Source organism: Chionomys nivalis, chromosome 8 (assembly GCF_950005125.1).
Source record: "Chionomys nivalis chromosome 8, mChiNiv1.1, whole genome shotgun sequence".
NCBI classification, from domain to species: Eukaryota; Metazoa; Chordata; class Mammalia; order Rodentia; family Cricetidae; genus Chionomys; species Chionomys nivalis.
Genome location: NC_080093.1, coordinates 83,529,793 through 83,601,881, shown reverse-complemented (window position 1 = coordinate 83,601,881; position 72,089 = coordinate 83,529,793). Strand labels below are relative to the sequence as shown.

At 38.6% G+C, this 72,089-nt stretch overlaps 1 protein-coding gene across 4 annotated transcripts; it reads right to left on the bottom strand.

Annotated features, from left to right (window-relative positions):
- Positions 1 to 17,929: 17,929 nt before the first annotated feature.
- Positions 17,930 to 68,564, bottom strand: Far1 (fatty acyl-CoA reductase 1). 4 transcript variants are annotated; one of them, XM_057777729.1, is made up of 13 exons: positions 68,459 to 68,550; positions 54,495 to 54,550; positions 45,875 to 46,068; positions 44,858 to 45,033; positions 38,335 to 38,514; positions 35,845 to 36,022; positions 34,862 to 34,906; positions 34,626 to 34,744; positions 33,997 to 34,064; positions 32,245 to 32,416; positions 25,341 to 25,470; positions 22,495 to 22,622; positions 17,930 to 20,725 (listed from the first exon to the last, which is right to left on the bottom strand). In XM_057777729.1, exons 3-13 carry the CDS (start codon positions 46,061 to 46,063, stop codon positions 20,563 to 20,565), a joined length of 1,548 nt encoding a protein of 515 aa, XP_057633712.1. In that variant the 5' UTR covers positions 46,064 to 46,068; positions 54,495 to 54,550; positions 68,459 to 68,550; the 3' UTR covers positions 17,930 to 20,562. The 4 variants fall into 4 exon arrangements, with proteins under 4 accessions (XP_057633712.1, XP_057633713.1, XP_057633715.1 ...); XM_057777730.1 differs by lacking the exon at positions 32,245 to 32,416 and adding an exon at positions 31,770 to 31,941; XM_057777732.1 differs by lacking the exon at positions 68,459 to 68,550 and adding an exon at positions 68,015 to 68,031.
- Positions 68,565 to 72,089: the final 3,525 nt, after the last annotated feature.

Below are 72,089 nucleotides of genomic sequence, written 5' to 3'. Positions count from 1 at the left end.
CCATGGCTTTAGGGCTTACCTGAGCTAAAACCCCAGGATAGGACAAGTCCGGTTCAAGGGTCTGCTCCACGCTATTTGTGGATCCCACAGTCCCCTGCCTGGCACCTTCTAAACACGAGATAGTGTAGGGAGAAGGAGGAAGTGGGGAATAAGAGGAGATTTGCTGTAGTAGTGGTCATAGCAGGTGATGCTGTGGATTTACTCAGCTCTCTTAAGCCCCATGCGAATTAAAGCCGTTGCTGTTCCGCTGACCTCACAGGTTGGAATATGGTTTGAGTGAAGCAAAATTTCCTTAAACTGTAAAATTACCACATAAATAGTGGTTGTCACGGTAGTATACTCATGACGACAGCTCTCGTATTTTGGCATGCAATGCTGTAACTGGTTAGCATAGCTGTCCCTGGGCCCCACAGCCATTTTTATTGCATCAAAACTTAACACTGGGTCTGACACTAGGTGGCAGTAAAAGCTGCACTCCTTGCTGCCTTGGTCCCAGCAGCACAGCTGGCCCTGAACTGGAAAATGTGCAGTGTCCCTGAGGGACGCACCCCCACCCCCACACCCCCTTGGGTTAAGAGCCTTTTCCATCTCAGGTTTGCTGCTAGGCACTGTGAAGAACACAGAAAGCTTCTAAGACACAGAACAGCTCTTCAGGAGCATTAGTGTGTTAAGAGACAATTACGGAGGCCACTGCTTGGAGCCGAACTCTTGCACCAGGCCCCAATGGAACAATGTAGGCCCTGCACTACCGGGAACGGGGCTGGAGACTTAAAAACACACACACAGATCCAGACAGACAGAGACACAAGGACACAGGCCATCCTTGATACAAGAATGCCAAGAATGCCCACTTTATTGTGCCGGGGGGCGGGGGGGGGGGAGGAGAGCTTATATAGGGATCCTTACCTGATAGCCACGCCTCAGCTCTCGGGATCTTTCAGCTGCAGGCCTCATCAGAACCCACTCCCCTGCCATCAGGGTCTCATGCTCAGAGCAGCTGAGCACAGAGGTTTTGCTCAGTTCACTCCAGCAGGCAAAAAGGGTCTGAGGCAGGTAAAGAAGAGAATCACATTCTTTGAGATGTGAACAATAAAGAGGAGTCACTGGATTCAAGGATAGTCATGAATTCCTTCATGTAACCCTCCCAGGACAGGCAGGATAACGTGTCTGTTGGAGTTTCTTCTATTGCAAATGATAGACTATACAGGCAAAAAGCTTTAAGCTGGTTCTCAACCTGTGGGGTGTGACTCTTTGGGCCAGGGGTCTGCAACCCCAACAGACCATTACGGAGGCCGCTGCTTGGAACTAAACTCTCACACCAGGCCCCAACCAAACCAAAATGATGTCATTGGAGCTAAATACCACATAAACAGAAAATGTAAGTAAATCAACCTTAAAACAGACTAGCTTCCTGGAAACAGACTCCAGTCTCCCTAAGCTAATAAAAGGAAGTCCATTCTGCTCCAACCCTCCCCCCAAATGACCAGTTTATTTCCCCCTTCTCTTTCCTTGTCTCCATCTTGCAAAGCCCACTGGTTTAACCTTGTCCAGCGACAGCTTTTGTTTCATTTTGTAGAACTGAGGCAGCCCTGATTCACCATCCTTGAAGAAAAGCCATGCATATTTATGATAAAATTTGTTGTAATTTTGCCCTTTGATGAGTCTAAGAAAGGAGACTGACGCTCAAAAAAATCTGTGTTGGAGAGAGGGGTGGCAACGGTGGGTGTCCTGAGAGGCCTACAGGGGAAACGGGAAGAGCTTCCTGTGGCGTTTAACATGTGACATCTGAGCTGGGTTCTCATGAAGGATGTCTTCTGTTGGTGGAGAAAGCAGGGGACGTTCCAGAAGAGGAGTGAGCGAGTGCAAAGAATACCTGGGACACCACTGAAAAGGGGGGGGGGGCGTTTGGAAAGGGCAGACGAGGGGTGGGCATGGTAAGACAGGGCGGCATGGTGAAGACGCGTCCTGCCTGGGACAGCGGCGTCTCTGCTGACCCTGGCGTCTCTGCTGAGCAGCTAATAGTACAGACAGGGAAGCGTGGATGACAGTGGGAAGGTGCCACAGCTAATCCTGGTAGTCAGCTTGAATGAAATAAACACAAGCCTCCTGACTTGTGAGGGACTTACCTTGGTAAGTGTGGGCAGCGCCTTCTGGTGGTCACAGAAGGAAACTGCTCTTATCTCGCCTGCCTTCACTCCTCAGGCAAGTTCACCTATCCTACGGGTGCAGCATTCTTTTGCTGCTATTAGAAACTGCTTTGGGTGTCAGACATACAATTAAACCATCCCTCTCTGGGAATCCTCTAGGGCTTCAGCATCAGACTGGGATCCTTGGGACATCCAGCTTGATAGACCAAATGAATACAAGATTCCCAACCTCCCCACTGTGAGACGGCCATTGTTGGATTACCAGGACCATATCATGTAATACGACCTAATAAATTCCCCTTTAATACATGTTCATTCCACTCGCTGTCCTCCTTTAGAGAGCCCTGACTGATGCAGGAGAGCTAAGACAAGCTGGGAAGGAAGCCATGAGACTGTGGAACTTGGGCGCTCATGCAGGTGACTCAGGCCCCTAGATTCCTTCTCATCTGCTGAGAAACCCCAAGGCAATCTCTGGAGCATTCTGGAAAGAAGTTGTGGATATACTTGTACAGTGCCCAGCTCTACTTTCTGGGCTCTCGCAGACAGGTTCCTAGATTCTCCATATCCCTGATCCTGGCCCTAGAACAATGTCACTTTCCCTTTTAAGCCTCTGAACCAAAGTGGATGCAGATAGACAATTAAATATTGACTCAGTTGGATTTACTACCAAACTCACATCATCACTTCAGAGAGAGCAGACTCTCGTTCTGTAGGCAGAGCCTATTCATTCGTTCCTGGTCGCTCAGACCTGAAATAATCACCAGAAACTATATTATTTGTAATATTGTTTGTCCAATAGCTTAAGCATCTTTTTAGCTATCTCTTATATCTTAAATTAACCCATTTTTTAATTAATCTGTGTATTGCCATGTGGCTGTGGCTTACCAGGCAAAGTTCTGGCATCTGTCTCTTCCACGGCTACATGGCTTCTTATTGACTCAGCCTACTCTCTCTCTACATCTCTGTTTGGATTTCCCACCTGGCTTTACTCTGTTAAGTCATTGGCCAAAAGCAGCTTTACTCATTAACCAATAAAAGCAACACATATACAGAAGGGCTTCCCACAGCATTTCCCCTTTTCTGTTTAAATAAAGAGGAAGGTTTTAACTTTAACATAGTAAAATTACATATAACAAAACAGGTATCAAGCAAGAATTACAGGTACAATATATATATATATATATATATAATTTTATTATAACTAAGGAAAACTATAATTATAACTATCTATTTTCTAATTCCATCAAACACCCCAGAAGGATATAATATTACCTAAGTTAACAGGAAGTGCATTGCAATCAACTTCCAAAACTCTAGAATTGACAGAGAAATCTTGCTACCTGGACCCACAGTATCCAGCAGACTTTTCCATGAAGCAGGAAATTTTAAAGACAGTTCTACGTATATTGGCAATTTGTCAATCACTTTCTTCTATGTCCTGCAGAATGTCTGGCCGACTCTTTCATGAAGCAGGAACCCTGAAAGACTGTCTCAACTTTAGGCAAGTTCAGCAGTCATTTTGTGTGTGTGTGTGTGGGGGGGGTCCTGTATGTCCAGTTCATACAGCATAACATTAAGCAGTCCAAGCAAGAGCAGTTTCTTGCCCAAATGACAAACTCCATAAGGAGCCTCTTTGATGTCCATTATATTCTTGAAGTTGAAGAAAGTAGAAGAGCAGAAATATATATAAAACAAAATTGACCTAAAATTTGTATCAACAGACCAAGATCCATACCCACGCAAAGTATTTACATCTATAGCCTATCACCCTTCAAATGTAAACAAACTCGTTTCTTAACACTCAGTAAAGATGGCGCTGCTGAATTGTCTAAATACCTACTCTGAGCCTATGCCAGGATCTTTATTCTAGCGGGGACCTAAGAACCTGTTGTGCCAGGCTTCCCTATTAATTATTATGAAAGTTGGCATTTATTAACTTTGAGTCAGACAGTGCCCTGGGTTCTTTACATTCTATCCTCAAGGCAATTCATCTTCATAGGGAAGACAGGTTCTGAGAAGTGAGTTGCCTAAGGAATGTAAGCAGTGAAGCCAGGCCTTGACTGCAGAGTCATCTGATTGTCAAGACCTTTATTCTTTCTTAGCCTGTCTTTGGCATGGTGTGCTATAGTTTTGACTAAGTGTGCCTCTAGCCCTGACTGTTGAAAGGGCTCAGCTGTCAGCTCTGGTGTCGCCAGAAGACAGGAGAACTCTTAAGAAGTAGAGCCTTATTAGGTCCTTGGTGATGTGTCCTTGAAGGAGATATTGGGACTGTACCTGTTTTCCTTCTCTGCCACTGTGAGGAGAGAAGTTTCCACTCACACGTTCTCTATCCTATACTGTGCTGCATTGGCCCCAAGTCAACAGAACCAACCCATCTCAGACTGAATTCTCTACCAGCCAAAGAAACATTCTTCCTTGTGATTTAGCTCCAGCATTTGGTCTGACTGGCACGTGGGGAAACTTGGTCTTCTGAAGATGAGGAAAAACTCAAGCCCAGGTAACCACTAGACAATAAAGAAAGGCATTCTAATCCAGCTTGCCCAGCAAGCTCTGCAGTGCAGAAGACTGTGCGGCCTTCCCTGAAAGCTGGTGCCTGCAGCTGCAGCCTACTGTTCTCCCTGCCCTCCGATCAGAATGAATGGAAGTAGACAGAGAACAGAGAGTTAATAGGATGTTACCTTCCAGGAAAAAAACAAAGTGGCCTCTGCTACTTCACTGTTCTAGGCTGACATCTTGGCTACAGAGAAGTGAACAGGTATGGAGGCCTTTTCCAAGGAGTGATGGCTCTGCCCATGGAGGCAGCACACCTAGGCACTGTGCTCCCTTGGGCAGCTCCTCCCCCATTAGGTACCACAAAGGTGCAGCTCACAGCCACCTGGGCACAAGGCAAATTCACCAGTGCTTGTTTTTCTTAGCAGTTTCCTGGATGAGAGCCGGGTCGCACAGTATCTGAGGGCTATTATCCTACATGAAGAACTGAGAGAGACCAAAAGCTGTGGGACTGTTCCATGCAGGGCTGCTGTGCTCACCCCTCCATCCCCTGGATTCCAGGCAAGGCATCTTTCCACCCACGATCCCTTTATCTACAGTAGGAAGATGTCACAGCCATGGGGCCAAGCTAATGAAGAATCCCAGTCCCCAAACATTGGGAGTAGGTTGTGAACAGACAAAATAAAAGCCAGTTTCCCTAGGATTCATCAGTTTGTCGTGCACATTCATGAAATCCCTCAGTGCCTTTTAATTCCCTGTACTGTGTCCCTCTAATACATAGTTACCAAGGAACATGTAATCATGATTATGAACAAACCCGCAATTTTAACCCACACTTGGCCCTCACTCTCCGTGCCACTTTGATTTTGCCTGCTCAATGTCTTCTGTTCTCTTAGCTGCATGGCGACCCCACATATCTGGAAATGACAAGCGAGACTATTGACAGGCTCTAGAGTGCTCCAGACAAAACCATTCTGCTTTGGACTTTGCCTTTAGCTTCAGTTGGGTTCAGCCAGTGAGTACCATGTAGAGTAGAAAACCAGAGGAGAGGGTCCTTTTTCTGGGTTCTGACTTGACTGGCTACCTGGCTGGCTGACTGCAGGATGCCAGGGCTGCTGGACCACTCTGCCCACTCTGCAGTGCGCTTCTTGGAGTTCTAATCACAGCTTCCAGTCCTTGCTCTGCAGGTCTTCCACTTGTCAGCCAATAGTGTTTCACCATTTCTTGTTGGCTGTCATAATGCAGCTTACACTCTTGTAAGTCCTATTTCCAACTCCGTTTCCAATGCCAACGTGCAGGTAAGAATCTGAAACTGTATGTTCCATGGGACCTCTGGGTTCTGGGGACACTTCCCAGGCCTCTAGACCTCAGGCTGTTACAGGGGCTCTGTGTCTTCCATGCTGAGAAAATAGTGGCCTCTCCTCACATCTGCTCTGGACTCAGTCACCTGCAGACCCCAAAACAGAGTAGCTCAAGCCCTTTTTCACAACACCTGCTATTTGCCTGCCCAGGATGAACACCTATAATGTTGTATTCTCTTATCTTCTCTTTCTCATGCTTCCAAACTCACACGACTTCCCACAGAAACACCTTGGTGCATATCAGCTCCTGTAATGGAACCTAAGAGGGTACCCAATCCACCATCGGATGCAGTCTGGCCTCAGCTAGACACCCCCAAGTTTGCATAAGAAACTACAACGCAGTGATGACCAAAGCCACTACAGTTGCATACGAATCTGATGATATGTTTGGAGAGAGAGCTGAAGTGAGCCTAAGCAACGAAAAGGGAAGATAAGGGAAGACACAGGGAGAAGATTCCAGTGTGAAGGAGCAGCATGACCACAGGGGCAGAGGCATCAGCTCAGTGTGGCTGGAGGAGAAATGCAGAGTGGGAGAGGGACTGCGGAGGTCAGGGATGAAGGCGGTTTATAGAGTGTTATGAAGTCAGATAATACACTATGCTAAGACAATTGGCAGTGGGGGAGGAGGATGTTGTTAATGATGGTGCCTAAACTGGAAAGATAATCAGCTGGGTGCTTTTGAAAGGTCTCCAGTCAGAATGAATTTGGGACTTGCCAAAGAGGAGGAAGTAGACTTACTAGGGATGTGGTTTCAGTGGCTGGGTGAAAGGGCATAAGGACCACAGCTAAGTATGGTGGTGAAGTGGGAGGAGGAAAAGCAGGAAGATGGAGACAATTTCGTGAGTGGAAGCTGTGGGGATGTCTCCCAGGGATGCCTCCACACTTTTACTTCTGGCTTGAGTAAGTGTAGTGAGGCCAATATACCAACTATATCAGAAGGGAGAATAGAAAAGTGATAAACCCTTCTTTGAATATGTTTAAGGTTCATGTTTGTAGGGTGACAAGCAAGCCTACAGAAGCATGGAACCCAGGCTCAGGGGGAGGTGTCCCACTCAAGGATACAGACTCTGGATCATAAGAAAGGAGTGGGGGCTTGTGGGGGAGGTGCTGCCAGAATCCATGAAATCAGTGTGGAGGGGGGAACTCTGCATTAACCAACTCGAAAAGAGCAGTCAAATATCAAATCTGACTAAAGAGACCGGGACAAATCATTATTTACCTGTGTCAGGAGACTCTAACAAAGGGGAGGAACAAAGGATGGTGTGCGGAGAGCAAGGGCTGCTTAGGAGATTTAAGTATAGCAGCTAAAATAATCAGATTTGTGATTCAGAAACCTTACTCCGGTAGCTGGGTAGTGTATATTGTGATGGAATCAAAAGACTAGAGGCATGGAGACCAGCTAGAAAAAATTACAATCTGGGCAAAGTATAGGCCTTCTTCAACAGAGGTGAATATGGATGTTTACCTGGTGTGGGAGGTCCTTCTGTATATGTGTGGCTTTTATTGGTTAATGAATAAAGAACCTGCCTTGGCCTGTTGATAGGACAGAGTAGAACTAGGCGGAGAAAACTATACTGAATGCTGGGAGAAAGAAGGCAGAGTTAAGAGAAGCCATGTAGCCCTGCAGGAGACAGACACTGGAACTTTATCTGGTAAGCCACAGTCTTGTGGAGGTGCACAGATTAATGGAGATGAGTTAATTTAATATATGAGTTAGCCAGAAATATGCTGGAGTCATTGGCCAAGCAGTGTTTTTTTTTTTTTTTAAATATTTATTTATTTATTATGTGTACAGCATTCCATTCCATGTGTGCTCGCAAGCCAGAAGGGGGCACCAGGTCTCATTATAGATGGCTCTGAGCCACCATGTGGTTGCTGGGAATTGAACTCAGGACGTCTGGAAGAGCAGTCAGTGCTCTTAACCACTGAGCCATCTCTCCAGTCCCCCAAGCAGTGTTTTAAATAGTATAGTTTCTGTGTGATTATTTCGGATCTGAGCTGCTGGACAGCCGGGAAACAAACAAGCAGGCTACTACAACACTTACCTATTCCCAGTGTTAAGTGAACCTAGTAGACAATACGTAGTCACAGATGCAAAATTTAGCATAAGGAAATGGGTCCTTCAAGGCTGATTCTCATTTCTAGCTCACCTGAATGGTCTTTATGGATGGGACTCAACAGAATTCTGGGGGAAGGTAGGTGTAAGAGAGAACACCCACTTTGGGTAGCCTTGATCAGTCTCTTCCAGAGTTGAAATGCTCCTACAAGATCAATGGACTTTTTATAAATGAAATCCTAGGACTTTTAGACTTGATAGGAAGAGAGCAAAGAGTCTATCAGCCAGTAATTCACTTTCTGAGTGATGGTGTCTGATCAACCAATGTACTCCTAAAACCTCTCTCTGGTGATATATTTGAAAGAGTAGGATCAAGTCCCATGTAACCATGGGGCCCAATGCTGGCTGCTAACAAGTATTAGCAAACTAGAAAGAGATGAAATCTTTCTGAGGACTAGTAAGCTTTATCCCACATCTGGGGCCTGACTCCTTACCAGTGGAAGGTACCAGCACCATTTATATAAGTTAGTGAACTTATATAAATACACACACACACACACACATACACACACACATACACACACACACATACACACACACACACCACACACACACGTACATGAGGACTTAGGCTAGCCAGCTGTCTACAAGAGTGTAAGTTGCATTATGACAGCCAACAAGAAATGGTGAAACACTGTTGGCTGACAAGTGGAAGACCCGCAGGGCAGGGACTGGAAGCTGTGATTAGAACTCCAAGAAGCGCACTGCAGAGTGGGCAGAGTGGTCCAGCAGCCCTGGCATTCTGCAGTCAGCCAGCCAGGTGGGCAGTCAAGTCAGAACCCAGAAAAAGGACTCTCTCCTCTGGTTTTCTACTCTACATGGTGCTCACTGGCTGAACCCAACTGAAGCTAGAGGCAGAGTCCAAATGGATCTCACAAAGGTCAGTTCACTGTGGAAAGTTCAGCTTGAAAGAGGAGGGCACAGAGAGAGAAGGACGGGGGATGGGTGGGGAACTGCTAAGGGGCTACGGAATCCCCATCAGAAACTGCTGAAATTAGAAAGTTCTGGCTAAGAAAAAATAATTTCGGGCTGTGGATGGAAATGGCTTAGTCAGTGAAATGCTTTCATTGCAAATCCAAAGTTTGACCTTGGAGATGAAAACAGGAAGATCCCTAACTTATTTGGTCGACGAGAGAAAACTAAGGCAGATAACACTTGAGAAATAACAGCTGATGGTTTCCTCTTGCCCCCACTTGCACTTGTGATCACATACTTGTGCGCACACACATGCACACACACATACACAAAGATAACTAGATTTGTTATTATTACATATTATTCTTATCTCTGATTGAACTTGAATTATATACTATTCTTACCTCTGATCAAGACACTTATACACTGTTTACATTTTGAGGTTACTGTCAATGACCTCAAAATAATATATAATTCAAGCTCAATCAGAGATTCAAGGTCATTGAGGTCAGAGTTCAAGGTGTGGTGGCACACACATTTAATCCCAACATTTGGGAGGCAGAGGCAGACGAATCTCTGAGTTCAAGGTGTGGTGGGATACACCTTTAGTCCCAGTACTTGGTAGGCAGACAAATCTCTGTGAGTTCAAGGACAGCTTGGCCTACAGAGTGAGTTCCAGGACAAAGATACACAGAGAAACCCTGTCTCCAAAAAGCCAAAAATTAAAAATAAAATAGTTTAAAATAAAGCCACATAAAGATAAAAATATACAGAGAATCTGGATACTGTATGTTATTGTATTGCCTTTAAGTTGTTTGATGACTGAGGAAGGAACAAAAGCTGTTAAAAGACATTTGCTAAAATGCTGCTGGATTAATCATATATATATATATATATATATATATATATATATATATATATAAAATGCTTTGACTTTCAAAAGATGTTACTCTGGAGAAGAGGTTTTGCTTTTGTATCCACAGGAAATGAGGAACTGTGGATTCATTCTGCTTAAAGAAAAATTAAGTTTGACCAAGGAAGACCCCTTGAAAAATCTCCAGAAGTAGCAATGGCCCAGATGTCTGAGTTCTACATCCAGAACAGTTCAAAGACTGCTGCCTGAGATGATCAAGCCTCACAGGATACTCCAGTCAGGACTTGATCATAAGACTAAATTTTCTTTAGGTTCCCATAAGATTACCAGTAGCCTGGAAAACTACGCCCATATTCCAAAAAAATGGATTATGGATGTTTGCCTTTGTTTAGAATGTTGGTTACAAGTTGTTATGGATAATGGTCAGTAGAAAAGCTAAACAAAGGAGAGTTTATTTAGAGTTCTCATTTTTAAAAAAAAGGGGAGTAAGTGCCGTGGTCCAATGGTCTGTACTCTGTCACTTGTATTTTAAATAAATGCTGATTGGTCAGTAGCCAGGCAGGAAGTAGAGGTGGGGCAATGAACAGGAGAATTCTGGGAGAGGAAAGTTCAGTCTATAGTCATTATCCAGACAGAGAGGAAGCCAGACACAGAGCAAGCAAGATGTGACTGCCTCACTGAAAACGGTACCAAGCCACATGGCTAACACAGCAAGAATTATGGGCTAATATAAAGAGTTAATAAGAAGACTGAGATACTAGGCCAATCAGTTTATAATTAATGTAGACCTCTGTGTGTTTCTTTGGGATTGAATGGCTGCAGGACTGACTGGGACAGAAACCTTGGTCAACAATTGTTAATTATTGGCTTAAACCGAAATGGAAAAAGTAATTTAGCCTTAAAAAAAACTGGTAGGGTTGGAGTGATGGCTCAGTCAGCAGTCAGGAACACAGGCTGCTCTTCCAGAGGTCTTGGATTTAATCTCCAGCTTCTACATGGTAGCTCAAAATAATCTGTAACTTCAGGTTCAGGGGAACCCATACCTTCTTCTGGCCTCCTCAAGGCACCAGGCAAGCACTGTGGTGCAAACACATACACATGCAGGCAAAAATACACCTAAAATAGTACTTAAAAAATGCAACTTACTGTGGAAAACTGTCCATTCATTAAGTGAAAATGTTGTGTGTGTGGGGGGGAGCAAAGAGTAGCCAGACCCAAATGCAGAGCAAGAATGTGATCTAACAGCTTTGAAATGTAGGTGTAAACGAGCATTTCTGATTCTGAGGAAGGAATCTAGTTCAAACTGGAAAGGTTTTTCTCTTCGCCCTCTCCTTCTTCAAAATGGAACATTTTCTATCTTAAATTTGTGTTGGTGGGGTGACTTCCCCTCCTTTTCGGCTGGCTTGGAGTTAGCTTCTGGAGTTTGATGTTCTTGCTAATTTCACGGCATGCGTTGCCCGTGCCTTCAGCATACACAATATCAGGCTGATGCCGTGTGAAGTTCTGTTACAAGAGTCAAGTTTTGTACAATTAGTAAAAAATTTCCACATTTTAGGCGTCTGTCTTTCAAATGCAAGCAAGAAAGGGGAAACACTCCTGAAACACAAATGGAGCCCAGCTCACCAGCTAAAATCTCTCAGGCCCTTAGGAAAGGGAAGACCAACTTGTTTGCCAAACAATTGACTGGCTACACATCACTGAACTGGAACACAGGGTGTGCTGTCTCAAGGAGTGGCTAACAGAATCCACAGGGACAGCTGGTTCTGAAATGGGTGAGGCCAATGGAAATGCTGTGTTGGGTGGGGTTGTTTCGAAGGATCTCTCCCAGGCAAGGGCTGTTAATTGCAGAACAGTCAACAACCAAGGGTGCTCAGTGAACTGCTATGAACACTAGGAGAGAGGAGAACTGAATTTTAATAGTTTTACTCAAAATGTATATTCCTTAGAGGTGAGGAATGTGCAAGAAAACACTAGAAATGGGAAAAATCAGTGTACAATAGAAAATGCAAATTAGGATACACAAATTCAGTAGATTTTGTGTGATTCTGAGGGAAGAGTTACTGAACACTAACTACATTCTAAACAGAGGTCTGTTAGAGCTCCCACTATGCAGTTTGGCTTCTATGTCCTTATAGAGCAGGTTTGTTTTTTTTTAGAATTAGGAACTTCCATTCTGTAGTCACTAAGAGACAGTGCAGCTGGTCCATTTACAAACAATTGCACGTTTTACTGAAAAGGGTCAATGGGAATTCCTGGAAAATGCTAAACAGCAATTTTGCACATTGCTGGGGTCTGCATTTGGAAAATAAATGATAGATATCTCCCTACCCCTCTTACCCCCCGGGCCCAGTGTAGTAAGGACAACTCTTCAAAAAGACTTGGGTGGTTCTTGTTCTCCCCAGGCACAAGCCTTGTTATAAATACTAACCCCAGGTCCCATTTCTAGGATGCCCCAGTTGCGGCCCAGACACTTCCCTGCCACATGGTCCTGCTTTTCAGCACTATATAAGGGCTGGGAAGGGCAAGCGTGTGGGCTCATCATCAGAATCACAAGAGTTTAAAACACACAGACTCTTGGACTTCTCTTTAGTACTAACTAGAAGCTCTGGTCTAAACAACAGTCAGGTTTAAAGTGATGCCCTGGTTATTTCAGTCACCGGTCAGCTATGGAGTATTGGTCTGGGAGAATAATGGCAAAGAATAGTGCAGTTTGTAGCTGTCTCATCCAGAGAGGGGCAGCACTTAAGACAGGAGTTTCTACAACTCAACTGTTCAAGAACACTAGCAATATGGTGAAGAATGTCAGGTCAGAGAAACCAACTTAAAAGAAATGCAATAAGCATAACCTTTTCTCTGATGGCAACTCTTATTTGCGGAGTTACCTAATAAAAAGGAAAAGAATTTACAGACTGACAGGTAGAATCTAATCAGCAGGTTAGCAATGGCCACCCTGTTGACCTCAATCTATCCTTGTGATTATGTCCCAAACCTTAAATTTCTCTATCTCCTAGAAGGGGGATCATCCTGGGAGACGGATATCAGATGCTCCTGGGAGTCAAGACGGTAAGGAAACTTTCGAGTGAGAGGCAGGAACGCAAACCAGATGGAGGGCTAACCAAGCAATACGCAGCAAGGGCAGCAGGGAAACAGGCAAGGCACAGGCCTGAGGTACGGCTAGGTGTACCATGCCTGAGCTTGAGAAAAATGTTCCACAGTGGAGCTCTTATAAACCTCCATGTATACACTTACCTGGTATACTAGTTATTGGTGAAGAAACTGATTTCTTTTCTGACACAAGAAACCCTTCTACTTTTCTTTTCTTTTTTTTTGGTTTTTTGAGACAGGGTTTCTCTGTGGCTCTGTGGCTTTGGAGCCTGTCCTGGAACTAGCTTTGTAGACCAGGCTGGTCTCGAACTCACAGAGATCCACCTGCCTCTGCCTCCCAAGTGCTGGCTTTAAAGGTGTGTGCCACCATCGCCCGGCTCCCCCACTTTTCTTCTTAAGGGGTCGTTGTGAGGCCTTTATGAGGCTGTATCAGCACATTTCAATGTTAAGCAGGATTTCTGGATACAAGTAGTGGTGTTTCCTTATGAAACCAACTTATTTGTTCTGTGATGACCTAGAATCTGGTGGTCTGTTAGACTAATAAGAACATGGATTTAAACAAGGAGCTTGTAGAGAGGGTCTCTGAAATTCAAGGTAAGAGGGAACCGCTAACATAAATGGTATGAGTTCAAATAATCCTACAACTATGGGAAGAGAAAACTGAGGAGCAACGTTGAGTGGACAGCGTTTTACTGTCCAGTGGTCTAGGCCTAGTGACGCATTCATATACGAGGGCAGGTCAGTGCGAGCACAGACTACCCTACTGTGCTGTCAGATGCTGTGTGCCTTCCCAACCACCTTGGCATTATTGAGCTAAGAATCAAAGGAGTCCTTAATCTATTATACTACTAAATTTCTTTGGTTAAATGTCTCATCAGCGACAAATAAAAAGACAAAACAAAAAGCCCATTTGACACTGTTATAATCTAAGAATTTAAAAATAGTTTTTAAATTAGTGAATAACAAATAGCCTACCAATGTTTACTGAATGAAGCTTGTCAATTGTTGTCAAGTTTGTCACTTGACACAAGCTGGAATCATTTAAGTGGAAACACTTGGATCGAGGAATTAATTGCCTAGACAAATTGGTCTGTAGGGAAATGTCCTGTTTATTGATGTAGGAGAGCCCAGTCCACTGTGGGAAGCACCATTCCCTGGACAGGTGGTCTCGGGCTATATAAGAAAGCTAACTATGAATAGGCTTATGAGTAAACCAACAAGCAGTGCTCCTTTATGGTTTCTACTTCAAAATCCTGCCTTGACTTGCCTCAGTGATGGATTATGAACTGAAAATATAAGCCAAATAAATCTTTCCTCCCCCTAACTCGCTTTTCGTCAGGAATGTTTTATCACAGCAAAACAGCTGCAGGGTTTGTAACTCGGGCCATTTGTGTCATTAACATGTCTTGATTAAAAATAAAGGTTATTGGTGTGAACTTGTAATATCCTCTCAGACTTCTTTGCAAAGTCTTGTACATAAAACACTTAGACTGCTAAAAGGGCATCTTAACTCATCGGTTAAAAGGCAAGTCTGCCTGCTGAGAGATCTCACAGATGGAGCAGAGGAAACATGAACAGGGATTTTCCGTATAATGGGCCATTTTCTGTATAATGGGAAAATTTTTTTTTCCCGTTTTTTCTTAGAGGGCAAGACAAAAAGAATGCTTATTTCGGAATTCCTCAGCTAAGACTAGATTGTCAACACTTTCAACTGGCTGTGTCTTGCTATGGTGGTGAGACACTACCATGGCACAGGTCTCTGGAGCACAGCTTTAAAGACCAGACATTCCTTCTTAGCTCTCACCATGGAGAAATCACCTCTGGGCTAGTCCATTCTATAAACTCAAGGCTCACTAACTAACAAATAACAATGTCAACATGGGTGAGATCTGTGACTGGCTGCAGACAGGCATTCCTCATGGCTGGCAAGCTAACCAGACATGTTTCCTCAAGCTAACAATCCGGAATGAATAGACCCTGGCCCTTTAAAGGAGCAAAACCACATTTTAACCTTGACTGATTTTTTTTTTCTTCTTCATGCTTTGCCTTCATCTGTAACTTAAAACAGAAACTTTGGTTTAAAAAACGACTCATGCTCATGGCAGAATAAAGAAAATATGAAAGAGGAACAAAAGCTAGGTTACCCATCTCCCCACATAGCAGTAGCATCTAGTATTTGGGCCTCTTCATTCAGTTCAGGCCATTTTAGACCTTTATGTATGTTCATATCCTATCATCTTGATTTTTCTTGACCTTCTCTTGAAATCCCAGTGGGTTAACCTAGAACACTGTACCTCAACAAGACTGACTAGAACAATTCTATCCAGTTTTTGTGGACATCAGCATTACATGGGGGGGGGGGGGGTGTGCTTCTTAAAAACAGATTGCTGAACTCCAGGGCTCCTGATTCAAAATGTATTTCTGTGTTCCAGTAAGATGTCCATGCTACCTGGAGACTACATTGTGAGAAATCAGAGAAAACTGAGATCAAGGTTTGCTTTTTTTCAAAAGGTGTGGTTTATACTCTCAAGAAAAAACAGCGGCACCACATCAATGCTTTTTCTCTTGAACACTTTCATTTATTTAAATCTATATTTTTGGCTATGTGTGATCCAGGAAAACCTTGTGGTGTTTAGAGTTTCTGATAGATAGGCATTTCACAACAGTGAGTTCTGAGCATGCAAAGGCCCTCCATTTTCCCTCCCTCCCCAGCTTTAACTTTCCCTGACTATCTTGCCATTTTTTAACACCAAAAAAATAAAATAAATATCCTTGTGGTTCACATTACTTTTCCAGACACAACTCCTTCCAAAGGCCTGGAAACCAACCTCTCTCCACCACTCTCCTCCTGCTGGGTGTTCAAATCACAACCCAAACACCTTATGATGAGATTTTATCTTAAAGCAGTGAGTGCTCCCTCCTCTTAGCTGTATTTTGTCCTTATCTGCGGTACACATTAACCTGCTTTTATCAAATCAAAAGACTCCTAAGGGATGATAGTGTGTCACATTCAGGACTGGATTACTTTGAAGCTTATCATTTGGTGATAAAGTCATATAAAACAGTACCTAAGCATACTAGGCATTCAGTATTTGTTGGGTAACAGTTTTAGGAAGGAAAAATGAACATGAATACAACCCGACAAGGAGCTTTCTCTGAACAGTGAATTAATTTCAAATACAAAATCTCCAGATATGCCCGAGTCCTTTATACAAGTTGCACAATGTTTGCATACTGGCCTGTACACATAAAAGTACTTCTAGATTACTTATACTTAATAAGATATAAAAGTTATATAAACAGTCATGCAGCACAGAACACCTCAAATGGCAGGCCACATGTTTAACAGTATATATTATATGCCCTAAGTATAGAATAGATTAATCATCAAGATTTAAATACATATAGGTCTACATAACAAATCACCTGAGAAACACTCAAGCAATTAAGGGCACAAGACCAAAGCTATACCATATCGTTTATGGAAGAGATGTTTGCAGGTAATTTAAAATTATTTTCAAGCTATAGTGGGTTGAAACCAGAGACATGGATATGGAGGGCCAGCTATAGTTAGTTATATTGAACAAAACTGTGGGCTTCAGAGCTAGAATGAGTTCAAGTCCTGGCTCTGACACTGATAGTATTATGTGTCATATGCCTCAGTTACCCAAATAAAACAGGGACAACGGAGGCGCCTTTAACAGAGGGCTTGTTATAAGGCATAAATAGAGCATCATATGGAGATGCTTAGCGTATGCCTAACAAACACTAAGTACTCACAAAGTGTCAGCCAGAGTCTTTACAATGTCCAGCATACAGGCTGGGTTTGCTCTCATGAAACCAAGAACCAAGTTGAAATACAGGAAGCTGAGAAAGATATAACATAAAGCAAATTGAGTATTAAGTATCAAACTAAACACTGACAAATTAAAATACATGATCTCCCTGGATGACTATATCAAATAAAACTGTCCTCATTTGTCTGCTTACATGCATGTTTCCTTTTTTAAAAGGTTTATTCATATAAAATTATACTACTATGTTAAAGTCATTAGCGTATTTATCTTATGATAAATATATTGATAATATTTCAACAGAATGCTTATATGATTTTGGAGAAATCTTCACAGATATGATAATGCATGTTTTTTAGCCCAGCACCAGCACACACAGAATGAGAGCTTTCTTCCTTGGAGCTCAAGTCAACAGAAAAAATATTAAACTTGTATACCACTTGGAGCTTTTCTAAGTAACTGCATTTTGAACATATCAACTTGCAAAAGCAGCACATCAAACAATGTTGCTCAAATTTTCTTTATTAAGAAAATATTTCATATACATTTAAACAGACTGTGAAACCCAATTCCATGGTAAGTTTACGCAGCATATACCCTTTTATCTAAGCTTCTCATGCAAAGTTAGAATTTTTTTTTCCAAAACAGAACAAGTCAGGTAAATGGTTTCAAGACAGAGCTGGAAGCTGGCCTAGAAAGCCATGCTTACAAAACCATTTACACTGCAACCCTACCCTGATGCATTCTCATCCTCCCCCATGTGGTTCACTCAATCTCTGTGAAAATGAGTAATCCTTTTAATAAAGTAGATCAATTACTGGTAAAGAATCTATAAACATGATGTGATTTGCCCTAGAAATGTGCTGGTGGTCTCTCGGTTCTGTTTACACTAAAAACAAAACAAAAAAAAATCTGTTTCATTATTAACTGCTGTATAAAAATATTTTTAACTAAGTGTTTATTATGCCTATATGTTTCCTCTAAAGTACTGTGTGAATAACTCAGACATAAATAAAAGATGCTGAGAATCAATGAGGGCACCTAAGAAAGATGAAATGCTCAGAACTACATAGTCACGGTAACTCACGGATGATTTCCACAGTGTAAAAATACAATAGATGCTAGAATAGAAATATAGGGCTCATTTATTACTTTTTGGTTTACAAACAAAGGCACCCAATGCTTCTATTTACTTCTTATAAAAGATTATCAGTTTACACTTAAAACAACAAACAAACAATACACAAAACAAAATTTTCCAATCAGTTCCTATAGACAAACACAAAGGAGAGAGGGGAGAGTCCCCTCCCGCTTCCAAGCTTCATTAGGCAGACTGGAGGAACACTTATTCTATGCCACCCTTAAGTCAAACAACATACCACCTGCTCATGCTTATCTGCACTAAGCTTTAAGATACATTAGCTTTGCCAAGGCAATTAAATGGTTACAATGACATTACAGTGTACAAATATGTATGCCAGAGTTCAGAGAAGGAAAGATAGTGAAAAACCCCCCAAATGGTTTAGAATACGGTTTTGTCAAATGAGTTGAATGAAATAAATTTATTTTACAGGTTGTCCTATTGAATAATCTCTATGGAAAATAAAATCAGAACTAAAAATACTGTCTAGCAAATTACAAACAAACAAAATACATTTACAAATACTTTAAATATGACTTGACTCCAAAGCATACTTGGTGAGGACTGACGATCTCTCCATACTAATTTCAAAATTGTAAATTCCAGAATGAGTGTCATTTATTCATTACCTTTCTTTTGAGAACAGGATTCTAAATACACAAAATTAATTTGTAACCTCAGCACAGCCCTAGTCAGCACTGCTTTAAATTAGATGACAAGAGCAATAAACAGAAGACACATGTTGGTTCACTTTACAGACCTGCTCACATTGCACCTGATTCTTTTCTGAGACCCAAAGACAATACACCAGATTCTAGGTATATTTGGCAGATGTACAAAAATCATACAAAGGTTAGTGTGTTGTCATTACATCATGGAAATGTGTTTGGAGACATGGAGTATTCAATGTATATTATGTGGGCCACCTTATAGGCATCATTTATTCCATTTTCACACACTATCATGGTCTCTCATACCTTACACAAGGCATGGTCCTAGACCAGAGACTTCAGTATCATTCCAAAGAATACATAGATATTTACATACATACTTCTTTTAAAATTATGTTTATAAGTTTTACTACACAAAGTCTGGCTTCAACACAGAAGCATTTTTTTTTTCCTTTTCAAGACTATACACCTGCATGGAAAAAGCTGGTTTCCTTAAATTTTGCTTTTCCACAATAGCAAAATAAACTTCTACACTGTATTTCAACTGACAAAAAATTAAAATGTAAAGCTACATTTCATTTCTTGTACTGTGAACTGACCCCTTTAAGCACTTTCAAGGTACACTGCTGATGATTTAAATGTCGTACTTGATCAGCTTAATTATAACAGTGTGCTGTGCTGAACAAGTCATTAAAGAAAATATATGATAAAATAGTAACAAACTAGTAAGATTTAAAGGGAATTGTAATGCATCAATAAATATACATCAATTTTCTTGCTATTACTTGCTATAACGCATGTCTTTCTAAAGCTAAAACAACATGCAAAAAAATGATGACTTGATACTCATTCAAAAGTTTGCTACTTTACATGGTAAAATCCTTTATTTAATTTTATACACATACTTATGCATTATTTATTTTTAAGGAATTCAGCTTTCAAGGTCAAAATTAGTATGTGTTGGTAAACACATGAGGACATTTTCTTAATGTTAAAAGCTGCAACTACATTCCTTCAGAATAATGAACGTTCAAGACGGGGTAAATTCTGCGAGAAAATTTGTAAGAGAGGAGAGAACACATGTGACAAATCCTTCCCCAATCCCATCTCCAATCAAGTCTCAAGAAATCCTCTTCAAAATGAGAACATATCTCACTAGAGTTACATTTGATTAAAAAGCAGACTAGAAAAAAAGTTTTCCTACTCTTTTGATACTAACACGGGTTTACTGTGCATGGTTTCACTTTGCTTCAAATGCACAGAGCATGTACTGATCCAGTTTCTCAAGTTCACTTAGATCCGTTAGTGTCTTTAGAATAATATTTGGCCTTCTGATCCTAAGAGCAACTGATTACTTGCAGGAAAATGATATGCAACACACATTTAATCAGAAAGAAAGTTAGAACAAGTCTTTATATATGCTACCACCTATAATTTATAGGAAGCAAAAATACATGGCTGTGGTCTTAACAAAACTAAAACCCACCTCTCATCTGAGTAAAAAAGAAATCTAACATTGAAGAATCAAATCAAATACTTAACTAATTTAGCTAGGCTTCCTCTCTGCACACTTCCCATTGCACTGAATATTAGGACTGCATGTTAAGGCATGCTTTAATTAGTATGTTCCAGAACTGCACAGTTATACTGGTCAATGTTCCCATAGTCCCACTTCTTTCCTCTTCCTACCCTCTGCATTCCAAAGATCAAAATGATAAGTCATAGTTTGAGTGGGTATTGCAAATCTGAGCTGGCATACCACAGTGTGTTCACTAGATTTTCAGCATAAACATTAAAATGTTACATAAAATGGACCATAATTTACTCCACGCTCAAACTTAAGATAGTTTAATGTCTTAACAAAAGGTGAGATGACTTAGGTACATTTTACATTTTGTGCATTTAGATCACCATATGCATAGATGTTCTAATGCTAAATTCTTGGTCTTCAGTATCTCATAGTGCTGGATGCTCGGAAGTATGACAGAAATTTGTAACACAGACTAACCACAAAGTACCAGATGTTTCTTGCCATTTGTGATCTTGCAATAAAAATGCGCCAGATAAGAATCACAAGGATAGTATTGAAGCCATAACGGATATTCCGCAACCTGGAAAGCAAATCAAAAGACACACTAAATATTTTCTAGAATAAAATTATTTTTGGATAGCAGCTAATTAATAGTTATAATTTTAATCAAAGTTCTAAGCAATCTTTGAACTTTCAACATTTGAAAGCTAAACTAAAAGTTAGCACAATTCAAACATGCCTTCCTGCCTGAACAGCATACCTGAACAGCATACTAATGCCTTACTCTAGCAACAGGGAGTACAGCAAAGTCTTTTCGTGTCAGTGTACCTGGACTAAAGACTTAGTAAACAACAATTAAACTGAGCAATCGCTTTGTACCCATTCCTGTGACAGGCTTCAACAAACTGCAGGTTAAGACAAGCATAGTGGCATAACTGGGTATCCTAGCACTTGGGAGGCTGAATCTGAGCAGGAAGATCCTAAGTTTGAGATCAGTCTGGGCTACAGAACGAGGTCCTGTCAGAAATAAAGAAAGAGGGGTGGGAGAGACTTGGATGGGGAGAGGGAGAGAGGAAGGGAGGGAGGGTGGGAGGGAAGAAGGGGAGGGGGGAAGGAAGCCAAGCCAGGAAGCAAAACTGGAAGTAAAACAGATACATGTCTGAGTTTCTAGAGTTTCTAGCTAACAGTCCCAAAACCCAAAAGCCAGCTGATAAGTCCTCATCTAAGAAGAAGACAGCATTAGCTCCACAGAGAACCTTTCTGCTCTCAAAGATCAGCAAGCACGTTCCTTTGTTCATGTTTCTCAACATTTTTGAGGGCTTTTCATGGTTGCATGAAGAAATTTAGCCCTTCAGGCAGGTACTATAATTCCAATAAATTAATCATGCAGTTCAAGACACGACTGTAGTACAACAATGAGGTGTAGAAGTAGTGACAGCAGCTTTAAATAAGTAGTCAAAACATCTGTGTTCTAATTTCCTTACAGTTAGTAAAATATGATCTTGCAAACCTGTGTCCTCATCAATAAAATCAGCATTTTGCAAAATCCACAGTGCTATGACCTTGGCAAGTGAACAGTAGGAGTCTTAGAAATCACACACACACACACACACACACACACACACACACACACACACACCACACATATAATAATGAGATGACCCTTAGTAATACTTAAATCTCTGAATGATGGGACTATAGCTGATTTTGACTCCTGTTTTCTGAATTTATTATGTTTTAAAACAGCATGTACTACCTCTACTAAAAGAGTAAGCACACCATTACTCTGTGCTGTAAGTTTAAAAAATAAAAAAAATATATATAAGTAACTTTTGGTTCAAACAATATTCTCATTTTCTGCTAGTACTTTTACTTTTTCAATAGAAATTTAAGGTAAGTAAATAGTGATTTTCAAAATTAAAATTTACCCAAAGTTCATGCTCAGGAATACACACAAATGAAGATAGTAAGTTTTATAATCTTTATTTATTTATGCGTATGGATACTTTGCCTGCAGGTATGTCTGGGTACCACATGTATGCCTAGTGCCTATGGAAGCCAGAAGACGGTGTGGGTGGGATCCTCCAGAACTGGAGTAATAGTTGTGATCCACCATGCAAGCTGGGAATCAAACTCTGGGACCCTGGAAAAGCAGCTGGTGCTCTCTTAACCACTGACCCACTTCTCCAGTCCTTTAATAATCTTAAATACCACATAGTTACAAATCCAAAGTTAAGCACTATTCCTAAATATAATACATCATTTTTATTCAGAATACTCTTACACCAAAGCAAACTGGAATATTTTATAAGAAAGAGAAAATGTGCAACAAGCCCATGACAAACTTACTTGTTCAGATGCTTTCTAGCTGCAGGGAGGCCAGACATCTCTTCATTCAATACATATTTTTTAGTCCCCATGCAGTAATTCTCTATATATTCTGCCCAATGTAGCTGCCTTACATCAATATTAAAGGTCTATGGTAAGAAAAAAAGTTATTGCTGTGAAAGTTTTTTATAATTTGCCAAAAAAATTCCGCTTATCTGAAGTACAATCTCAAATGAAACGATTATAAAACACTTAACTATAGTATTACTTTTTCTACTGTCAACATATTTCTGTGCTCTTCACTACTTCACAAAGGAACTGACATATATTCAAGTTCCTTTTCATCTTAACCTCCCCTCTCTTCTGTGTATTTTCTACAGCAAAAAGATTAATTTTTCTAGAGAATATTTCTGACATCAAGAATAATCAAGCAGAGCATGACAGCATACACTATTATGCCAGCACACAGTAGGCAGGTGGGTCACCAGTTTGAAACCAGACTTTTTGTGTGGGATTTGAATGAAAATGGTCCCCATAGGCTCACATATTTCAATGTTTAATCACCAGGAAATGGAATTCTTTGAAAGGATCAGGAAGTGTGGCCTTGTTGAATGAAGAGTGTCACTGGGGGAGCCTTTGAGGTTTCAAAAGCCCATACCAAGCCTAGCCCCTCTGCCCAAGAATCAGGAGGTATTCATCAGAGCCTGTCTGCATGCCACTATGCTCCCAACATGATGACAATGGACTAGCCCTCTGAGACTAAGCAAGATCCCAATTAAATGCTTTCTTTTATAAGAGTTGCCCTGGTCATAGTGTCAAGCAGTACTTCTTCACAGCAATAGAACAGTGACTAAGACACTGTGCTTACACAATGAAACCTTGTCTCAACTACCACCATACACACAATAAATAAACAATAAAAAGCAAAAGCTAGCCATGAATATTGGCTTAGGATTTTAGTAACAGTTACTTTGTCATCTGATGAAAAGTACTGATAAACCTAGAAAAGAAGACTTTATAGAAATGCTACTCTGTGGCAAAATAAGAGGGCTATTAACTGTTCAGTATTCTAGAGCCAAGAAGAGGGCTATTAACTGTTCAGTACTCTAGAGCAAAGAAGAGGGCTATTAACTGTTCAGTACTCTAGAGCAAACAGGCAGTCAAGTATTTCTGTGAAATGACAAGATTATTGACCATAAACCATCACCCCAAAACAACAAGTTCTAGAAGGGAAAACATTACAAATAAATTACTACAATAAAAAGATAGTACCACGGCACTAAAAAAGGAGATCTGAGTTCATCTAGGAGCTGTTATGAGACATGGTGTGTGTGTGTGTGAATAGAAAAGGCAAATTTCAACAGACATCTCAAGGAATGTGAATTACAGGAAAACAAACAATGATTAGCAAAACAACAACCCAGCCTGAGTCAGACTGGGTTCCAACAGCAGAACCAGATACTGCCTATCATTTAAATGTGAACGTGTAGAGAAAGGGTCTAAAGCAATTATGAAGAAATGTCTAAGATTAAGTTGAACTTTGTAAAAATAAAAGTATAAAAACTCAACTGGAATAGTTTCAACACTGCTGACTGGCTGTTGGAGAATTTAAACAAATAATTTACATTTTAGTTAAAATAACAAATGGATTAAAAACCTAAGGGCACCATGGTCTACCACAAAACCATTCTGTGAGAGTGTAAGACCAGAGAGAAACAGTAGCATCTGAAAAAACAGTGCTTAAGGATTCTCCCAAATTGCAGAAAGACACCCATCTACAGATATAAAAAGCCCAAACAAAGTTTTAGAACACCAAATATGTGAAAAACCTGGAAAAAAGCAAGGAGAAACAAATAACTGACTTTTCAACTGTAACAGAATAGAACATAAAATAACCTTTAATGTGCTGAAATAGTGTTTAAAAAAAAAGCTACCTAGGGTGAAAAAAGACTGACAATCAAAATCTGAAAGTTTCACTATGATCAGTCTCCTAATTACGCCATATTCTGGTGTCCTAGACAACACACCAGACAGAAAGAAAATGATAATAAAGAGAAGCTCTAAAAATGAAAACAGATGGAGTAACTGTCTCCTAACTGTGGGGCTTGAACTGGAGAAGTCGAGTAAGATGTAAGCACAAGGCTGGTGAGCTGGAGATATAGTCAGGGCCGTGCTAAGGTTCTAGACACCAAAAGAAGGACAGGACTGAGAATAAGGCCCTAGGTTTAACCCCTAGCACTGCTATACTTCTAACAGGAGGTAATGGGATGTATTTAAGACAGATATACACACTAAAATACATGAGATCGATGGGCAGTAGTGGCCCAGGCCTTTAATCTAGCACTCAGGAGGCAGAGGCAGGAGGATCTCTGTGAGTTTGAGGCCAGCCTGGTCTACATAGGAAGTTCCAGGCCAGCCAGAGGTACGTAATGTGACAAAACAAACAAAATCTGAGGTGACTTCAGAAGGAATACAGTTTAATTTTCAAACAAGCAGAGTAGAATGACAAAGAGGATACAATACGAAAAAACAGTTAGAGCCCCTCCCCCACCACCAAAAAGAAAAAAAGGATCAGAGAAAACAAGACATCCTGAACATAAGACCCATAATGATGTTAAAGTTCTCTCTGAACTCAACCTGTGGGAAGAAAGGATTAACAACTCATTTGTACTTTAGAAAGCCTTTGATATTCCCAAATACTTTATCAATTCTAAGACAAAGCAAATTGTATCTCTCTATAAAGAATTAAAATTAAAATACTGAAAAAAATATAATTAGATTGACTTATGTACTGGTTGTGGGAAATGCCTAGATTTCAGGCTGTTTTCTGGTTACATATTTTTTAACCTAAAACAGAAAATACTTGCCTTTTTATCTTCAGGGTTTAACTGGTTCATTAACATATTGATATTATCAGTATTCCAAACCCAAGAGTTACTTGTGAAATACTCAAGAAACACCATGGCTTTGTGAAGACGGGTGATTGTTTTCATCATCCTGTATTTCAAGAAAAACCAAGAGGTTCATATATAGACTGGGTAAAAAAATCCCATTATCACCACGGTCCCAACCACTTACTCCCAACCGTAATTCAGTAAGTGTACCAAAATAGCAGAGAATCAGAATATTTCCGCATCTTGGGAGCATAGATTATAAATCCAAAATGAAAAAACAAATTGGAAGTAGCAGCAAAGGAAATTTAATATCACCTGCACAAAATTCTGCTGATACAGATTTAATTCTCAAAGCATATGCAATTACTAAAGTTTAAATTCAAATTTTCTACATATCACATAAGGCAAAAAGATTCAGTTTAGACTCCCTTTGCTTTTTAGCTAAACCTGTCCTTAGTAAGAATCCTTAACACAGTTTCTACAACTATGTTATAATCCCAGCACTTCAGCATCACTGAAGCAGATAACAGAAATATTCCTCTGCCATTTAGTATACTCTATTAGAAAAATACAAGAACTTCCTCTTCAACAGTGATTGGCACCACTTCTGATTATCTGGATGTGCTGTGAAATCAATGACTAATGCCAAGGACTTTCTGAAATACTTAATTGCTCAGGCCTCAGCCATGTCTTTCCTCAGAGAAACAAAACAGTATAATAATTCTTTGTTTCCTTTTAAAGGGCAAGGAACCTTAATCTTATCAGACAATATATTTATTATCACTTGTATAAGTCATTGATATCAAAGTACTAATCCAAGCAGTAATTAAGAAAGAGCTTTCTGAATCAATTACACACACACACCAAAAAAAAAAAAAACAAAAAAAACAAAAACCCAGGAAAATAGTTCATGTAGAAATAAACAAAATTCCATTTACATTCCCACAAAAAGGATAGCTAAAAGTATATGAATTTAGAAAGACCTCAAATTAGGAGCTTTACAAATGGAGGATATGGCAGAAAAATCAGAATATAAGAAATGATAAAGAAAATAAAAACAGTACCATTAGCCAAGAAACTATGATAACATTTAATACATTTAGAAAGAAACCTTGAATAAAATACTTGAAGGAAATAAAGCAATATGAATAATGTAAAGAAAAACTTCATTTACTAAGGAATTCTAAAATAAATTCTTCATTAAACATGTAAAGAATTATCAAACATCCAAAGCTATATCTAGATAAAGATTTAAAAACATATAGCTAAAACTTAGGGAACTTTCCTTTAATGAACAAGATTTTTCTAAAAGAATTTTTTCTTTAAAGATATAACAAATCTAGAACAATCAACACGGTATCACAGGCAGTGTAATATACACTAATTTCATCTCAAGCATGCATAGTTCACACCATTTTCCAGTGAGTATTTCACTAAAACATTTTCCTTTCTAACCCCTTAACTGTCCACTCTTGCCTAGTTTATAACTCAACCCTGTCTCAAAACAAAACAAAAACAAACAAAAAACCCACGAAACAGAGGGAAGATGTTAGAAGAGTTGAAAATTCATACACATGAGAAATTTGCAGACAATTATCATCAAGATATTGGTAAAGTGAAGTACACTTGAAACTGTACCATCGCTCTGGTTCAACATGTCATAGTGAATGCTGTGACTATACTGTCTGGTACCTGTTGAGGATGTATTTATTCTTTACTATGACAACTTCTAAAATAGAACCAATAAAATATAATTAATCACAATTTACAGTACGGCCAAATCTTAATAATCATCTAATCTAGGATTTCTCAACCTTAGCTATCACAAATAAAAGTATGGCCTTAGCATACTGGGGCTGAGGTAAAGCACACCACCCCCCATTGTGATGACCAACTCCAAATATTGCCAAATGTCTCCTGGTGAGAATCACGTAGATGAAAAATGTCAGGTTCAGAGAAGTTAAACAGAACAACAATAAACATGAAGTAACTTTTTAAAATATGCTATTTGCAACAATGACATAATTCTAAATGTAGAATAATTAATGTACATGTACCCTGGTTTCCCCTTTAACCAAGAATACACATATTAAGAAATGGAACATAATTATCTCAAAATGAGTCAGATTTTATCTAGCTGATACTCAAAATCATGTAAATGAGTAAACTGGATCCCATGAACTGAACAACATTAGTTTATTACTTCCACCACAGCCACTCATCCAAACCTCTCCAGAATTCCTTATTCACAGAAGTTGTGACACACAAACAAAATAACTTGCTTTGAAACACTATGGTTACACAACGACGTGTCATGCAATAGAGTAAGACATCTTAGTACTGGGAAGGACTGACAATAATACAAAGTTGAGGTTTGTGGCATTTTAGAATTAGGTGGTAGACTCTGTTGTGTGACCTTTTAGATCATTTACTGAAATCTGAAAGGGCCATGAAAAGAAAATTAGAGGTTGCTTTATACAGCTTGAAGCTACAGTAACATGAAGATAACAAAAACCAAACCTATATTCCTAAAATTTAATCTAGTCAAGATTTCTTGAATGAAGACAAGCTGATCTTAGAAAATAAAGTGTCTGAATGAAATTTGGAGAAAATGTAAAAGGCTAATCAGGAATTCATTAAAAAACAATTTTCTTATGGCACTGCATGCCTGTCATTCATGCTCACAAGTGCTAGCATGCAAGCCCTGAGCCATAGTCTCATAATGGCAGAACAATGCCAGGTAGAGGAAGCACAGCTGAGCTGCAGTTTCCCCCAAGAAAGTATTTGGCATAGTTTACTGCACAGAAAAACTGCTGCATACAACAAGCTGGAAGAAGCATATGGGAAAGCTGGGAATTCTCAAGATTCTTGCACTGAAAGCTGAGTGGACCACTCCACTGATGCTAGCTACCCTTGCAATCACCAGCTAACCAGTTTACTAAGAATGTATTAAAAGGAAGACAGTAAGTAATCCATTAGGAGGGTAAGAAGCAGCAACAGATCTGACAGGACAGTGGGAGACAGATGCTAACCTATTGTTAGGCTATTACTAAGTCTGTGAATAGTAAGGAATCAAATGTATAGAAAGTGATATTTCTAAATCTAGAATTCAGAAATTCTAGGTTGTATTCATCAATTATTTAAAAACAAAAGGGAAAAAGATAGTTTCTGAATATAAATCAAATCCAGGGTAGAGATACAACATTCTTTAAGATTTTAGAGTGCCCTTACACAAACATGGAATTTTTTAAAACAGAAAGACCAAACAAAAATCTCTCCAGATTGTAAAGACAGCTACCATATTCTCTACTATTTGGATGGCAGGTTGTAAGAAGCAAAGATTTAGTATCTATTGGTAATATTCCATAGCAACCTAATGAGACGTAAGAAGGGCTGTCTCAGAGATCTGTGATAGGCTCTGATCTATCTGATTAGAAAAGACACAATGGAAACTCCTAATCTTTAGCTACATGAATATATATATATATGAATATATATATGGAGAATACACCAATAAAATTGTTTCTGTAACAAAAGTAAGTAAACAAGAGCCCACACACCAAATCCATTCTATTACTGAACAATCATGACTTTCCTTTCTTTTAACAGCAGAGGAGACTGGTAGTAACAGAAACAATTGCTTACACAGCCTAAATGTATACAAGATGGCCCCTTTAAAGAAAAATTTCCTGATCCCTGTCCTGGATTCTAACTTTTTATGGGCAGGAAACAGAATGAGTAGGCTAGGCTGTTCAACTTGCATGGGTCATTTTTTTATGGAAAAAAAAATGGAGAATTTTCAGAATGTAGAAACGAGTCTAGTTGTCAACATACACCTGGACTGCAATTGAGAACTGTTACAGAACAGTGTTTGCTTCATGCCTCCCCATTTTCTCTTTTGACAACACTGTCTGAAGCCATTATCTTATGTTTCTCTCAACATATATAGAGCACATGGGCAGCTGCTAATTTGCTTTGTCATGGAATCTGCAATGTCATTTCTAAACTATCTTATCTGTAACTGGATCAGATTTAAATGGCAAAACCTCCAGCTGATATCATAGGGATTTGTGGAGGAAAGAATTAGCTGCACTGTTCAAGGTAGAAGAATGTGAATTCTCTTAGTTAACTGTTACAGGCTGTACTTTCCAAAAATAGCTGAAAGCCATTCTGCTCACTTGCTCATTTCCGGGGTCTGACTGCTCTCCAGAGCACCCCTTTTCCTTACATCTAGGAGGGTTTGTGATTTGCTTGTGAATAAAAGCAAATCAGGCATGGTGGCATTTGCCTATGGCCCTGGCTTTCAATCTGAGGCTAGCATGGGCTACATGAAATCCTATTTCAAAGACAAATAAGGCTGAAGTGATAATGGAGGATTTCTAGCTTCCACTTTACTTAAAGTCTTAACACTTTAGCTACCATGCACAAAAGTTAATTCTTAGAGGCAACCATTAGGCCTTGAAAAGATCCTACAAAGTATAATGCTGATGAGACAGAGGCAGTAATACCCGGCTCCTGGCTAACCCAGCTCCACAACCCCTGACCAGACTGCAGTTCTTTCAGCCCCATCTGATCACATGACAAGTCTTAAGCTAAAACCACAGAAGCTGATTTCTCTGCAAATTCCTGATCCCGCGAGAAAAAGAACACAAGATAATGAAATAATGACTATTTTAACTACTAAATCTGAGATGACTTGCTATACCACAGAATCTTCTTTGTATTGCTTAGTAACTATAGATTTTTCCTTTTATTATAATTATTTTTAAGTTTATTGAGCTCCCAGCTAGAATTGCCTTCACCAGACCTACGCAAGATAAAGCCAGTCAACATTCTAACAGGGACTGGGTAGAATGTCACGTGTTCCCACCCCTAGCTGAGAGGCTGCTGATAGCTGACAGCAGTCAGTGGAGGGGCAGTCAGTTTTCTTCGCACATGTGACCCTCGGTAGGTCCAACATGCTCCAGTGTATCATCCCATACCCATGTAATATGTAGGTAGCATAAATTGGACTCAGTGGGTCATTTTAAAAGAAAGAATATAGCTGGGTGGTGGTGGCGCAAGCCTTTAATCCCAGCACTCGGGAGACAGAGGCAGGCAGACCTCTGTGAGTTTGAGGCCGGCCTGGTCTACAAGAACTAGTTCCAGGATAGGCTCCAAAAGCTACAGAGAAACCCTGTCTCGGAAAAAAAAAAAAAAGAAAAGAAAGAAAGAATATAAAGTCAGGAGGAGTAGGGTGGGTACAGAAAGTTGGGGGTGAATATGGTCAAAATATATTGACTTCTTATATGAAATTCTCAAAGAATTAATAAAAATTCTTTTAATTAATAGGAATTAGCCCATTCTCTTTGTAAGGCAAAATGGTGTATTAAATCTCGTTTACTTTTTGGGACTAGTTTTGTCTTTTCTGCCCTAATTTATAGCAACTTTACTAATATAAGTATGCATTACCACCAATCATTAATTTCACCTGAGTTTTAGCCACGAAAAATGCCAACATAAGCAAAACTATTTGTAAATCATTCTAGGAAAGTTGAAATGTTTGTTCTGCAAGTTGATCTGTTCAACACTCCCCCTTAGTTCAATGGTGAATATATGAACATTCTGAAGTATTCAATCTACCAAAATTCCCTATAGGTAACTCAGATCCTGAGACACTATAGCTGGAAAATACCTCACTTTTATTTTTTCAGCAGCTGATGGAAGTCCTGGAATCATCATCTTCTTTGTACAGAAATACTTAAATCCTGAGTTTGCCAATTAAAGGTGCCAATATAGTTAAAAAATATACATTTTGTAGTATATTTCACTATGTGGTAGAGACAGTAAGTAGGAGAACTTTATTTGTGGGGTTTCAATGAAAAAAAAAAGGAAAGGAGAAAGAAAAGATATTACAACTATAAGAAAAGAGCAAGTTTACTGTTTGTCAACTTTTTAAAACTAGAACATTAGTCAAAAACTGTAATTACCATATTATAAGCTGAATAGGTAGCTAAGATATTTCAAGTAATTTTCTAGAATCATCCTATATTTTTTATATGAAACTAAACCATCAACTTTAAAGCAAAATATTTGACCCTGAATCCCTTGTAGAAAATTCAGCACTGAGTTTTTAAGGGAGAGCGAGGGACTCAATTTCAGCTTATAATAACAATGACAATCCTGAGGTAGGACATTTCCTGCTATAATGGGAGTTTGAAGAATCAGTGACCCCATAAGATGAGATCCATTCTTGGTATCCGAACACCTCCAATTTCTAGGAAATGTCCTGGCATCTTGATTGTGATTGTGTTTGATCAGGTTAGTAATTCTAAAGGTAAGCTCATGCTAGCGACATGATGTCTCTCCAGCAAGCTTCCACCACCTTACCAATACATAGTGTATTACTGCTATTCTTCTTACCACGGTTTCTGACCTGTCAACCTGAGTGCAAGATCGAGCAATAATGCAGGGACTGTATGTCTGACACCCTTCCAATAATGGAGTATTAGGTTGTTGGTATAGAACTTAATATTAGGGTGCCTGAGTACTTGGTTTAAAGGATTCATCCTGAAGAAATGATTTATATAATCTCCTGTAGGAAAAATAAGTGTTAAAGCATTTTGAATATTTTTTTTATCCAGAAAGAACCTAAGTTAGACCTAGACTTCAAAATATGACAGTAATTTATCACCCAAAATTTAGAACAAATAAAATGACTTACAGCACTACCTTTGCTTTTCTGACAGTGTCTTACATTCAAGAGTCTTCTCATTCACAAAAGGCCATTAAGCCTTATCATAAGCACGAACAGATAAAGAATTAATAGCATTTCAGTGTTAAGCATGGGTTGTTTAACAGTCAGAGGAACAGATAAGACAGAGCTAGTCACCATTACCTTGGGCTTCTTCCAGTCATCCTGAGGTAGATATCATACAGGAATGCTGGGGCCTTATGGCTTACAGCAATCCAGTAATGATATAAAAGGTGATTGGAGGTTAGATTTACATTGGGCCGTCTGAAGGCCTGTTCGAGAGGATTCCTCTTGAAAGTGGAAATTACATGGTATTCTGAGGAAGAAAAGTTGTGTAACAGCTTTGATAACAACCATGTAATGAAGTTTTGAAAAAAAAATCATGTTTTTCACAATGTAAAATATTTTACCAAAGATTCAGAGTTCATTCATTTGAAAAACAAGCTTTTCTATTCTCCATAGCTAAGAGAAATGGGCATTAGACTGCTGATTCCAAGGGGTTTAAAAACTGCCAGTATTTTAATTAAATGAATAAATTTTTACTAAAATTCATCCTGAAAACTTTGTTACTGTTTTACCTAGGCCAGTTTATAATGTCACTCTCTGTATTTCACCTCTCACGATAGCGTCTTTCTTTCTGTTCCTCTTTCCAGATTCTTATTACTCTACTTACTTAAAAAAGAAAAGGAAAATCATCATCCTTTGCTTATGAATGATTTACTCAAATTAACATACACCATACAAGCTTAAAACCACCCCAAAATAACCTCTGCTGTAGTTTACTTAGGCTGTTCAACATCAACACAATCAAACTTGGTATCTTCTATGTTAATATTTTAATGGAAATGTATAATATGGATTTTGATTTTTCATAAAACTGTACAACACAACAAAGTGTATAAAAACCTCACTTACTTAAGATGCTTCAATATCCCTGAAGGACCATGACTTAAAATATTGTGAAATCACTATAGAGTTTTTTCTTACATACTCCAAACAGTCAATCCTTAAATTTAAATACAAATGGCACAGAAAAACCCTAGTACAAATATCAAGTAAGACTGCTTTAAGGTAACTAGGTGTACTGGTGCATGACTGTAATGTCAGCTCTTGTGAGGCTGAGGCAGGAGGATACAAAGTTGGATGCCAGCCAGAATTATATTGCAAATTCCAGGTCAGTTTGAGCTACATAGTGAGATTTTTATCTCGAAAAAAACAAAGCAAAGCAGAAATAAGGGCCAGGAATGAAGTGGTAGAGTGCTTGACTCTGTGGATGGGTGAGGAAAGGGGTAGACTGATCCCCAGAACCAATTTACTTTAAAAACAAAATTATTTAGAATAGCAAAAATTCAATTGGAAATAAAATATTTTAAAAAGAAAGTCATAAATATTTATATCTGACTCAATTTAAAAAGAGTCTGCTTTCAATCGCCTTCAAGTTTTACTAGCCTATTTTAGAGCTAGTTAACAAATGTTCTACTTGTTATATAATCTTTTACTTTGGTAGAATGTAGTCTGGCAAAAAGTATCCTACTTCCTAACTCCTTCACTTAAAACTCTGGGGACCAACTGATAAACCTACTCTTATAGGTGTAAACATTACCTACAGACTGGCAACATAAGACCTGAGTGTACTCATTTAAGCCACAGGTAGTCTACGAGAATGTTGCAGATGACAAGAGAACAGCTAGGGTCTCACTAGGTGAATGGAGACATACATCAGGCTATTCTTCCATTGTGAAACATTGAAGGTGTCCACAAGGCAGGATTGGTAGTTATTCTCAAACAGTAACTAAAATAAGAATAACTTTGTAACTCAGTGGCCCCAATACCTCATTTAAAAAAGTCAGTGAATGCTTTACGTTCTAACATTCAAAAACATAGATAAAATCATACCAACTTCCCCCCAGTGGAAAGGATTAGTGCTGCCTGTTGTGCAATTATACACCATGATGTTTCTTGGTCTGCAAAGACAAAGACGAAAGCAAAGAAACATAAGCGAAGTCAAAAGTATCTTAAGTCTTATGTACTATCAAAGCAGGAAGACATGATGATGCTGGATACCTATTCTATATTATACAAAAAGCACTCTAAGGAATTATTTCTTAAATGTTTAAGCTTTAGTTACAAATACTATTATTACCATAAAAGGATGCTCAGAGATTATTATAGCTGCTCTAGTGTGCCATGGTTGACATACAAAAAACATCTCTTGTTTATACTATTTTAGTTTGGCTTAAATCATCATTCAGGACCCCTCATCCACCCACCCACCATACACACACACACACACCTTCTTTAGTTCCTAGTAAACCTGTAAAATCTGTGAATTCATTAATTCTTTCTTACTACTGATGGTTCCACATGTTACTGCTTCCACTGCTCAGCAACTAGAACAGACAGTGGTATTTCCTATATCCTAATAGGACACTTTACTAACATGGCACAATCAGGACTAAGGGATTAAGCTCCTTTTCCCTCTCAGTTACCACACAGTTAATAAGCAATATCGTGGCTTCATATACCTATTAACTCCAGAATACCAGGCTGCAGCAAGGCTTGTGTTGACCACTACATCTACAGGAACAAGATCTGCAAGGGCATTGTTGGAGGCACGCATTGTTCGAAGAATTCCTTTCCCTGCCTTTTATGAAATTAAAAACAACACATTCAGATACATAGCCAAAACACATATACATAGACATAAGTATAAAGATACAGGAATTTTTAATCAAAGAAGTAAATCAAAAAGTTTATTTACCGCAATGAAGAGACCACTTGGTCCATTAAAGTTATCAATCCATCCCTAATGTCAAAAATTGAAGGAAAAAAAAAAGAGGTTAAAACTACTATCAAAGTAGATTTATTATTTGAAAGTGCTAACTCCAAACACACTTTGTTGTTTTCTCCCAAAGCCTAAGAAAGATCTACATTCCATGAAAAATAGTGATCTTAGTACCCAAAAATGTCCCAAGAGTTTCCTCTAGTGTAATAAATGACTAAATCAAAGTATTTTTAAATCATTATCTACCTCTGCTAAATCTCTGCAAAGGGGAAAAATACTGTATACTTTCCATAGCTTTTCCTAAATTAAGCCCATACACCTTTGATTTTATAGTATTTACTAATACAGTATCTCGATTAAGAGAAAATAATACGTGTTCCTTAAACTTAGTAAGTAAATCAGAAAAAAACAGAATAATTATCAAAACAACAAAAGACAGGCTATCACTTACTGCTATTTATACAGACCTTGGGCTTTTTGTTTTGTTTTTTTTTCCTGAATCAGCTTACTTTCTGGCGTTTGTTTCTGCCTTCTTCTTATTCTAAGGATTTAAAAGTATCCTAACACCCTTTTTTTCCTGCTTAGTAGTAGCAAGTTACCAAAGAAATCTCTTATGCTTTTCTTAGCTTTGTAATCTACACATAGAAAGATATACTTTACATAACTTTCTTTTGGCAATGAAAACAGATGAAATCGTGGTCTCCTTTACTGAAGACACAAAGTCAGAACTTTTGATTTGATTTTCGGCTAGAAATTAAAACTGTTACTCTACATTCCATACACCCAGAAGCACCTTAGAGATAAAGGCGTGAGTAATATATCTCTTTCTATGCTCATCAGCTCTGTACAGTAGAGCACATTTAGCATATAACACAACTCTTAAATCATATGCCTACTCTTTATACAGTTAGAACTTAGAACTCTAAATCCCAATTACTTAACAACTTTAAAGAGCTTACTGGAAAAGGTTCTTTCCAACTGGCACCAACAATCGATGGCCTTACAATGGCAACATTTAGCTTTGCTCCTTCTTGTTGTACAACATATTCTGCCAATGCCTTGGTGTAGATGTATGTATTAGGTCTGTCGCCTATCAATTTTGGTGTGATATCATTTACTAGGCCATCATCCATCCATCTGGCAAACAAAGAAATTACATTAAAAAATCCAAATATTTTATCATAGATTAAAAACCTACTTAATTGAACTTTGCACAAACCTATCTGTTGCCCTGATTTAAATAGTTGCACAATAACCCTTTTCTTTTTTTCTTTCTTTCTTTTTTTTTTTTTAAACAGGGTTTCTCTGTGTAGCCATGGATGTCCTGAAACTTGTTCCGTAGACCAGGCTCACCTTGAACTCAGAAATTTGCCTGCTTCTGCCTTCCAAGTGCTGGGATTAAAGGCATGTGCCACACAATAACTTTTACTAACAGGGAAAAAAAAGGTAGTGTCTTTAAATATGAAACATAGGTCTACTATCTCCAACTCCTATATCAAATAAGAACCAATAGATCTTTCATAAATCATATTTAGATAGCAAACTCAACTGACCTGAACCAATTAAGGGTCTTTAGAAATTATCATGCAGTTTAAAGATTCAATATTTTGTGTGTCTTTGATCGGGGATGCTACCAAAAACGAAAAATGAAGTAATTAAGTACTATTATATAGTACTTAAATCAGAGTTCCTTTCCAAAGTCCAAATAAATTCCAAAATAAATCAGGTGTCCCAAATGTTTCATTAGAAAGTACATATATATGTATCACTATCTAATAGAGTAACAGGTTAAATATACACATTTGCTATTTACATATATTCACATTTAATATAAAATGTCTAATAATCTAAATATTTAAGATGAATCACTGGGATTATATATCCTCAAGAAAGATTAACAAATACTATGATTAATGATAAAAATATTAAAGCCTGTTATGAAAATTCAATTAACAACCTACAATTCAGTCATCTCTTAACTGACCTTACCATCTCTGAAGATCACCTGTAAAAAGGACCATGACCAAAGAGGTGACATCAATGATCTTTCCTTATTTTCCTCTAAGGTGCTATGTCCTTGTTTCTAGAAACTTGTCCTTTATGTCTACTAAGCACTCAAATAGATTCTGTATATTGTTACAATCTGATGATAAAAATAACTAGAGAAGCTTAAAATGCTCCCACATATGGAAGTACTTTGTGTATGTGGAAGAGTAAGAACATTAAACTACAGGCAAATAGCTATCCAGTTTGAGAAAAAACTACAACGGAGATTGAGTTTTGAAAACTGGGTAGGATAGGTAGGTGACAGATGGGAAAATAAGCTCCCTGCCCCACCTAAAAACATACAAAGAAAAATGCTGAAGAAAGACTCAGGCCACTAAACCTTACTTCTACTGAGTTTACACAGCAAGTTCACAAATCATTTACTAGACTAGACAGATTCCTTTGAAAGCCAGGAAAGGAGAAAAAAGATTTAGGTTACAAGGTCTTCTCATTTCCTTAGATACATGTATAAGCCAAGACTAAAAAGCCAAAAAGTAATAAGCTTCATTAACATCACTTTTCTCCAAAATCATAAACACTTTTATTGATCTATGATGAAATGAGGCATATATTTAGGAACATCTATGAAACTGAGTCTCACAAGAAATGTCTCAGTTACCTATGGTATTGATTTTCTTACAATCCATTTCCATGAAAACCCTTTCTTAAAAGGTCACGTGTGCTTATTTCAGGGATGGTGGGAATCAAAAGTAAATGGAATTATCTATGAGGAAAGATGGAACCAAGAAAAAACAAAAACTGTAAGAAAAAAGCCCATAGAGATACTGTTTGAAAACAAATATATAAAGACGTAATGGCTGTTGGACTGCTTCTATAATTGTAGTCCAAAAAAACCTTCTTCATATGGTAAGAAAGTCAGACCAAAAAGCAACTGAAGGCTAGGTTGTGTTATATACATTTCACATAATCCTCTACATTTATCAAATACAAATATTGTTCATGTAAGAATTGCTGCTAGGAATCCCTGTCCTTAGAAAGATGGTAACACTAGTAGGAGTATGAATTAAAGGACTAGAATTCCTCTGATTCTCTTAAAAAAGAAAGTCTCTTTTCATGTATTGTACATTTCAGGAGAGGGAGTTCTTTAGAACCTTGGGGTTAGCAGCCATTGGTCTCCGGTCTCCATAGGAGCTAGAAATGACTACCTAAAAAACAAAGCTTTTAACACAGAGATAAATTATTCATTACCTGACTCAAAGGGAAAACTCTACAATGACCTCACCAACAGACAGAACCCTGTACTGGGCAGAAAATAAGCAGCTGTTGAATACAGGAAGAGATTAATGCATGCACATGTGTGTAGATAACACAGAGAGAGGGAAAAAAGAAAGTTGAATCCAAAATCTTAAGACTAAAGGCAATGTGTATAAATTCAAACATACTCTAAAGAATCAATCAGCTTCTTGGGATCTACCGGGGGAGGATAAACTACTTCATCGATATGCTTTCGATTGCAGTAGGCGTATGCTGTTGACACATGCATGAACACTTCCAGATTCTTCATTTGCTGTGCGAGGAGAATAAGCTGTCGTGTAGCAATCACATTTAACTGAACAGCATCTCTGCAAAAGAAAGAGACAATGAAAACTTAGAAATCTATGTTTTTTTTCCCCTTTAACGTATTTAAAAACCAAATCTGAATTTCAGTAGGTAAGTACAGACAAAGAAACATGTTTTTCAGTAATTTGCAATTTCTCTGTTAGCTCTGAGTTGGTGTGTTTTATTTTAGTATGAAGAACATTTATTTTAATAACTATGCATGAATCTTCCAATAATAAAATAAACTCCAATATAGGATTTGAAAAACAAAGCATACACTGTGATGTAAAACAGGATTATGAACAAAGCTATAGAATCAGGCTGGGGTCAGACCCAGGTATAGCCTCCCTGTTAGCTAAGATGCTAAATTACACAAGCACTCAACCCTCAGCTTCCTCACCTGCAAATGAAACAGTAATAGAATCTCCCACCAGAACTGGAAATGACTAAATGAAAAAAATAACCTGTAAGCATTATAAGCATCTGCTATTCTTAACACCATCTCAAAACTGCCTGTGAGTATTAAGATAAGCAAATGGTGGAAAGTTTTTTTTCTATACAACTTGATTCGTAGCATTTTTTTTAATGGTCCATCAAAAAGTCTATTGTACAACATAGTAATTGAACTGAAAAATAACACACCAGAATAATGAAAAATCATACATTTTTAAAGCATTCTCAATACAAGAAAAGTTATGTGAGGTCATAAACATAATACTTTAGTCATTCCACATGCATTGTGCATGATAAACATACAGAGTGAGTCCCAAACCAGTGACACATCCAATCTCAAATAAATAAACAAACAAACAAGTAAATGAATGAACGAATAAATAAATAAAGCAAAAACAGTGAATAGCATCCAAGGAATCCTATCTTTAATTTGTCCTCTGGCTTCCACACACGTGTACACACACCTGCACATACACCAACAGACTATAAGAAGGGGGATGGGGACAGGTTGAAATACTCAACACTACTGAGTGGTAAAACTGACATAGAGTATTACAGTCTTATTACAACTACAAATTCAAACAGCTGACCTAAAAGAAACTAGGACAAAGTGCCAGTAATTACAGAAAGTATGCATTTATTAATCTAGTAACCTAAATTTCAGAGCAAAAAGTCACCCAAAGCCTAATTTTTCAAACAAGAAATACAATTTTTATGGCAAGTGAAAATTACACAAATTGTTATGTATCAATATTATAGAATCATGTAGTGACTAAAAGTATAACCATGAAAAACATTAGAAACATGTAAGTTATTTCTATGCTAAATTTAAACGGTGAAATTATTAAATTAACATTAATAACTATGTAAAAACAATGCATGCTTAAACATAGATCCAATGAGCTTTGAGGGGAGGCCTTTTTAAGGTAGGGCTATGTAGCCCAGGGCTGGCCTGGAACTCTAACTCCCTATGCTGTCTAGGATGAACCTGTGTTATGATTCTCCTACCTCCACCTCTTGAATGTTGGGATTACAAACATGTATCATAACATCAGGTGTGAAATGTTTTTTTATAAAAATGAAAATGGCACTGAGCACTCTGCAAAATGCTCATATTGTCAGTGTTTAAGAAAAAATACGTCACAGATAGAATTCAGTCTGACTGTACAGCAATACTTTGATAACTATCTGTTTAAAAAGAATGGAGACAAGGAGGATACTGTTTAAGAAGAGATATGCTGAGAACATTTTATTACAAGCTCCTGAGGACAGGACAAGAAGTTCTGGGTCACCAGAAACAAGGAGTAACTCATAAAAGGGAAAAGCTAAATAAATAAAGATCTCTTAAGACTTTATTTCTTTTAATTACATCTGAGATCCTATGGAGGAAAAAAATGTTTTTAATGAAACTAAGGTAGGGGTCTTCTGATCTTCCCAAATCTCAACTGAGGAGAAAAAACATCTGTTCAAATGGAAATCTAGCAAAAGACCTTTCACAGAGAGGATACTATCCACTAGAGCATTGAGAATGCATTATTTTCTTTCACATTTACAAAACAATGGGGACAGGGAGAGAGATGTTTTGAAAAAAGGACACAAGGGGTATTCTGTTGCACTATCCTGAGGATAGTGACAGTTTCTAGGTCACTGAAGTAAGGAATAACTCAGAAGACACACTTCTGTGCCTTGAGTCTCTCCACTCTATTTGTACCCGAGAGCCCAAACCTGCAGACATAGTAAAACAATATCTGCAAGGCTAGTTTTAACCTTAATAGAGACATTAGTTTTATTTTGTTGAACTTCAGACTGAGTCCCTTACATGCTAGACCAGAAAGTAAAAAAAATGAAGTTCTCATGTTTTGCTTTATGAAACAGTAAATCTTAAGACAGGCAGGGTCAAGTACAATCAAGAAATCTACATTTTAAAATATGTTTCCAGTTATTATAGTTTTATTTTCTCTTTTTTTCTTTTCTTTGGAGGTGGAAAGAGGCAGATAATATATTTATTAAAGGCAGCTTTCCCTACAGGAGCACGTATGAAAAGTTCACAGCAGAGACAGGGCCAGAGATAGAACTAGAAAAAAAGCTATCAGCACAAAGTGCCCACACCAGCACCAGGATCCACCACTGGCCCTTCCTTCAAGTCTAAGGACTGTACCATTCCTTTATCTTAATCTGTACTTCCACTCCTTTTGGAAAACCAACTCCATACCTATCCCCTAGGGCCTTATCATCTACAACTGCTCCATTTCTGAAATCCATCTGTTTATTCCCTCTTTTCTGACTGTTTTTGACCCCACGATAGCCTCTTGCCTCTTGATATTCCTCTCTACACAACTGATACTGTCCCGCCTAGTGAATACAAGACCCTGTGACCAACTACTTACACAATTACTTACTCCTCTTCTCCTTTCTCACGTCTTTATTCCTGTCAATTTCTCCCCAGTTCAATATTTGAAAAACATGTCTGAAAACTAATGAACTTTGCCTCCTCAGCACTCAACAGATGTGTTCAGTACTATCTGTATCAACATAGTTCGCACATGCCCCAGGGCTTTATGAAAGGGTGCACATCCAAATTTACCTTGGTTCCACCCCAAAGCACTAGGCACAATGTTATGGTGACTCTCCTCCTCCTGCATCCCCTCAGAAGTAACAATTATACCATGTGATATCTGTGACTTAACAGATGGTAATGGTTATAGTTATACATGGTTTTCCCCTAGGTGGCTATTACAGTCTATTTCCAGTATTTCCTAATATCTGGCCCAAATCTAATGTTCTACTAATATTTAGACATTAACATATACTAGATTTGCTTCACAGAAATAGTTATGATGTAGAAACTAGGACTAGAACAGTAAACATTCATGGCTTAACAAAGGGATAGTTAACAATAAATTATCTAGACTTTCCAATATGGTCTGTCTAGTGTAAGAAATTGTAATAATGAAAAAAATCTTTATCATTAATGATAAATCCAAGGAGAATACAAAAGTAATATACTGTGATCCTTCTGGTAAAGGTTTCTTTGATGTGTTTTATCCTAATTAATGTTTTCTGTTAATAAAATTCCCCTTAAAAACACCTAGTTTCCCCCTTTAAGTCAATGAGAACTATACCACAACTAGTATATTAGTATTATACACCAGTCCCTGAAAACACACTAGGTTTCATATGACTGTGTAAATGTTCTTTTGATTATAATAAGAAAATAATTAAAGCATGAACTATTAGGGGAAAATATGTTAGACTGGTCATTGTATAGTAATGAATTCTAAGGAAAAATAAAGCATCCACTAAAATTCAGTAACAAACAAGCAAAGTAGTATATGCCTGTAATACCAGCATTTGGGAAGCTGAGGCAGAAAGAGCATAATATTAAGGTTAGCCTGGGATACCATAGCCTGTTTCAAACAAAAATCAGAGACTATATTCATAATCTTGAAAATACTATTTAAAGTACAATGTTAGATTTATATGCAAATATACATGGAAGGGAAAATTTCAAATGTTAAAAAAAAAGGCATTTGAAAAAAAAAAAAACAATAATGTTGAGAAGCAATTAAAAAAAAAAAAGGCATTTGCAGGGCTTAGGGCCCAAATGATAATCTCTGATCAACTCTTACACATAAGGTTCAGGGAGCATCACCAAAGAGGGGCAAAAAAATTCTAAGAGAGGACCAGGAAGTCTGCTATGAGATTATGCCTTCCATATATGAGAAGAAAGTTGTACACATGAAATCTCAGTGATATGGCTGAACAAAATACCAGGTAACATGTCATGGGGGGAACCTAAGAGTCCTATCATGACAGCTAAGAAAGAGAAAGAATTGGTCTTTCCCAGCAATGAGCCCCAAACTGGTTATCCAATACAAACTGGTAAATCCTAAAAATATATACAATATGAGCAACACTAAATGGACTTGGCAAGTTGTTTTTATGTATTTATTCATATATGTCCATATGTATTTATTTTATTATCCCTTCTGCTGAGGCTATGAATTTGAGAGGCAAAAGGGATAATAGAGGAGGGGCTGGTGGGAGAACAAGAGGGAAATAATGTAAATACAATACACATATATGAAATTTTAAAAAATTAATTATAAAAAGAAATTTTCTTACTGATGAAGGTACAAATTTCTTTAAGATGGAACGTATTGCTTTACATATATTTTCAATATTATTTGTCTTTATTTGAAGAATAACATATGTTCATGGTGGGAATAATAATATGCACATAAAATTAAAAACAATTACCATCAATACAGAAAAACATATATGCCTAACATACATGATGCATATCTATCTAATAAAGTGAGATTATACTACACTGATTATGATATTAGTTTGTTACTTCTGGATTCTAAACACATGACAGTCCCTGAGTGTCTCACCTGCTGGCTTACAAAAGAATTAAAAGAGAGTGATAAAGCAATGGCTTACAGACTGATACTCTGTGGTTGAGAGGTAAAATAATCCATCAGAAAAAGTCTTCTGAGAAGTGCCAATTTACAGATAAGCAAACTCAAATTCAAGAAGGTTAATAATTGTCCAAACTCTTCAGTTAATAAACAATGAGGTCAAGACTAGAACTAAAGTGTGTTACTCCAATTTTTTTTCCGTTTTCTCTATGGTGTTGCCTCAGCTGCCTCAGGAATAAAGTGGATTTGCCCAGGACAAGCTGGGTAAAGTTATGACAGAAGGAACAAATGAGCATGTTTTGAAGACTGTAAAGCACAACCCCGGGACTATAAGAGGCAGTGATCGTATCTTCACACACCCAAACGCTTGGCATTATGCTCTCACACAATATAATCATTTAATAGTTAACACTTCTATGTTCGAAACATATGAGGATTATCCCCAGAGCTTAACTTTTTGAACATTTTAAAGAGAACGGTTTCACAGAGAGTTCTGAACCCCCAAAACAAATGCTTTATCATTTAAACTAGTGTAAGACTGTATAATAAAATTAACATAAAATTGTACTTTTAGACACACCATCAAAAATAATGGTGTTATGAATTAAATTCTATTATTTGAAGTGTATATTCATTTATTTTTTTAAAAAAGATTTATTTATTTTTAGCTCATGTGTATGGATGTTTTGCCTGCATATATGCCTGTGTACCACATATGTGTCCAGTATGAATGGACACCAGATGAGGACAGCCAATCTCTGTAATGAGCTACAGATGGCTGTAAGACATCATGCGGGTGTTGGAAATCAACCCAGGTCCTCTGGAAGAGCAGTTGATACTCTTAACCATTGAGCCATCTTTCAAGCCCCTTATTTTATTTTTAAAATACTGATCACTTAGAACGTAGGTTGTGGGTTTTTTTTTTTTTTTTTTTTTTTTTTAACTAGAAGCAGGATGTATCCTGAAGTTCAAATTTGGTTTCAAATTAAAACTTAATTTCTGATGTTACTTTGTGTATTAACAATGGCACCAAAGCAGAGTTTTTGAAATATAAACAAAGTGTCAAAAGTCACTTCTATCTTAGCATGCAAAACCTGAACTTAATTTTGATTATGTTCTAGAATACATAGTGAAGAGTGGAAGCAAACAGCTGCTGGGGTAGAAGAGTCCGGCAACAATTCACAAAGAGGTAACCAACACAGCTGAGTAACTCTTCCTGCTTCTTATCAAGTACACTTTGCTCTCTTCTAGTCTGTTACCTCTGTCCTATTTTATAAAGTCATGGCAAGGTTTTATAGTCAGCATATACTAGCTGTCTTTTATTTTCAAAATGATTATAAAAGAATTTTACTAACTTCAATAAAACACCGACAGTCACTATTAACATGTGACAGTTTCACAACATTTTAAAACAAGCACACTAAAAAGTCGAATTAAAATTACATCTGTAACATATGTAATTCAAATGTTAATAAGTATCTGTACTTACCTTAAATTTTCATTAAATCTTACAGTAGCTGCACAGTGGAATATGATATTGGTAGATTCTACAATGACCTCCTTATCTTCTTCACTGAGAGCGAGTTTAGGTTGGGTGAGTTCACTGTTGATTGGTATAATTTTCTCTCTAAAATCTGGATTTTCATCTCTCAACCTGTCAAAAAGCTATCAAATAGGAATATATTTATTCTAGGATAATGTTTTCCACTTCCCGAAATCTATTATAAACTCTTTCCCCATCAAGGACAACTATTTTAAATTTCACGGGGCACAGAATAGAAGATTGCTCGTCTTCCAGGCATAAAGTCGAGACTCAGAGAGTTTGAGCTGGCTACTCAGATTGCCTTATGCCTCAGAGCAGGCTTAAGAAATAGAAGACATCTTGACAAAAATAGCCTCACCCTCCAACGCTGCCAGTTAATTGTTTGACTTGTAAAAGATTTTAAAGACTGTTTAATTATATGTGTATGTATCTGTACACCTGAGTGCAGTACCCACAGAGGCCAGAAGAGGATGTGGTATCTCCTGGAGTTAAGAGTTAGAGAAAGTTCTTGGAGGAAATGACACTGAATCAGAGACCTGAAGGATCAACAGAACATGTAGGCACACAGGTGAGTGATGGGGACAAAAGGGAGAGAGAGAAATTTCAATGCAAAAGCGTGTTCTTGCACAGGATGAAAAACCATACATTTTAGAAAGAAACATCAACTGGACTTGGCTACTGCGTGGTTTTGTTTGGTTGTTGCATACTTGAAATATCAATCATAACAGTAGTTTAGACCTTATTAGAAAATTTGGTCTAGCATAAAAGAAAGCTGTTTTCTTCTCCTCATTCTAATTCACTGCAATACTGCAGGAACTTAGCAATTTCTCCGCAGTTTTCTTTATGGGGGGTGGGGATACTGAAACAATATATATACACTATGCATATAATTTAATGCTTCACGAATTTCATACACAAGCAGATACCTCTGTCCCCTTTCAAATTATCATCCTCCACATTTACCTTGCCACTAAGGATTTCTTCCACACGCTCTTGCGGTGTCTGTCCAGCTTTCTGTCTCACCAAAACATAGACTGAATTCACCTTAGGACAAGATCTCAGCAACTTTTCCAGAAGCACCTTCCCTAAGAAACCAGTAGCTCCTGTGAGGAGGATATTCTTGCCTTCATAGTATTCTGGGATTGAAACCATTTTGACTATGAGAGAAACATGACAACACAAACAGTTTAATGAATGTATGCTCAATCTTATTTTAAAACCTCTTGGTTTCCACATTAGTATTTTAAAAGACTGTCAAAAATCAAAGTTAAATATTGACAATTATAATACAGAGGAAGCAAGAATGGACTTCAGCTTCTCAAGACCTTGTTCTTTCCTGGATCACCTCAGAAAAATCACTCACCTTTTCAGGCCCTAGGTTTCTTTAGTATAGTTGTATTTAAAAGATCTCTATAACATTACATTAAGAATGCAAATATTCATTAAACCTCTGTTAAACCTTAATACAACTGAATAATGGTTCTTTCTTCCCAAAGAAATTTATAATTCTGAATGGAGGTCAGCAGACTCAAAATAACACTTGAATAACACTGCCAGGTGTCACAGTCACCTGTCATCAGACTCTTAAACAGGAAGAGAAAACATCAAATCCTTTCTTCTACACATTCATGACGATAAGCAAAAAAAGGGGGGGGGATAAAGAAAAGAAAAGGAAAGAAAGAAAAAAGAAAGGGTGAAAAAATATACAAGAAAAGGGGCAAGGGATGTATGATGTGAGTACAGGAAGATCTATGAACTATGTTACTACATGAGACTACACTATATTGAAATCCAAGCTCGATGCTACTTAGAAATCCATATACATAGCATGAAATATTAACACATGCCTGAAGACATGCAATGCAATCAGAGAAGAAAAAAGCTTCAATACTACTTGTCATTTAATTGGAAAGTCTAATAAATGTATGTATGTGTTTATGTTCAAGGTTCTCATAATTTATAAGTGTTCTATAAAAATCTGAAGGTGTGAGCCACCTTTTCTAGACAAGTATGGCAACTAATCCTCAAAAGAGCTTTTCTTTACAGAAAATGGAGAGCATCACAGAAAACAACTGCACCCAATGCAGAGATCGAATAATGGGAGCCAAGCCTAACAGATACATTTACATTACAGCTCCTGTACGCACGGCTCAAGGAACATCACTGAAAGGGAATGAAAAGATTTTAAAAACCAGAATACCAGTAAGTAAGCCATGAACTAATCTCTCCTAGAAATGGCTGCATAAACAAGACCAAAATAATAGAAGTATCAATGGACAAGATAATACGAAAAGGAGAAAATTTAGAGATCTCACCCCTAGACAAAGGACTACAGGCAACTTCTTACTGATGGAAGAAGAATTAGCCTCTCCCTTATTGGTTGCCCAATGCAGATTGCTCAGCCTTGAAGCCATATACACAAAAACAACAACAATGGACTCAACAGTTTACATTTATTTCTGTATACACATACATACATATATGAATGTACGTAACAAATACAACCAAAGAAAAAGAGGCTATCAAGTTGTGAGTTGTGTGGCATGGGAGACATTTGGGAGAGGGTAGCTGGGAGAGGCTGGAGGGAAGAAATGGAGGGGAAAGCGGTGTCATTTCTATTTCAATTAAAGATATTTTTTTTTTAAAATCTAGAAACAAAAATCTTCATGAATAAGCAAAAATGGAGGAGAGGGATAAAGCAGAATAACTTCTTAGAACAGATGAGAACGAACTGACAGAGAGACCATGACAGAAGAAGAAAAGTACTCTAAGGTCAGAGCTGTATTTAACATCTCACCACTGAAACCCAGGAGAAAATACCAAACTTGGGATCAAGAAGCTGGATTAGAATATGAGGTCATCAAGGTAATGAAAAAACATGCACACAGTACAGCAGAATTACTCCTGACAGAATCATTTCCTGAATAAATATTGGCTCCAGCCTTAATATTTATATGTACTTGAAGTGAGCATCACAGCTGAGTGCTTAGGACACAACTAAAATAGGCTAAGCTTTAGGGTGCACCAAATATCCTTAAGAAGGTGGGGAAATCAGGGGATCTTCAGGAAGGAAACAAAAACAAAAACAAAAATCCTTGAAGTATATTCCAGGAAGCTCTCAACCAGTAATCCCATCTCAGGAAAAATTCTTGGGAAAAAGATATCTTCAAAATCAAACTACCAAAACTAACTGCCTAGTTCTTCACAATCCAACTACAAAGTAAGATAATGAAAACATCAAGAAAACATTGAGGTCTTATAAATACCCTCTAAGCCATTTATAAATATTCGCCAAACCATTTATAAGAATATTCAATCTACATAATCATGACCCTGAAAGTCAAAGGTAACTTAACAAAAATACCAACAAGATATTGGTCAAGGAGGCCTCCCAAACAATACAGGCTCTTTGCCACTCTTGTTGGTTACCCACCAGAATTAATTAATAAGATCCTATTGCTGAAGACAACATACGTTGGTTGCAAGGTGTAAAGAATCAAGCTGGAACAGGTTGGAAGTTTCTTCCCTGGTAGGAAGCTTTCACTGTGCCTGAAGGTACTATGAAGTCTGCTGGAGGAGTAAAGGCATCAACAGTCTTACTTAGCTATGAACCCTACAATCTACAATACCAACTTGCCACACAAGATATGCTCACCCATGCAATGGTGCATGGTTGTTATGGGAATAACCAACTGTTCTCTTACTGTATTTGAGGCCTAATCCACAACAGAGAATTCATACCTGGTACTGTAACCTGATCTAAAATTCCATGGCCATAGAAGTCTTAGGCCCTAAAGGGGACACTTACTATTGTTGTTTAGGTAATTTATATACTACAGCACCAAGCTGTTCTCTAAATATCCTACATTTATATCCAGACAAATGCTATTCTAAGACTCAGAAAAACTTCTCTTTGCAATGTACAGTAGTGTATGCAGAGACCAATGACTGCTCAAGGTACTAAGAGTGAGTGACAGCTAAGTGCTTAGGACATTTATACCACTCCTTCCAAGCCCAGGAAATCTGAAGGAAAAGGGACAATAAGAATTTAAGAAGTTGAAGACAGGAAGAAGGATTGCTGAAATGTCTTCTAGGCATGCCAGTCAATGCAGTCATCATGTCATAACAACTATGACTATCTGCAATAGGTCTTAAGAAGATGGGGCCTATCAACAGTCAATCATAGATCAAGGAGTCCCTAAGACCCTATTCCTCCCTGCTGAATTACTAGCTATGAATGGATTCCGGAGGAAGGCGCAGTTTTGACTTCAGTTGTGTACCCCACTAAGAAACTCATCAAGTGATGATGGATAGGGTCATAGTCACAGATAAACCCTGTTAAACTCTATTGATATTTAAAAAAATGAAAGGGAATAGGGGTAGAAAGGAGATAAGGAATTACAGCAATCACACTGCCCTTTCTATACACACTACCCTTTCTACATGTGTGAAGCTATCAAAGAACAAAGTCAGAAAAGGTTTAAAAATACTGCATCTACAAAATAATTACTACAACAAAAGAACAAAGATCTTTGGAAATCAGCAATTCACATAAAGGTAGAAAACCAAGAAATAACCAACAAAGAATTAATTAGTGAAGGAGTTTAACAAGTCCCTATCATCTGTGAGCAAGCAGCTACAGCACTGCATCCTGAGAACCGCACAGGACTATCATTCCTTCCTGGAAAGAGTGAAGACTCCTAGCAACTACAAGTTTCTCCAAGTAACATTGTATTCTCTGACTCAAAAGTTTGAAAAAAAAAAAAATTAAAAGTCTAACAAAGTGCTGAGTACCAAGTACTACCACTGCTTTCAAGGAATTCACTGAGGTTTACTTGACAAAAGTGTTTCTTAACAGCTGTTTTTTTAAAAAAATTCATTTAAAATTATATTAAGATAAACTCACCACAAAGCTACCTAAGACATATTCTTAACTAATAATTCAAACCCAGAATCTGCCACTTAAGCTAAAGCTACTACTAGTCTAAGCCCGTTTTTATTTGTAGAAGAACAGGCAGGTCTTATGGGCAAACAGAGCCTAAAGTGACCACAAATGAAGAATAGAGAATGCCCAGGATATCAACTTACATACAAAGTAAACTTCTTTTAACTATATTCACTAAACACATATCCTAGTATTAATGGAAAGGTAATATGTTAATAGTTTTAGAAACTTGGTTAAGTGATTAAAATTAAGGTCCCTCATTTTTAACTTTTTAAACTCTTAGGGTTTTCCAATATGTAAGTACAAAAGCACAAAAATATACCACTTAAAAAACAAGCAGATTTTTTTATTGCCAAGAAAACAAATCCCCTTGCCCTTTGAAAAAAAAACTAAATTAAAATTTTAAATATAATGTTATGATGGCTAATTTCAACTTTCAAATTGACTGGATTAAAAAACAAAGGCATTAAGGAAACACTCACCCAACTGAGACTGTAGGACATTTCCAGAGTTTTAAGCAAAGAAAAGAAGAATCACCTTGACTATGGATAGCACTATTCCATGTGCTGGGGTCAGGGATTGAGTAATACCTTCTGATATTATTTCCCATAAGTTTCCAGTAAGGTTTGTTTCTTTCCTTTTTTCTTTGCTAAATTCACTAAGAACACATGTATGAACAGAATCAAATTTGAGCCCGTGTCTTTTAACTAAACTCCACAGTTACAGAAAGCGTAAAAATTTTCTACATGCCTTTCAGAGAGATAAACATATCAATCATGGAAATAACTGAGCACACAACACCAGAAGTTCAGAGGAAATGGAAACTCTGGAGTGGGTTGTCTTAAAGGTCCTATTCAGTTCTAACTACAGCAGGAAAAACATACCCTTCATGTCAGGGCATCCTGCCATATACTGAGCACATCGAACAGACAAGAACCTGCTTTATAAAGAGATGGATGTGAAATAAAGTTAATTCTACATGAGTAATCCTTTAAAACTTCAGACTGTTCCACATACAAAGCTGACAGGCCAAAATGCAGCCGTGTAAAAACTGCTCATTGGTTCAGGTAATTTAATTTTACCAAGAGCTCCCTGAGCACCATTTTCAAAGACAGCCAACCACAGAAAATACAAAGAAATTCATTGTCAAACTTAAGAGCTGGAGTTAGAAAATCAACAGCTGGATTTAATTACTGTCATAATCAATTTTAATGAAAATACATCATACTTGGTCAAGAAGTAAGCCTATACCTAACATCAGAATATTTATTTTCCTGTCCCACCAAACATGACTTACTTAAAGACTTTACGTAGATAAACTCATTCCTTGGAATACTAGTAACAAAAACCCCAGGACAGTGGAGGAAAACAGATCAAGGTACAAGAAGCTCTGAGATCTTGCTCAAGTGTAATAAACTCAAACACATTTTTACATGTAATCAAGTAAACCCCTGTGGATTAATAAATTTTGAAAATGAGTTGACTTAAATGCTCTTGAAAAACAGCAAGTTATGACTATGAATAAATTGCACAGCCACAGCTTCTTGGCTGTACCTTGTCCCAAGTTTCTCCATTTAGGTACCAATGTAAATGTGAACAACCCAGTATATTATTAATACAAATAAACAACTACCACCATATTATCAGGAGAAGCAGGCACATTAAACTTACCAGCACATACTAGAGCAAGGAAAACAATTTCTCTGTGCAAGTAAATAATCAGCAAATGTTGGACAGAAATGAATGAAGCAAAAACAAGAGACACAGACTCCAGCATGGCACACCAAGTCATCACTTTCTCAAGGACTAAGCATGCTGCCCTACAGCCTCTGCCCAGATCACCAGGCAACAAACTCCTGACTGTCCTTGTACTCAGCTCAGCACACTCCTCTGGTCATTAACAATGCCCCAATTGACACTATTCACCTTTATATCAATTGGTTCGTGGGTCGAATACTGGCCACCTGAATTTAATCTACACTTGTTTGGCTCCTTTATATTCTTCAACCTTTTACAACAGTCTGTAAACTGAATATTATTTGAATTGTAATGTGCAATTTTAATATTGTACTAGTGATCAACATCAAACTATAACAAATAGTTTAACAACTCCAAGAGTTGAAATTTCAAATGAAACCAGGAATACTGGTGAAGTTAAGCTGATAAAATTTACATGACTTGCAAAGTTCACATTCAACACCCTTCTAACAGTGTGAAAAGACACAAGCCACTGTTTGTGTTACTGTCAAAGCTCATTCACCAGCAACCAGCATGGTCAGCAGGACTCTGTTCGTCAAAGACTGAATCCAGTGAATACAAATTACTGGCAAAATAAATGAAAATATTTGAAAAATTTCAAGCAAATTAAGTCACTGGGTGATACAGGCAAAACTAGTACTCACTACATACTTTTGAACTAATAAATAGATTTTTAAGTAATCACTAAATTTATAGTGTAATCATTAAGCCTCAGAAAAGATATCACTAAAGAGTAGAAGGTATTTATTTATTGATAGAATAATGCAATCTGCACATGCATATATACTCACTTCTTTGTCTGGGGAAAGAAATTAATGATTTTTAGCAGAACCAGACCTTTATCAAGTATCTGAAGGTTCAAAGAAACAAACCACTTACTGGCTGACAGTAATTCACAAGCCCTCAAATATTCTTAAGAGCTCTGGTCCTACTCTCAGACTACTTTAGTAGATACAATGCATACATTTAGGTCCTTCAACCCCACTATTCTGAAACTTTAAACACAGAAAGGGAGATAAACCACAATAGTACTTGTATAGTAAAACTGTGTGTGACTTTGGAAAGCTTCCTGACAGTGTTAAGGAACACTTAAAAACATACGCTGGCACTAAGACTTGAACGATGAATATTATATTTATGAAATTATTCAGTCTCAGGCATTTCATTATAGTAATGTAACACGGACTAAGCAGCTATAGAGAATAAACAAAATGGCAGGACTACGTTGTAATAAAACTTTTAAAAAATCCTTAAAACTGGCTCCTCTGTGCATTCAATATACAAACACTTTAGTCAAAGCTCACTAGTAGAAACAGTTGAGTAAACAAATGGACAAAGAAGAAAATATTTCTATTTTCATTGGTATTTTCTCACTCTCTCATTCTGTCCCTCCCTCCCTCTCTGGAGAGAAACCAGAAAGTCACGACTTGCAGGCCATGGTTTGCCAAGCCCTGTTCTAAACAATAATTTCTAGTATTTCACAAGCATTAAGAAAAATGAAGCATGAGTGAGAAAGGCACCAGAGTTCAAAACTGCAGTCCAGGAATGCTCTACTAACACAGGAAGAACACCGTATAACAAGGTCAGTGACTAGAGTTACACAGCATCAAGCCAGGCACGGCTCTGCCCACACTTATTTCACACTTCCAGTCTCTAGAGCCTTGATAAATTTCCAACGAAATAAAGAGCAAACTCTGTGAAAACTTGGTAACCATCACCCTAAGAAACTAATAAAAGGTCAAACATCATAGTGACTACAATTGAGGCCCTGAGCAAAAGGCCTTCTAAAGATGATGCTTAAGCTTCATGTCATGATAAATATGCACTCTTCCCAATACACAGGAAGACAGCTGCAGTTACAAAACAATACTTTAAATACTTAGAGTTGGAGTAGCTTTTCAAATGAGCATAGTAAAGAACAGTAGAAAAAAAGTTTTACATACCAAAGTTGAAAGATCAAAAGAAAGTAAATGTTAGAAACATGGAATATATTACTGAGAAATATATTATTGACATCTGTATGTCACCTAATCTCAGTACACAGCCACAGATTCAGAAAAAGTTAAGTTCTGGTTTTATATCACTATTTAACAAAGTAATTTATAACAACCACTAATTCTCTCACAATTTCTTCAGCTCAGGAATTTAGAAAAGGTTCCTCAAAGCAACTGCAGGTAAACAGCCCAGGTTCTTGAACATAAGAGTATCACTGCCTTTCCCAACAAGGTAGCGTGATTCATTTACAGCACAGTAACCTAAGGCTAGATTGCTCTTAAAGCTCTTGATCTCCTTACAACCAGGATTATACTATCTAGGCAGCAGCTCTCTCACCTTTTCTGACAGTCTTGAAGTCACGGGAGTATAACTCTCTTTTGACAAGTGACTTGAAGACAGTCTAAATTCAAAACATAAGCACTACCTCAGGATGTAGTCTAATGGTTTTTGAATGCTAGAATTGTGCCCCCAAGTTGTCACTGTGTCTTGGGATGGCTAGGGTTTTTTTGTAGTTCAATGTACAAGAAAAGAGATGACGAGCAAGAGTCACACTCCCTGTAGTACACTTCACCGCACACTACCTTTCATACTCCAGCTGAGGAGATGCAGGTGTCTAGGTTAGCAGGTGAGTGAGTACTTGTGTAGAATGCACAGTCTACACTGAGTACAGCATGGCCACAAACTCGGCTTTCCCAGGGACGTGACTGCCATTGTAAACTAAGTCAAGCACTCACAAAGCAAACTAAGTGGGGTACCCCCAAACCAAAATAATCCTAGGCTCAATGCAAAAAGAACAGAATCTGGCCAAGAGGAGCTTATCTGGAAATTCTTGTGGGCTCTGTTAGAAAGATAGGGGCTCCCAACTCTCAACTGGGCCAATAATACCTTGCCTTCGTTTCGTTGTTCAAGGAGTCTCTGGGTCCCTTCCTCAGTCACCAAATCTGTCAAAGGACAAAATTAGAACAAACAATCTGTTTTTGCTTTTCAGTGATGGAGATTAGCCCCAGTGCCTTGCAACATACAGTTTAACAGACCCTAATTGACTTTATTTTCTATTCTATAATCAAATAGCATTTCATTCCGTAAGACAAATAAGAATTCCAAGGAATTTGGAAGTTACTAGGTTTTGTTGTTTGTTCTTTTCTCCCTCTCCCCCTCTCCCCTTACCACTGAAAAGCCCTGCTATGTAAACCAGGCAGGCTTTGCATTCAAGATTCTCCTGCCTCCATCTCCTAAATGCTAAGATTATAAGCGTATACCTTCATGTCTGGCTTGAAAGGTTGGTTTTATATGCCAAAACATATAGATAAAAAGGCCAAAGAAAGAAAACAAAACAAAAGGTAGACCACATTACAGTCAACTTAAAGTCACTTTCCTTGTGAAATATCAGGTTTACAACACAAAAATAACTAACTGGTTAATACCAGATTTTTGAAGGTTATCTTTTTTAGATTAAGAAAAAGGGAACTTTATTATCATACCAAATGAAACTAACCTGTATGGGGGAGGTTTCACTGTTGTTGCTATAATCCTAATATCCCAGGAACTCAAAAATCAACAGAGTTTCAGCTTGGTGATACACAACTTTTACAAGAATGACTCCATCTTTATTTATTCAGGGTATATTAGGAACTAGCATAGGAACCTTACTACAGTGACTTCCTGTAGTTTTTATTTACCAAATAATTGGTGTATGTAGCAGCCAGAGTTCAACCTCAGGTGTCATTCCTAAGGAACCACCCACTTTGCTTTATGAGACAGCGTCACATTAGCCTGGAACTCGATGAGTAGGCTAGGCTGAGTACTCAGTGAGTCCCAAGGATAAGCCCATCGCCACCTCCCTAGTGCTGGGATAACAAGTGCATGAAACTTGGCTTTTTGTGGGTTCTGGAAATCAAACTCAAGTTCTCCTAATTGAACGGTAAGTACTTCACCAACTGAGCCATCTCCCTCCCTGGGTCCCTGTAGTGATATTTTGTTTGTAATCTAACAAGTAAGATTGCCTAAGAGTGCAGAGCTAAGCCACTGGTTAGCAACAGAGGCCAGGCAGTGGTGGCACACACCTTTAATCCCAGCATCCAGGAGACAGAGGGATCTCTTTGAGTTCAAGGCCATGAATCTGTCTAAAACAGAAACAGAGCCTACACAAAGGTCTGGGATCACACGTCTTTAATCCCAGCACAAGAGAGGTAGAGACACGAATGATATGGCTGGGTGGAGAGAGAATATAAGGTGGGGGGAGACGGGAGCTCAGATGCAGTCTGAGGTTTCATAGAGACAGCATTCAATCTGAAGATTCATAGAGACAGAATCTCGCCCTTTCAGTCCAAGCATTGGTAGAGGTCAGAATTCTCCAGTGGCTGGCTGTTTTACTTCTCTAATCCTTCAGCTTTCACCCCTAATACCTGACTCCAAGTTTTTATTATTAAGACCAATTAGAATTTGTGCTACAGGTCCCCTTTAACATATATTATTTTGCTAGCAAAACTTTTTAAACTGTGGTCCCATGGGCCTCATATTTCCAAACTTCTCTCTCTCTCTCTCTCTCTCTCTCTCTCTCTCTCTCTCTCTCTCTCTCTCTCTCTCTCTCTCTCTCTCTCTCTCTCGGCAATCCAACTTATTGAATAATGGCATTTCCCATTTCAATTAACAGGGAACTTTAACTAGATTGCCACATTTGGAACTGATAACCTTTTAGCCAAAACAAGACAATTCACTTCAATGAGACTATAAAGGAGCCTTTACATACATCTTTCAGTTTCATTTGAAGGCACATTGAAAGACAAAGGTCTAGCTAGTAACTACAAAAGAGTAACAAACTTACTAATGACAAAATTGTATATATTTATTATATACAACATGTTTTGAAACACATGTACACTGAATGCAATTTATACATAGTCTTTTCACTAACAAAGTATAAATTCCTGTGAAAGGAAGCTATACACAAAAAATAAACAATCAAAATGCAAACTCAAATGTACAAACTAAGTTCACACAGCAAAGAACAGTGAGTTCTTTTCTCAAAAATTAAAGCTTATTAGGCAGTTTTCCACAGACAAAAGAATAGCTCTAGCATCTTGGATAACATTTCTTTTTTCAATAAAAGATGCTAGTGTCCAACTCTGTTGTAAGCATCCATTGAAGTAGATATAATAGCCACTCTGTTTGCCTACACAGCACTGATATAGCAATATCTGTATTCTACACCCCTAATATCTAAGGTACTTGATAGTAAGGAATCTCAATGTCCATTAGATTAGTTCTTGTCCATTAGATTATACATGTTGTATATCACATGACCATTCTGTACACCAATGTCCTTCTATAAGCACAGCACTTTCACAAAATGCCTCTAGGATCTTACTATTCTGAAAATTTTTAGATGCTTAGACCCTGTCTCAATAATAAAAGAATTATTTATACTACACCAGAGAGTTAATATCAATTTTATGGCACTAAAATTATATGCTTATAAAAATTGCAAATTTTGAGTTCGAGACCAGCCTAGTCTACAAGAGCTAGTTCTGGGACAGGCACCAAAGCTACAGAGAAACCCTGTCTCGAAAAACCAAAAAAAAAAAAAACCAAAAAAAAAAAAAAATTGCAAAGTTTTCAATATTATTCATTTTCTTTTGCTCCTGTTTGTAAGTTTAAGGCCTATACTGGTAATTGTTATAAAACCTACAGAAAAGGGCTGTATTCCTGGCTATACAATATGATTAAAAAAAATAGGATACTGAGTGGAAAGAAATCTCCAAAATATAAAATGCAAACAAGTCCTAATAATGAGTTTAGTCACCGAGTGAGTGGGGAAGTGGGGATCATTTTTACCACTTGGAAAAACATACTCAATTCCATTTCAGGGAGAGAATCCTTTGAAGAAACTTGCCCATTAAGTCAGTCACATCTAATTTTGTTTTAGATAAACTACTTTATAGACAAATGACTGGGATGTATTTATTCCTTATCTTAATAAAAATGTTTCCATATTAAGAATTTTTTATCTTAATATTTTTAGCCTACGAGAAATAAAAGCATTTGATACACAAGGTATACTAAAAAAGGTATACTAATACTTTGTGTTACCAAAGATGAAGCTTTCAAACCTTGCCAAGTCTACAAAAAAACTAAAATATTCTCTTTTCCTTAAAAAGTCATGAAGATTGTATACGGTCCACAACATATTTCATGATTAATATTTTTAAAATACTGAGCTTAAATTGATTTTTTTAAAAACATGTACACTTTAATCCTAAACATTACATGCAGACTACATGACCTCAAACTGAGTCAAATTAATAATCATATATCTTGTACAGTCTAACTAAAGTATACTAAATTATATTCACAAAGTTAAATTTTCAAAACATGGTAACAAAATTGTATTCTGAAAATACATTCATAACTGCAAACAGCTATGACTCATTATGATTATCACATTGAAAAACTTGTATGTAACCTTAAAGCAGGAAACTGCTCTCACTCCCTGCCTCAGAGGTATACTATGCTTTTCTTACATTACTTTCTTCAGAAGGCTTCTGAATCTGTGGTTAAGGTTAAACATAAAAACAGAGAAGTTTTGTTGGGAAATGGGTTTGAGAAACTGCAAACCGTATCCAATCAGATTAGTGAAAGTACATTAGCATTACAAAGGCTACGAGATGTCCAGAAGTAAAGATACTAAGTGAACTTCAAACCAGGCCTTTCACAAATTTCCCAGTCCATCCAGGGAAACAATGCTCACTAAAAGCTTGTGATCACCAGATCAGCCATCTAAATAATACTTCTCTTTTTAAAAATGGGACAAGTCTCTGCATACAAATCACTTAAGAAAGAAAACACAATTGTCCTTTGATCCATAAGGCTACATATGAATAAATGCTAAACGAACATTATCAAAATATATGATGGACTTATTTCTGTATTCAAGAACTAAGTCTGGTTACTGCAACTAGCAATTTGATTCTCAGAAGTTATTATAATAGTAATTTTCAAGAAATACTATTGCTAGTTAAATCATGCCGTCTTTACCTACTCATGGGTTTTGACTATCAAGCTTGTTTTTTAATTGAAAAGAAAATCACCAATAGTTTAGGTTCATTACCAATTTAGTTGCAGGTATTTTTAAACTCCTACAATTTCATCGTTGATTTCTAACTAATCAAGACTTCCATTTTTATAATTCAATTAGGAGCTAACCATATTTCTAATAAAAATCTCCCCCCAAATACACTTGTATCCTGGTAATGGCTATTATTCTACTACAAAGTTCACATTTAAAAGCTTCAGAGGCACTGTTATGAGTTCTTTCAGATTACAGGAACTTGAATCCTCACATGGTCAGGGATTCCTCTGGCCACAGCAAGCAAAAGTGTTAAAGAATTCAGAATCAGGGCCAGCTGTGTAAGTGGTGATAACATCTACACTCAGATGCCAATGATCCTTCTGATCTCTAGTTCTGAGTGAGAAGGAATATGTTCATGGATGTCTTTAAAGGGCTAAATCCTGTAATCTCTTCTCAAAAACCAGTATCTTTTAAGACATATCATGCACCTAAAAGCTATCAGGCTTTGGGTATATACCCAAAGGATGCTCAATCGTACCACAAGGACATGTGCTCAACTATGTTCACAGCAGCATCGTTTGTAATAGCCAAAACCTGGAAACAACCTAAAGGCCCCTCGACCAAAGAATGAATAAGGAAAATGTGGTACATTTACACAATAGAGCACTACACAGCGGTAAAAATAATGACATCTTGAAATCTGCAGGCAAATGGATGGAGTTAGAAAACATTATATTTAGTGAGATAACCCAGACCCAAAAAGACAAATATCGTTATGTACTCACTCATAAGTGGTTTTTAGACACAAAGCAAAGAAAACCAGCCTGAAAATCACAACCCCAGAGAACCTAGACAACAATGAGGACCCTAAGAGAGGCATACATGGATCTAATCTACATGGGAAGTAGAAAAAGACAAGATCTCTGAGTAAACTGGGAGTATGGGGACCATAGGAGAGGATTGAAGGAGAGGGGAGAGGAAAAGAGGGGAGTAGAGAAAAATGTATAGCTCAATAAAATCAATAATAAAAAAAAGCTATCAGGCAAGGACTGGCCAAACTGTGAAAAAGTCACAAGGGTAGTAATGTCTAGTGACTTTCTGAATTTCCAGTATGTTTTCAGCTGTCAAACTGAATTCAGGTACCTGGCAGCCTACTTTAAATAAGCCTTGTAACTGTTACAATACTAAGAATACAGCAGAGAAAATTGAGACTACAAAACTCAGAGATTTTGTGGTCAAATTATCAGTCATAGAGCTAAAACATACTGTTCTGTATATACTGAGACCCATAATGAAAAGACAGTCAAAATTTTTAGAACTGTGTGTGTATGAATGTGGGTGCATGCATGTCATGGCCCATGTGTTGCGGTCAGGGGATAACTTTCTAGAGTCACTTCTCACAAAACTACTGTTCCTGAAAGACCTGCCTGTGTCTGCCGCTGACTGCATTAGAAGTACTGATATTACAGATGTGCATCATCCCATGTGTTCCAGGGATCAAACTCTGGTCACATCTTGCACAACAAACATTTTTACTAAGCCATCTTCCTGGCTCTAGTCAAAAATTTAAAAAGCACAAAAGATTTAACAAGAATCAGAGTAATCAATCGCTACACTATAGGGACTGTAACAACCGTGCTTGGGCAAGTTAATTAATATCTCTGGTTTCTTGTTCAATTCACTGAAAATCCAGATTGCTTATCATCATCTAGCTCACAAAGTCTATTTCTAACTACTATTCATTAGAATACACTGTTTCCTAATCTTATATTTGCTACTTAGGGAATTATTAACTTTAAAAGGTCACCAAGGTTATCACTTTAAAGTCATTCACCTACTATTTACCATCTTCAGCCTATCAAATGTCCCACTATCAGCTAATTTACCTGCTTCCTCTCTGAGAATTGTGCTTATGCTAATAACCAAATATTATTATGACCTATATTTTAAATGCAATCCATAGGTTTCTAAAAATTGCATGTTTCTAAGAAACCTATTAAAAACCACTCTCCAAACTAAGGGGATGATGAGTGATTATGGGCCTCAGGGTTTCACTGACAATCAATTTATCGGCCGCAAAGCCTGTATTACTTGTAGGGCTATGTCAACCCACATGTGAGTTTCAAAATAACAGGTTTTTCTTTTTCTCCGCAGACCTTATTGTTTAAGGGCAAGGTAATCTAAAGAACTTTCTGGTGCTGCAAGAAAAATAAAAGGTATTTATGCATTCTACTGTGTCCATCTTCTGTTCATTCAAGCAGATGCAGCCCTACATGATGTACATAAAACACTAAAGCACAGTCTACACAAAACCAATCTCAAAAAAACCCAACTAAACAAAAACCTGGCTATAAGCAGGGTGGTGGTGGCGCACGCCTTTAATGCAAGCACTCAGTAGGTAGCAGCAGGTGGATCTCTGAAAGTTTGAGGCCAGTCTGGTCTACAGAGCGAGTTCCAGGACAGCCAGGGCTACACAGAGAAACCTGCCTTGAAAACAAACAAACAAACAAAAAGCCCACCTGGCTATAGTTTAATTTCTCCCCCAAGAATTCAGTGGGTCTACTTTTTAAGCAAGTATTTTCATGATAAACTTCATAATTTTGTAATCCCTATTAAATCACTTACTTGTAAAGGTAAACATGACATAAAATAGAACAGAGTTGAGTTTTCACAGTATCTTTCTGCCCACACATTAAAGAATGAATTATTAGCTAGAACTACAGTTCAGGGGTAAAACACTTACCAAGTATGAACAAAGCCCTGGATTCAATCTCTAACACTGCACAAAGGGGCAGTAGATATTAAGCCAGGATCCACAGACCTCAAAGGGTTTTGTTACTAAGCCCCGAGAGTCATGCTGGGGACCACTGAGCTACAGCTACAGCCTAGCCTCTGAAAGTTTTAAGAAAGCACTAAAGTTATACAAAAAGCTAAATGCAGGTTTTCTTCTAAGGAGACAAGACAAATCTTTCTGAAGATGTTCAGGTTTATAAAAGTTAAGAACTTCTGCATTCTAGGAAATAGAAGTTATTTTTAGAATACTTCACAAGATGACATGATATAAAATTCCCCAATTCAAAGATATCTCATGATTCTCTAAGTCCACATTTCTAAGAATTCCATGAACTACAATAAACTATATACTTCAAAATCTTAAGTTTCTCAAATAGTTAACACGTGTATGTACACAAAGAGACATTATTTAAAGTCTCCAAGTGATTTGTGTCTAAAAGAAATGGCACACACCCACACTTTAGCCAAAGTACATCGATTATTACATGTTGGCATACAATATTTATAAGATACCAGCACTTTTTAATGGGAATGTGCCAAATAATCCACCAGGGACAAATATACATTCATAAAACATTGTGCCTTAATTTCTAGTGCAACGAATGGCTTTTTCCAAGAACTGATGCAAGATCCTCACTATGCCCATAATACTTTATATGGGTCTAAAAGATAAAGAGATACTGATTAAGATACAATTGAAGCCAAAGTTAGATTTTTCTATCTATATGCATAAATTTGTGCAAGTTCCTTCACCATACCACCTACTAGTTCTTCTCTTTCCACTATCTAAATTCTACTTCATTTCAAAAGAATTCAACTCACTACCTGTTTAAAGTACACAGCCCACCACTGCTACATTGTTTCCAGTGCACATATTCAGTCTCCCTCCTAACAGTCTACCTGCCCTACCTGCCCCACAGCACCTTACTGTATCTGATTTCTATTGCACAATATCATAGAAAACAGAAGTTTCAAAAAATACTTCAGATGAAAAACATTTCTATTCCACTTTGATTAACATTAGGCTGTGTGGCAATTAGTTCTTTAATTTGCTTTGAAGTTGTGGGAAAGTAGATGGAGGTACAAGCTAGGAAGCAATATGGCCCAGAAGTATATAACTTTTAAAGCTGGTGGATAAGTAACAGAAGGCTTCTTAAAGACAGGCCCATGTATATTTGTTAAGAACAGAGGAGATCTAGTTTGGCTAAACACTTAATGTTTAGGCAAAAGTAACTTCCAATGAAACTTCAGCCTTATTTTTCAAGACAGGGTCACACTATATAGCTCTGGCTGTCCTGGAACTCACGATGTAGAACTCAAATCACAGAGATCTGCCTAGGTGCCTTTGCCTCCCAAGTTCTAGGATCCAGCTAACTTCAACATTTTTACTGTTGTTATTTGTGGTCTGGGAACTGAACTCTGGGCATTGCAGGCAATGCTAAGTACTTTTTCTGCCACTAAGCTACAATGCTAGTAGGTTTTCAACAGCTTTAACATACACACATACATATTACTAATATGTTTTTATTAGCTCAGATAAGAGACAACATCCATCCATTACTTTATGAACAATTTAATGAGTATATGCTCTGTAAGAGAGCCTATCTCAGTAAATATAAGATAGCAAAAAGAATATAATTAAGAACATAACCATATCCTTAGGAATCCATGATAAAAATGACAGGAGTGAAGAAAGAGAGATTAAAAAGGGAAAACGAGGTAAAAAGCAACTGTAGTTTTTAAGGTTCTACTCCCTGTCACCAGAAACAGATGAAGAAACTAAAGTCAGAGACGGGAAGTGACTTGTCTACAGTTAAACATGAAATCGCTAACAACGACAAAATAAAACTCAAACCTGCTAATTTCAATTTTCTACATTATGACACATTTCTGTATCATATTAACTAAAGAAAATGAGCAATAATTTAAAGGTAAGTAAATAAATGATAAATAAGGAAAGGCTAGGAAGAAAATGCAAATTCTAAAACCATTACACATTAAAAACTACATGCATCTAATGGATCTACCATACTTCCTTAATTCTCAGGGATATTTGGCTTTAAGATACAGTATCCAGAGCCAGGCGGTGGTGGCCCACGCCTTTAATCCCAGCACTCGGGAGGCAGAGGCAGGCGGATCTCTGGGAGTTTGAGGCCAGCCTGGTCTACAAGAGCTAGTTCCAGGACAGGCTCCAAAACCACAGAGAAACCCTGTCTCGGGGGGAGGGGGGGGGGATACAGTATCCACTCCTAACATTTTAAAGATATACTATCAAATATAATGTCTTTTCAAAAATATTGAAATGCTGAAACATGCATCTCTAAATAGGAAAATATAATTTAACAGATCCTGTAAGAAACTCACTACTATTTATTTAGAGGTAGGGTCACAGGGCACAAACATCTGCAGCAGGAGTTTAGTATGGTGTCATTTATCTTTAGTCTCAGCACTCAGGAGGCAAAAGTAGACTATCACTGTGCGGCAAGACCAGTCTGGTCTATCTAGAGAATTCCAAGACAACCAGGACTTGGAATTAGATCCTATCTCAAAGAAAGTGGAGGAGAGGACTGAGACCCATCTTCTAAGGTATCAAGCAGCTATTAAATACTGGAGGCTATATGACACTTTTTTTCAATTAGTGATATTAATATATAAATAAGTCCTTATCTGTCTGAATTTCAGAAACAAAACATAGGTTTGGGGATTTGTTTGTTTGTTTGTTTTTTTCAGATAAGATCATGCTATGCAATCCAGGCTGGCCTCAAACTCAAGAATCCTCCTGCCTCTGCCTCCCAAGTGCTGCAATTACAGACACATGACACTATGCCCCACCAAAGTAAGGACTATGTCCTAATTCTGTCACTTAGCTCTCTAACTTAAGTCCTCTGAGCCTCAGTCTCCTCATTTATAAAATGCAGCACATACATAAAAAAGAAAGTAGTTGTGATCATTTAATTAAGGAACATAACACAGTATCTAGGTGAAAGAGAAATCGCATTACACTTATTCCACAATTTCTACAGTCCGAATGGAAGTTATTGCTCCCTCTTCATTTATGAGATTGGACTCAATCTGCACTGACCCTTGGGGAAATCCTCCTAGTTTGTTTGGGAATAATTACTTGACAAATAAAGAGCTATTTTCTTAACATGTTTTCTTTGAATTGGGAATACAAGCGTGAAGTGTGTGTGTGGTGTGTGTGCATGCGAGTATTATACATGTGTGTGCTTCTGCATGTGGAAGCCAGAGGTTGACATGAGATATTTTCCTTGATTGCTTCTAACTTTATTTTTGAGACAAGTCTCTGATTTGACTAGATTAGTAAACCAGCAAGTCCCAGGAATCCTGTCTCTCCTCCTCAGTGCTAAGATTACAGGCATGTTATGTCAGTTCTTCTGTGGGTGCTGGAAATCCAAACTAAGATCTTCATGCTTGCACAGAAAACACTTTACTGAGTGAGCCATCTCCCAAGTACCAATAGTGAATTTTTAACTGTTTAAGTAGATGAGTTAAACATAAATGTAGCATTTTTATACTGTTTACTGAAGTGAAACTTGTAAGTCTGTATCAAACCCACCAAAGAGAGGGACAAGGGAACCATGTGTGGGAAGGAAGGATGTAAGAAACAGTTAACATGACCCTTCTATGAGTGGTTCATTGTTTTGTTTTTAGAAAGAGCTTAGGTGAGGAGTTTATTGAGAGAAGGAGAAAGGGTTAGAAGAAAGGAGGGGCAGGGCAGAGACCTGCTTGCCTCTTCCAGAAGAACAGCGGAAGAAGTTCTTTTCTTAAACTCTAAGAAAATAAATGTTCAGGAAAGTCAGGACCCTATCTCTACCACTCAAGGTGCTTTAATAACCTAGTCCTACGGCTTCAGTAAATGCCATCTTTTAGGACATACTATTTCAATTCACAACAAATCAGTCATTTTCTGTAGCACAAATAATAAAACCCAGAGACAGATATTGGGGTTCGATCTGAAGATCAGAAAAGCAAAGTAGCCAAGGCACTAAAGAGCTCTTACCTCTATGAAATTTTCAGACTGAAAAAGAGCGAGTTTCTGTCTCATCCCGCCTTATATTCCTCTCTAGTGCTGGGATTAAAGGCGTGCATCACCACTGTCCAGCATCTATGGCTAACTAGTGTGTGGCTGTTGGGATTAAAGGTGTGTGCCACCACTGCCTGGCCTATATGGCTGACTAGTGTGACTGCTTTGCCCTGACCTTCAGGCAAGCTTTATTTATTAAAACACAAATAATATACCACTATAATTTCCAACATGAGAACAGGTCTTCCAAAATAGCTCACATGGAAAGGATATCAAATAAGATCATCTCTGCTTTCACTCCAAGCTTAGACCTACATATTCCCTATTGCCCTGTTAAATGGTTGTTATCCCTTAATGATAAATATAACAATACTCATTTTTATTTGGAAAAAGTACAAGCATTTTTAAGACACTCAGTTCTTTTAAGTCAAAGAATAAAGCATTATAAGGGGTTCTGCTATGATTTTTCCCCTGAAAGTGATGATAGCTGTAACCACACTCAATATTTAAATTAAGTACCCGCCACTAAGCATGACTGTTGGCCCAAATCACAATGCAATTCAGCAATCTTGAGATCATATTCACATTTCTTTTTTCCTTAATTTCCTTGGTGGTTTCTTTTTAGTCATTGTTCTTCTGAGTCTTCTTTCTAAAAAGTCAACTCTAGGCGTCTCTAAACAGCATAGTCCTCAGTATCTACAAAATCTCTCCAAGCAATCTTTTTCCTTCTTTATTGACTTCTTTTATAACAAGTTTCTTCTATAAGAGGTTCAGATCTGACCTTTGGCTTTCCTGGTAAGTTAAGAATCTCCAGCATTTACCAGTGCCTGGCATCAAGCAAATGCTCAACTAATGTTTACTAACTGATTCTGTCAATCCTGACTTGCCATGGAATAGCTGGTGTGACTTGGGATAGGCAAGATAAATCTGTCTGAACCTCTCCCTCACCTACAGTCCAAAGATGATACTTGGAAAGCTCAAAACAGTTTCTGGCACCAAGTAAGCAACTAATAAATTTTGCTATTTCTAGCTATCAAAAAAATATTTGGGGGCACTGTACATTACTGCTCATCTTCAGTCCAACTGTTCTGTTTCCTTCCAAACCATCATATGGAATCACTACTTATCAACCAAGCTTTAAGAGGAGACTTAGCTGATGACCACGTACCTAATCCTTCATTTAGGTTTATCTGTAATTTGCCTTAGAAACTATTTTCATTTGTGTGGTGTTTTTTGGTCCACAGTTGCTTACACTTCATCCAAACTACTGGATTGTAACCACCCTTGTGTCTAATAGCCCATAAACCAACTCCTTGTGCAAATGATCAAAATTCACCTTTCTCAAGAAACTTGGCCTGCTTAACCTGCCCTGAACTGCTTCTCTGCTTACAGGTAACTAACTGCACACTTGGGCACTAGGTTTCAATAAGGATAAAACATGACTACAGTGAGTTGTTACCCACAAACACCTTCCACGTCCTGAGGAATGATCCAGTAGCTAAAACTCTATACTAATCTGGTGAACAAGGAAACATCTATATAACTCCTCTCTTGAATTCTGCCCTTGACATGGTAACTCCTCGAAGGCCTCTTTCCTGCCCTCAAGTAGAAATTATCCCTCCCATTTAAATCCACTGGAAATGTGCTCCCCTCTTCTCTGCCTCCTAACTCTGCCTGCACGGTACAAACAAAAGCCATCAAAGCTTCAAGGAGGAAGGCAGTTACAATAACTTACATATACTAATGTCTTTCTCAAATGAAAATAATTTATTGTTTATTTAACTACAAAACTTCTCAAAATTGAAAGTAACTACCCAACAAACATAATACAAGTCCCACTACATTAAAGATTGCTCATTCAGCACTGCAAACTATATTTATGCATTAACCCTCATTTTTGTTTCTGTAAGAGACCTTGCACCATTTTATGCGATATTACACATACCCAACAAGATAACTGAATCTTCAAATGTTGCTCTTAACATTTTCCTTTTTCATATAAAGAATTAAACAACGCCCCAATCAAAAACAAATAATACTTAATACCCATTACTTCTGAGATAGGTAAGTTTGTGTGAGCTGTGGCAAAACACTCGGATGGATCATGAGGGGGACAGGACAAAGATCAGACTCGGTAGCAAAACTGTGTTCCGCCCTTTTAAGTACTGCGTGGAAGGACGGTGATGTTAAGGCACTCGCTCCCTCAACTCAGTTCTGACTCCACTATTCACAAAAGATCCCCACCCTTGAGCAAGCACACAGAAAGCCACCTTGACTGCACCCTGTGTACTTTCCAAGAAGCCAAATAACACCTTCTATCCAAACATCCTCCATTCATCCCTACCCTAAAATTTCTCACCCCTCGGCCACCTTCCGGTTTCTGTGTGCCTTCTTACACTCCACATGCCCTGTCCCCATTGGTCCAGGACCTTAACCTTCAAACCCCAAACCAGATCTCCATCTCTCAGCCGATTTCCCCTCAACCCCATCGATGCCTACTTCCCAGGGGCCAATCCCACTCCGGACCAGGGGCCTCTCACAGGACTCCCTCTCCCGAGCATCACTTTCTTCCTCCTCAACCCGGAATCTCTCAATCCCAGGCCGCCACCCTCCTCCGTTAACTCCGCGCCCCACCGTGGCCGCCTCTGAGCGGCCTCCCCCCACCCCCCGCAGGCGGCGCCCCCGCCTCCCAGGGCTGCAGGCCAGGGCCCTCTCCGCTCCCTCGCCGCGGCCCCGGCCGTCGGGAGGGCGGCGGCCCGGCCACGCCGCGCAGGGACCGTCCGGGCAGAGGCAGCGCCCCTGCCTCCAGGCGGCCGCAGCGGGGCGGGGGCGGGGCGGCTCGCAGGCCCCACCTCAGCGCAGCCCGGCCGGGGACGCCCGCAAAACGGCGGCCGGGCGCGGAGGGGCCGCGGCCGAGCCTGCGACAGAGCCCGTGCTTCTCACCTCGATGCGGAAGCTCGGGTCTCGCTCTCCCCTCAGCGATGGCTACGCCGCCGTCGCGCTCTCCTCACTCGCTTTTCACCGCCCCCGACCGGCCGCCGAAGAGCGGACAGACAGCGGCGCGCCCATTGGCTGCGGCCGCTTTGGCGTCAGCGGGTCCCGACCGCGCCTCGGGGTCTGATTGGCTGGCGCGGCGCCTCTTTTCCACGTCTGCTCCTGATTGGCTCTCGCGCACACCCTTCCCGGGAGAACCGCTCACCTTCCACTCTTCTTCAGCCTCCCACCCCCAAACCAGGTCCCCCCCCCCCCCGCCCGGGGCCTGACGGCCAATGGGGGAACGGAGAGAGGCCGGTGGGTGGGCGGCTGGGCGGTGTGGTGGGGGGGAAGCGCAGCCAATGGGAGCGCGCCGCACATCCCGGCTCAGCAGCGCCGCCCCCGGCCACCCGCGAGCCGGAGGGTCGCGCCCCGTGCCACGCCCGACTACTCCGGCAAGGGAGCCCGGCCCGCGCGAAAGGTGCGGGGTCGGCAGCGGGCGCGAGAGCCCGCCCAGCAGCCCTTGCGGCGTGCTTGGGTCGTGCCACCGTGGACCCTGGCGCGCCCCAGGTGGGTCTGGCTACCCACGGCCATAGCTGGGTGTGAGGATCCTGCCAGAGAACTGCCAGCCTGGCTCCTCAGAATGCGGAGCCATCGCTGTGTAGACCTCCGGAAGGGCCCATAGGGAGGATAGGAGCCGGGGTCTCATCCACTCCACCAGATTGTCCGTCTAGTCGGTACCTCTTCCAAACAATCCCGTGCAAGATGTAGGGACAGTGAGAGAAGTTTCCGTACTATGGCCTTGGAGGGTGGGGCGTGCGCGGAGGGCTAGGGTGCCAGGGAACTTGATGTGCTAGCTGGGAACCTGATTTTTCTCCATCCAGTGGTGGTTACCTCGGTGTGTGAAGATTTCGTGGGGCTGTGCGCTTCACGTACAGTTTTTGAAATAACAAGATTCTGGTACTCACTTCATACTTAACACCAGGATTTAGCTGTCATTCAAACACTACAAACCTGGGCTAGAGAGAAAGCTTTAGTGGTTTAAAAGCAAGTACTGATCTTCCAGAAAAGGCGAGTTCAGTTCCCAGTACCCTACATGGAGCAGTTCACAACCACCTGCCAGTCTCTGGCCTCATTTAGCACCTGCACGCGCGTGCACATACCCACATGCAGACACACGCACATACACATAATTTAAAACGATAAAAAAAAATAGTTGAAAACTACAAACGACTGGGGTCTGAGAGTTTCTTCTTTTCTAAACGAAATATTTTTATTTGACAATTTCATGTTTGTCTGGGGCATTTTTACATACATAACCCTATTACCCTCTCATCTGTGAAACCCATATCCCCAACAAGCCTTCTCCTACTCTGATGTCTTTTTTTTTTTAACTCACTGAGTATAATTATGGTTGCTTTCATGAGTGTGTTGGGAGGTGTGGGGGGTGGTGCTTATCAGAACATAGGCAACATACTATTATTGGACTTGATTGGGTTCTCCAAGCCAGGTTGCGCCACTTGTCCTCAAGCCAAACAAGAAGCTTTAATAATGTAGAACAAAAGAAGGAGGTGTGTTCAACGTTACCACATTGGGAAGAGAGACAAAGAGACCCAGTGAACCGCCAGTCAGTCGTCAGTGTCCTGAAAGGAGGTTCAAGTTTAGAGGGCCAGTGTCCTGGTCAATGTGTGATCTCAACGGCCATTGGCCCATCATTATCTGGGCTTCAGTCTCATCCTGTAACTTGGTCTGATACATTGTTAAAATTCTGTGAAATGTCTTTCTAGAAGATTCATTCCCTTTCTGACTGGCCTCTTTTTTTCTCTCTCCAGCGTCAGATTTCTAGGGAAATTCCTAATTCTATTGGGTCCATTGTTTCAGTAGTCTGAGAAACACAAGTGTCTCTTTAGAATAGCTTCGTTTCTTCAAAGTCTATAAAAGTTCCCCATTTTTTGTTTCTTCAAAGTCTATAAAAGTTCCCCACTTTTTGTTTTAAAATCTTAGTCTTGAGGTGGAATGTGTCTGAAACTATTATAATAAAATTAAGTAGAACCCAAGGTTAGAGCACATTTAGTGCCAGATAACTGGGCGCAGGAAGTGTTTTTCATAACCCCTTAGCTTTTACTTTTGGAAGGACTGGCACAGGTAACTCCGTCTTGTTGGTTTGAGGTAGGGTTGGAGTCATAAAGCCTACCCTGGTCTCAAACTTAAAATCCTATTTCAGCTTCCCACGTGTTGGGATTGCAGGTACCTACTCCATACCCAGTGTGACTTTCTTTTAGTTCCGACAACTTATCTCTGAGCAATGTTCTCTGAAGGCATCACTGATTAACCATCTGGTGGTCTGTTCTCCATTGTCCCAGGATGCTAGGAGAACATTCATCCTGGTTGGTATGATCTGATCCCTCCTAGGGGGAAGAGGGGAGGAAGGAACAGATGTCAAGAAGTCAGCCCCAAAAGAACCTTAGGCTCAAGCTGGGGTAGGAGTAGATTTCAGATCAGACCTACCTGAAGTCCATTCTGCTTCTCCTGCGAATAACACGCCAGTTAAAGCTTTCAGGGTAGACTGGATGGTGCCAGGTGATTTCCTTTGGGGATTTTGGGGCTTGTTTTATTGCCCATCCCTGTTGGTGGCATGAAAGTACTCACCATGCTGCACACAGCCAGAGGCTTCACCCCACAAATCTTGTTGAGATGCCTTTGTCAGAAGTTGTACCTCTGTGGAATGCCAGCAAACAGCTGGGTCACAAAGCTTTATAAATACAAAACTATTTAACAGAAATTGTTGTGTTTTATAAAAACACAACAATAGTACATCTGTTTCAGAACTTGCATACAGACTTACAAATATCTAATACTTTACAATCTTAAAATAAAAGACTTGCATAGCTTAAGAAGAACCCTATAGAGCCAACAGCAATTAGTATCATGGCACAGAGACATAAGGAAACTACATCTAAAACAGAATTTTGACTCTTTTGTTTAACAGAATAAGTCTATAGCCTTGGCAATGAAGTTTTTAAGTCTCTTATGAAATTCGGAAACAGGGCTAGTTATGACAAACAGATCATATATAATTATATCTCAAATACACAATAGCAAAATATACTTACTTTGCCAAAGCAAACGAGTATATGTGTAGATTTTAATTAACAAGAATGCCCAGGTAGCAATTTTTCAATGTCGTTTTAAGACTGTAAGACACTAAGAGGTCAGTATTAGCCCATTCTTGTCCTGAGACCTTTTTACAGAGAGTGGGAAGGGGTCTCCTAAGGCCCGTTGTTACTCATTTCAAACAGATGTCGCTAATTTTAGGAGTCAATAGCTGGAGACGAAAAGAAAAACTGTTACCCAGGTCCCATACAGCATGGAAAGAGTCTATCATTTCTATCAGTTGTTCATTGTCTTAAAAGAATCACAGTTAGGTACAACTTAAATGTACATATCCTTGGCCTTGTTTTTTTTTAAATATAATTTTATTGATTCTTTTGGAATTTCATATCATGTACCCTGATCCTACTCATTTCCCAGTCTTTCTGTGTCTGCCCTCCACCCTTGTAACCCTTCCACAGGAAATAATAATACAAAAATTTAAAATTTA

Excerpts from the sequence above, each read along its gene's own strand:
- Far1 (XM_057777731.1), bottom strand. The coding sequence starts at position 46,063 with ATGGTTTCAATCCCAGAATACTATGAAGGCAAGAATATCCTCCTCACA. Across the intron at positions 34,907-35,844 it reads GTTGGAAAGAACCTTTTCCA|GGATGGATTGATAACTTTAA; the intron begins GTAAGCTCTTTA and ends TTTTGACATTAG. Across the intron at positions 32,417-33,996 it reads TTTCCACTGGGGGGAAGTTG|AATACCATGTAATTTCCACT; the intron begins GTATGATTTTAT and ends TTTCTTCCTCAG.